The sequence below is a fragment of the Larus michahellis genome, chromosome 2 (assembly GCF_964199755.1).
Source record: "Larus michahellis chromosome 2, bLarMic1.1, whole genome shotgun sequence".
NCBI lineage: Eukaryota > Metazoa > Chordata > Aves > Charadriiformes > Laridae > Larus > Larus michahellis.
The window spans coordinates 134,864,990-134,936,281 of NC_133897.1; the positions used below are offsets into that span (position 1 = coordinate 134,864,990).

Below are 71,292 nucleotides of genomic sequence, written 5' to 3' on the forward strand. Positions count from 1 at the left end.
AACACTTATTTTTCCCCTTAAAAGCCACTGTCAGTAGGATCAGTGTCTTACTGTACAGACAAGTGACTTGAATATTTGTCATTACTAATGGGAAAAATTTAGGTTTAAAAGAAAAATGTACCAAGAATACCTTTACGCATATCTATACTATGGTTTAAATTAAAAGCCTTAAGCATTCTCCTACGTACTCCACTTTCAACCTAAATGGAATATCACTGTCAGGATATAAACCTTAGGGAGGGCACTTCTAATCTAGTTAGTATAACTATGCTAAAGGACAGCTATCTTACAAAGGAGATTAAGTTCAGATGTTTAGAAACTTTAACAATAAGAGAAAGTTAGAAACCCTAAACAGCTACTCATCTTTAATGATAATTACCTTTTAGAGAGCATTAGACTAAACTCCAGTATTTTCTATGGTCATTGTATGAAAAGAAAGTTCTACCACACCTAAAGGATAAGGCATAGCCATCTACTAATTGGCATATTTGTTTATTTGTCTCAGTTTGTGAAAAGGTCCTTATTTGTGTAAGCAGCAAAACAAACTTCAACTGAATGATTGCTATATGCAAAAGGACTGAAGGCAATTGCCTCTGCAGTGAACTTTACAGTTCTCAACAGCACACACGCAACATGCTATCTGAAAAAAGTTACTAACTGAACTACATGTATTAAATACTGAAAAAAGTTTTACATTTTTTATTATAATTTATTTTATTTAACAATCTAAGAAGTTTGCAGCCATCAGAAGTTCCAGTGCAATTTCAGGTGCAATTGGGAATTCAGGAATCTCCGTAGAGCTGTTAGTATAGCGGACCTTGTAGGTGAAATACATGCATACTTTGGATAGGACATGGGATGGGATCTCTCTAAAATTCACCTCATTTGTTTCATTTTCTGCAAACTGTCCTGTAGAAAAAAAAACAAACAAACAAACAAAAACAAAACACCAAACCCAAAGTCAGAATCTCAATTCACTGCAAAATGAAACACTTTACCATATTAATACAACACATTCTAAATAGAATATTTTTGGGTATTAGATTCTTCAGTGTAAAGCAGGATGTGCCACACTCACAACCCTCAAGGATATTAAGATCCCCTGCATTACAAAATGTTTATTTTGGCTGCAGCCTATTAACAACATTCTGAGCAACTACACCAGAAACGTAGGTTTAATTCTGATGCTTGCTAGATAGGTGCTCTAAAACTGTAGTGTGCTCAGCTCTAAAGGTCACAGTAACAATGTTTAAAAACAACAACAAAAAAAGCACTATCAATCCATATTTCTAGCTGGTTTATTAAAAAAAAAAAAAAGGTTTGTAGATGTTCTGTATCTGCATATGCACACATATCAGCAGTCCCTTCTGTGATCCCACTAGCTTTGCATTTCTTGGTTAGTTTCAGGCAGATTTGACAAAGGGTTGAAACCTCAAAGACCCATTAACTTGATAAACTGTGAAAACACACAGGCAGGAGGGACAGGGAAACCCTACTTGTACTGGAGGAAAGGCTACATACAAGTACAAGTTTATCCCTATTAGATATTGACAAATTTATCCAATGCTTAAGTCTCAAAACACGAGTACATCTGAAATTAGCTTTCTATCATGCCTGTAAACATGAAACTTGGATGATATGAAGTCATCCTGTGGTTAGTCCCACAGCCTTTCTGCTGTTATTTTTTGTCCCCCTTTTCCTCATCTCTCTGGATTTTCAACTCATTAATCTGAAAGATAATACAAAAAACACTAACACGTACTCCACATTTATGGAAAACCAAGCAATGTTGCTTTCTTATTATTTCTATAGGAAAAGCGAAGCTATTTACTAAAGTCTACACACATTTGCATAGAAATATCTGCATGCACTGAAGCCAATCTGGCTTGAATTCTAGTACGGGAAGAGTAGGAAGCAAGAGGAGAAATGTTAGCATATTGGCAATGTCACAGTACTGAAACAGAGAACACTTACGCATCAGTGAAATTATGACCTACTGAACTAGACAGCAAGAGTGGTTTTCCCTATCAACCCATTTAGCTTGCTAGTTTTTATACAAAATATTCTTGAATGGTGACTGTTTTACAAGAGTCAGTTTTCTAGCCCTCTAAGGCTGCTTTGCCTTTTATTCCGTTGCATTGAGTGTGGAACATATTCAGAGCAGGTCTTGTAACTACTCTTCTGAGAGGCTGACATGCCTCGGATCAAAACAGATCTGCTAAGTATCTTCAAACACAACCATTACAATGACATTTAGCAGAACATTAAGCTGGGAATTTTAATTGCTCAGTTTGCCCAACTATTACTAAGTAATTTAAAAATATATTAAACAAACAGATCTCTCCAGTAATCCCCCTCATTAGAATCTAAAAGAGAATATAAGAATGACCATATTCAGACCAGAGCTCCGCAGAGCCTACTGCCCACCACTCAAGTGGCCAAAGGTAAACATACAGGATGAGGGTACAGAAGAGGGAAAGCACATGTTGACTTCTTGCTGTTCTCTCCTCTGCCCTTTCACTCTTCAAGAATTAGCTCAGACACTTCTTAAACTACAGGTAGTCTCGTATATTCAATAACACTAAAAGTTCCATCATGGAGGTAGCAATGAGGAATTAGCCAACTCTTGTTTTGTTTTGAACTTGACAGCTACGCATTTCATGTAATACCCTCAAGTTCTCATACCCTGGGAAACTAGTAGTAATGACATCGTAAGATTGCCAAAAGCAGAGTCCAATTATATGTCTGGTAGCACAATACCACACAGAGGCGAACTGTTCCACTGGAAACAGGAACTAGGCAGGATCTGGAAAAGTTATCATTTATTCCAACTTTCACTCACTGCATGATATAAATTCAAACTGTCCAAGAGCGAAAACAAAAGATGTGATGGTACTAAATCTTTTGTACCTACCTGGTCCACTCAACATAGCTTTTATCGTTCCTGATGTTAATGCATGCTCTCTTTTTACAATGAACTCATGGCCATCCGAGGATATTAACTTCACATACATAGCATCTGGGCCCTCACACCCACCGTATGTTTTCTCTTCTCCATCTAAAATGGAACACAGATTAACAGTTTCAGAACACAATGACTGACTCAGATCACTAAGAATGCAAGCTGCAGTCTTTTCTGCGACTATGTTTACAGACCAAAGAACCCAATACAACCAAAAATCAGATGCATTCTGGATATGCGAAGACAACTTCTCTGAAGCACTCAGCAATGTTTTAAAGAATTTTTGCAAAAGTAGGAATCTTCTTATAAATATCTCTCCTCTCTCCTTTCTCCATCACCAAATTCTGACGCTATTTCTAAAATCTACATGGGGATGAAGTTTTCCTTTGGATATTCTCAAGTGAATTGAACATGCTACTGCTTCCCTCTATACAGCTGTTGCTATGTTTATCATACTTACTAAAAGTTACCTAAATACTTGTCTAATATTTAAAAATGCAGACTGCAAGGAAAAAAAGCGCTTTTTGAAGCACAGGTAAGAATAAAAGCAGTCAGCATTCCTGTACTGAAGAAATGACATGAAACTAAGATTCATCCTCCCCCACTGCCCAGCCAGACCCAGACCCATACAGCGTTAGTGCACACCCATGTTGTGACCTTTGGTGGAAAACAGGGAAAGTGCAAAAGCACTAAACCCAAGGAAATTTGGAATTTTGCCCCACAGCAGTTTTGACTCTGCTTTCTCTGTTCCCTTCTCCCTTCTCCTTCACTATACACCTGCTCTCTACTTTGTTTCTCTAGAAGCCCTCATCCCCCTTCCCTGTTTGTGCGTTCATTTATTCTCTCCTAACAGTGCTACCTTCAAAAGTTGAAAAAACAACGCTACTGTTGCCACCACTGCACTGCTCACGTTGTGCAGTCTTAACAGTTTCCCAGCTTGCACCTCTCTTGTTTATTTAGGCAGCACACTCTCTGGGGTAGGAATCACTGACTACTTTGTGCCTGTATAGTGCTCAGCACTATTGGACACCGTCACACGAAGGAGACAGTCTCTGTAGTTGGTCTTTATATATTCCTGTAAACTCTTCAGTGATAAAGGCTGCAGTAATATTAAAATATTTTTGAAAAAATGAGTGTAAAAAAAACCCCACGCCACTAAATATACAATCCCTATCATATTCAAACTGGAAAGTTAACACCTTATTTCAAATGCACATAAAGTTAAAAATGAAAGTCCTGGAAGTTCTTCCAGCTTGGAAAAGTATAACAGAAGAGACCTGTATGCTTCTGGAAAAGTAACAGACTGCCAGTATTTCATGATGGTATGCAGAAGTACAGAATATAAAACAGCTACAGACTACAAATTTGTCATTTGATTGCTAGTGTTGCTTCCCCTTCTGACAAAACAAAGAATATAAATTATATTGATTATATTAGAATAAGTACCTTGCATGGTATCTAGGGTTATAGCAAATATAATATTCCCCCAATCGATTAAGTCGCTTTGTGAATCTTCAAGTTAAAATTGAATCACCATGTAGTTATTGCCAATTTTAATGAAGTACTGCCAGTGCCAAACGTGCTAAATACATTTGGAAAAAGTATTGATAAAACCAGAATCTGTCCAATCATGTTTCATTAACCAGTCCTTTGTAGAGGCAGATACGACAGTTTCAGATATTTAGTCAGATCACACATACACACAATGTATTTATCAGAAATCAGTCCTTATTATGATCTCTTAGCCAGAATTCAACAGGCTGACCTTAGTTAACAAACAAACCAAAAAATATTTAAAACAGTACATAGTGAAATTTTCTTGTCCACTATCTAAAAGTTTAGTGCTATAAAAGCCTAAAGGCATCCTATTTTAGCATGTGCATTTTCAGCACTACGCATATTAAGCAAGTGAAATTCGTCGTTAGCTAGATGTGCTCTGAATAAGTCTCTCGACAAATAAACAATCACTTGAGAAAATCCTATTAAAAAACATTTGTAGGAAGTTCCATTAACTTTTGAGGCTACAAGAAAAACAGTGACAAGATCAACACTTCAAGTCTAACAATCCACTTTGTCTACTGATGTAAAGGAGAAAATGCTTCACTTCACAGGAAACAAAAAAAAGCACCTCTAAGATGATGAACTTACCCATTCTCTTCTTATAAAAAAAATTTGTTTCTTTTCAACAGCAGCTTTTGCAGTAGGAGCGTCTGAAAAAAACACAAGTAGCAATATTTTTAGTCAGTAGCACAATTTCTTATACTAGCCTTTATGTTATCATAAACACCCTTCAGAAAAGAATATGGTAATACACAGCGTGCGATGTTGATGAACATTATGTTTTGAAAACATTATGTTTTGAAACTTATCTTTGCTATTCAGAGATCCCTACCATATTCAACAATCTCTAAATTTTAGCTTACTTTGTAAAGATGTTGCTCCCCATAGCTTTTAAAAGACCCTTGACGATAAAGCCAGAGTTATTTCAAAAGCCTTATGACTTTTACCACTACGGACACCATCCATGCAATAGTATTGGGGAGGTAAAGAAAGCAAGTTTTGCCACACTGCAAAAGGCACTAAAGAGACTGAATGGCTTGTCTACAGAAAAAAATTAAAAAGTCAGAGAACAGTTCACTATGCTGTGAATAGAGGAGTGGTTGCCTGCCATTCAGAGGGACCGTGACAAGCCAGAGAAAGGGGCCACCAGGAAACATATGAATTTCACCAAAGGGAAATGCAAACTCCTGCACCTTGGGAAGAACTACCCCAGGCACCAATCCCAGCTGGAGGTCAACCAGCTGGAAAGCAGTTTTGCAGAAAGAGACCTGGGGCTGCTGTTGGACACCAAGTGGAACATGAGGCAGCAATGTGCCCTTGCAGCAATGGCAGCCAACAGCAACCTGGCCTGTGTTAGGAGGAGTGATGCCAGCAGATCGAGGCAGGTGATCCTGCCCCTCCGCTCAGCACTAGTGGGACACATCTGGAGTGCTGGGTCCAGCTCTGGGCTCCCCAATACATGCCAGACTGAATTGAGTCTTGCAAAGGTGGCTGAGGGACTGGAGCACCTGTCATATGAGAAGCAGCTGAGAGAACTGGGGCTGTTTAGGCTGGAGAAGAGAAGGCTCAGGGATCAGTCTAATCAGTACAAACTAAATACCTGGTCTCCAACCTGTCCTTCCCAGAAGACTGACAGTTCCTGATAGCCACCAATGTCACCTAGATAATCTACTTCAGACATTTAATGTAGGTATTCACACGGTAAGTTAACCAAGAGCTTCCATAGCTTATAAACTGACATCCAGATCGCTGCATACATATTTTGCCATGTAAACAAAACCAAAGAGTTAGAGAAATGGAAGCACGTATTTGCAAAACGAATCCAGTATGTTCAGATACAACATATATTTCTTCATGCTGAACTGCATCTCTGATGGGGTAAAGAAAACTTTGGAAGAGAAATTCCACCCACCCACCCACCTGCTGTCCTAAAACTCCTTTCACGTCAATAGCTACTCTCCAAACACTAACCCGTACAAATCAATGAACTACTGTTGTGTACCCACAGGTTCAGGAAAACAGCAGCAGTGATTCTGGGTGGTTTCCCAGCCGATATCCAGGGTTGGTGGCAGCAAAGAGACTGTTAAGAATTCTGACAATCCATGTTGCTGGTCCGAAAAGCAAAAGCAACAGCAGAGCCAGGACTGCAATTCCTCATTACAGAAGGACCCCAGAGTGGGATATGTGAAAAAAGAGAATAGAGACCACTCCCCCATCCCCTCCCTCCTATGTTTCTGGTAAAAGCTTAGGAAAAAAACATAAGGAAGTTGAGGAGGGAGCTGCAATAATATTTGGAGGAAGTTTTACAGAGATCTCTCCATCTCTTCAGAAGATGAAGCTCTTTGCTATTGCCAATAGCCTCACTTCTCAACAGCACTTCTGTGCTGATTTGTTCCATCTCCCGTTTTTCATAACTACAAATACGAAACAGTCTGAAAGTTTCCTCAAGCTTTTACAAGAAAGCACTTCATTATGTACACCTAATCAAACTACACATGCATAACCAATAGTTTTTAGTTGTTGGTTGAGAACTGAGCAAAAACCATCCTCCACTTCCACTGTTGTCTTTGAAAATTATCCTGACTTTACAGAAGTATCTTATAGAATATTTTCCTTCCCCGCTGGTATAAGGAACATCTTCACCTGTACTCTTGCATGTGAAAAGTTCCTGAATATAAGGCATATTCAAAAATGCCCTTTGAGAGTTAATTTGTGTATGCTGTCATAGAGATACCTTTATATGGAGTGCTAAATGCCTTCGTCATTTTCAATAATTCCAGGAACTCATCTAAGGAAATTCATTTGGGTGCTGGGAACAGTTGCAGCACAAAACTGGCAGGATCCTTCACCCTATTTCAACAGTTTTTGTAAATGGAAATAAAGCATCTTATTGGTGAGTATGTGGTGTTCAGAAACTGAAAGGATACCTTCCATTGTTACTTCTACTTTGCAGAAGACGATCACTTGTGCTACCTCTGTCTCTAGCCACAAAGCCCTTCCCTACATTCCAGAAGGGTAGTGAAACCTCTTATGATTTATAAATAACAATTATTTTAAAAAAAACCACAGAATAAGTTATACCATTTTGTGGAGGTACTGGTGACAATAAAACGTGCCTTGATTTCCAATATAAATAATGCCACTAAATACAGGAATAAAGACGGGCTAGTTAGTGGGAACTGAAATATATTAACACCTTGAAAGGTAAAAGCGTAACTTGAGGAGGCTAATATATCAAAGCTGGGGAACTGAAAAAATGTCTACCCCAAAACATTAGAGCTGTCCCAAAAACTTGCAATAAGCATTTTAATAAGATCAAATTGAATGTTCTATCATATGATCAGAGAGAAAAAAAATAGAGTAGCTAACACTTAATGAAGAAAAAAAAAAAATCAGGTTCAGTGGTCTGAGTTCAATTGTTTTAAAAAGGAAAACAGGATAAAAGTGCAGTAAGCATTAGCAGATTTAGGACATGCTGGACTAATCCAATACCTAAAAAATGAATCAGTCATTTCCTTGAAAAAAGGAAACTCAAACAAGATGCAATCTAGACTCAGCATATCATCTGAAGTTAAGTAAGTATGACATGACGGTAATCTTAAAATGAGAATACAGTATGATGTTGCAAACATGAATCAACTGGACTAGAAAAGAACTACTAGTTCCTTCAAAAATTATATCAAACGTTTTGGGTTTTTTTAACAATGCTGTCAGAAAATAACAGGTAGATTTACGAGAGACAGAAGCAGAAAGCACTGCAACAAAAGGGGAACAGAGTATCACACACACAAGTGACGTGTCTTGAAAAATGGCGTACCAAAAGCCATGTGAAATGAAATAACATGAAATGCAAGATTCCTGCACGTAGGGACCAATACAAGCTTTTTTCATGTATTGTTTCATGCCTTGTTATTTGGGGGTATAGTCATTATGTGTCCAACTATAAACTGATGCAGCTCTGTAGGGGCAAAAAAAAAAAAAAAGGACGTGGGGGAAAAAGGCGAATACACATCAAGGATTTCTTTGCAATAGAGATAGGGAAATACGAACATAGTTGCACACGAGCAACAACTTCTCTGGAATACCACACATAATTTTGAATTTCTGTCAAGAATTTCTAATTACAAGAACTACAGAAAGAGCTACTGGTATGACCAAAGAGCCTGCTGTATAAAAGAAAAATTAGTCTTGCTTACTCAGCTTAGCAAAATAAAACTGGAGTGACAATAAAAATAACAATTCATTCAAAGGATAAACATCAAAGAGGGAGATGTATGCCAATGTCAGTCCTCAGTTTAAATCCAACACCTGAACATAAACTGAAAAAAAGAATACAATTTGTACTGCTATTCCAGAATCCAAGTTTGGTTCCGAATATAGAACAAAACTAACATTCTACTGCCAAAATTAAAAGATGCAGAAAGCCTACCTGCTTTTAAGGAAAAGACATCATACACTGTATTCTATGATACTTTTGACATGTAAGCAAGGGATACAGTTTGGTTTCACTCAGTTTCTATAACAGTGTATCATTTCAAAAAAAAAAAAGATAATCGTGAATACTATTAGGAGTATAGATTTAGTCCTGACAAAATATGAACAGCAGAGTGCACAGAAAAATCATAGAGGCAATGCAACCAAAGAGGAGAGAAGGAAAGAAAAACAAGGAACCCGGGAAACCGGTTATTAAATAAGTATTAAATAATAGGTTAGAAACAGGAAAGTCAAGTGACCTGGTATGTTTTCTCATCAGAAATTCTTTTCTTACAATGTATTTTCCAATATACTGTTTATTACAAAATGTGTTACTATATTTACCTTCTGTATAATGAAAACAATATAAATGACAACATGAAGAAAGAGACTCAGTGAGATTTCTGAAGATACCTGGTAACTACCTATATTTTAATTACTTTTCCCCATTTCATAGCTGCCCCTGTCTGACTTCACCAAGACTACACCAATGCAGCAGCAGGGAAGGGAACAATCCAAGTTTTCTGAACATTCAAACATTTGTCTTTTTTATTATGTGTTTCTGACCTGACTATTTCAGACTCCTGCAAAGAACCACTAATTTTTGTTGAATTACATTCATGATTCCATTTCTCCTTCAAGAAGCTTATGTGGCATTACCAATTAGGTAGCTCAGCTCCCTGTCTTACAACTCTAAGACGAAATACTATGGTGTAGCGAGTTTAGTTTGATCCGTTTCCTGCTTCTTTTGAGCATCAAATGCAAGGAAAAAAAAAAAAAAAAAAAGTGAAGCATGTCCATGACCTTCTCACCTCACTCCCAAAGCTGCGTGCTCATCTCCCAAGCTTCCCAGAATTTCCAGAATATCATTTCCTTGCATATCTTGTATGTTGATGAGACCGGAATAGACTTGAAGGACATAAGCCAATTTGACAGAATACCTGCAACCACTGCACAGATTCTAGAACCCTATTGCTTTATTCTGGTTAGCACAATAAAATGAAATCTATGCAAACATTTCAAGCACTCAGATTCTTTGATCTTACACAAAACTTTTTAAAATCTCAGATTCTGGTCTAAGGAAACTCAAACAGCTTCCAACTCCTTAGTTGCACAACACACACACAGCTTTTGTACGCTTCAGCTGGTGACATTTCTGTGTTCTACACTATCAATTCTTTGAAAATGTGGGGCAAATAACACGAATGCTTTCACAATTCCTAGGTTAGTTTAGAAGTTAAATGTGACATTTTCTGGGTGTCATTTGTATACTAACTCATCAATAAACAAAGGCTGTTTGTGTTAAAACAGCAGCCTCCTACTGTTCAATCCTAAATTCTAGTCCTATCCTTGATCCTATGCAATAACTTGTTTAAAAATACTGCTCTTCAGTTTATTATTCATTGTTCAGTATGCATCAAAAGATAAATTACTATAATTGAAGCATATTTAGAAAAAACATAAGGGAAAACTGGTAGGGCGTGATTTCCAAATCAGCTGATTCACCATTCCATACTTGCAGGCACTAAAATTCCAACAGTCAGGGGCACACTGAAGTGTGACAGAAAGGTATAATACAGGTGAATGCTAGTTAAGATACACAAGAAACACAGTGGGATACTGTGTATAGAGCATCAAAGACCTTACATAAGATGTTCTTTTTCTGCCTAAGGAAACTTTCCTTTTTAGTAATTCCCAAGAAAGTTTTAAGAGGGGAAAAAAGAAGAAAAAAGGGCAGAGGGTGTTACTGTTTTCTTCCTAACATACCATAAAAGCCCTGTACTGTACACCTATTGCCATTAGGGGAAAAAAAACTGCTAGCATGTTGCAAAATTTTACAGGGCATGGATTTCTGCCCTCTTGTTATAAGCATTCATCAAAAACTACTGTTATGCAAACTACCCCATAATGAAGACAATTTAAATTCTGAACATTTCTAGGTGCAAGAGAACTTGTCAAAATACATCAAAATTCCTTTATTTTAATCTGACAAAACCCTTACTTCTATGACAAAACTTAAGCGTTTCTCATAATATACACTGAGAATTGCAAAAATGCAATAAAACATCTGAAGCTAAGTATACCTTTTAAAGATATTCATTTATCCCCACACAAAACATAAGGGACAGAAGCATGAACACAAATGTATCAGAAAAAGAAATATGAGGTTGGGAGATACAAGGTACCTCAGAAAATCAACTGGAACTCCTTACCATACCAGCATTGAGTCTTCACATTAAGACTACATGAAACTACCTGATGATGGGTTCATCACCCATTCTAGTGTAAAAAAAAAAAAAAAAAATCAAATTATTTTTCTCTGATACAACAAGAAAAAAATTAAGTGCTGAAAGTTTCTAAAGACTATCTTAAAACTCCCAATGTTGTAGGAAATGTTAGCAAAAATTCTATTGACAAAACTTAAGCACATTAAAAGGCTGATCTCAAGGTATAAGGTGTGCACTACACGTACAAAGATGTTAGATGATATATTATAGAAAAACTAAATAGCAGTTACTCCCCTTCTAGGTAACTCTTCAGTTAATAAATATTATTTCTCTCTTAACAATATTTTTTTGTCCTTAGTATAGCTAAAGGAGGAAACTGGAGCACATAAAGGATTACTCAAAAAATAAGTGCACAACGTGATTCTTACCCTAAAGGCTTGTGTATTTATCCACGCTTTTCTCGCTTGCTTCTAAATTGAACTTTTGCAAGTGATCTTCAGCAAACCCAAGTAAACAAATGGCTTATGACTATCTAAGTCTCCCTACAGTACAAGGCTTAACTCACGATCTACGGTATTAAGGATCTTCAATAAAGTTCCTGCACATAGTATTACATGGTGTAAGATTAAACTGGCCGTCAAAGTTAACTGCTAGCATCCCCATTTTCATACATATATCTGAAGTCATCAATAACTTACCAATGCTCAGGTTCCCTTATATTAAAGCAGAATCTTCCTCTGAAGAACAGATAGAACTCTAAAGCTTATTTTTTTTATTACATGTAAGTGTATCACCCTTTTCCGTCAACCTTGCTTTGCTTATATTCGTCGACCATTACAGCTAAAGCACTTTAACCAGCACTTCTCACCTTGGTATAACAACCCCTGGGGATGCATCCTAAATTCTTTCGGCCTTAGTTTTTCCCCTCTCTCTATGGCCTGGCGTGGGAAGAGGGCGGACGTCATTTTTGTCGGAAAAAGTTTAAGAGCGATATTTAATTAAAAAAAAACCGTTCCGGAAAGCCCCTTTCCCGGAGGCGCCTGGATTTCAAGGAGACCGCTTCACTCCCGCACGCAGATGAGAGAAACGTGCCCTTCGCCACCGTCCCGGAGGGGGAACCCCGATCTGCCTCCGCACCCCTCCACACAACACCCCCGACGCCTCCCCACGGCCGCTCCAAACCCTCCCCGCTCCGCGGCCCACCTCCCCTCCAGCTCCCCCCGACCTCTGGCAGCGGGAGGGGGAGCGCGGCGCGGAGGCCGAGGCCCGCTCCCCTCCGAGGGACAGGCCCCGGGGGCTCCCCCTTCCCCATTTCCCGCCCGCCTCGCCCCCTCTGGACGGCGGCGGAGCCGGACCCCGCCGCCCCGCGGCCACTCACTCGGCAGCGCCGCTCCCTCCGCCCCGCTCGCAGGGCCCCCACCGTGTCGGGCCAGCTGCCTCACAAGAACATCCGGCAGGGTCAAAGGGCACTTCCGCCCCGGGGGCGAGAGCCTTAGCCGGAGTGCGGCTCTCGGCTCCCGGCATGCTGTGCGGCGGGGAGCGGTGCATGCTGGGGCGCGTAGTTCCCGGGGGTGAAGGTGCCGGTGCGCCATGTTAGGAGCGGGGCGGGGGAGATGGTGGGATGGGGCTGCCCGGGCGGCGGCTCCTGGCGGAGGGGTGGTGGCAGCCGAGAGGTCCCAGGGCGGCGCCCGGTGCGGGCAAAGTCCGAAAATCGCTGGCCGCGGGTCCTAATTGTGCGGGCACGTGCTCTCGGTCTGGCTGTCTCCATGGGCAAGTGCCATCCCTGGGGACCTGTCTGAGAAACCCGCATCGCCCGCACCTCTTGGAGCGGGTCCAGAGGAGGCCACGAAGATGATCAGAGGCGTGGAGCACCTCTGCTGTGAGGACAGGCTCAGAGAGTTGGAATTGTTCAGCCTGGAGAAGAGAAGGCTCTGGAACACCTTATAGCAGCCTTCTAGAACCTAAAGGGGGCCTACAGGAGAGATGGGGAGGGACTTTTTACAAGGGCATGTAGTGATAGGACGAGGGGTAGTGACTTCAAACGGGAAGAGGGTCGATTTAGACTAGACAGAAGGAAGAAATTCTTTACCCTGAGGGTGGTGAGACGCTGGCACATGTTGCTCAGAGAAGCTGTGGACGCTCCATCCCTGGAAGTGTTCAAGGCCGGGCTGGATGGGGCTTTGAGCAGCCTGGTCTCATGGGAGGTGTGCGTTAAAAGGAGCATAATGGAGTGCATTAAAAAGAGTGTGGCCAGCAGGTCGAGGGAGGTCATCCTTTTCCTCTGCTCTGCTCCGTTGAGGCTGCATCTAAAGTACTGTGTCCAGTTCTGGGCTCCCCAATTCAAGACGGACAGGGAACTGCTGGAGAGGGTACAGCAAAGGGCTACAAATATGATCAAGGGACTGGAGCACCTCTCTTATGAGGACAGGCTGAGAGACCTGGGTCTGTTTAGCCTGCAGGAGGCTGAGAGGGGATCCCATCAATGCTTATCAATATCTAGAGGGCGGGTGTCAAGAGGATGGGCCAGACTCTTTTTAGTGATGCCCGGTGACAGGACAAGGGGCAATGGGCACAAGCTGGAACACAGGAAATTCTGTCTGAACATGAGGAAAAACTTTACTTTGAGGGTGACAGAGCACTGGTACAGGCTGCCCAGAGAGGTGGTGGAGTCTCCAACTCTGCAGACATTCCAAACCCGCCTGGACGTGTTCCTGTGCAACCTGCTCTAGGTGACCCTGCTGTGGCGGGGGGTTGGACTAGATGATCTCCAGAGGTCCCTTCCAGCCCCTGCCATTCTGTGATTCTCTGTCTGTGCCCATGGTAGGGGGGTTGGAACTAGATGGTCCTTAAGGTCCCTCCCAACCCAAACGGTTCCGCGAGTCCGTGACCCGCGGCGGGGCCGTGCTGCCGCATGGCCGGGCGGGGGCGCGCCGGAGGCGGCCGGACCCTTCCTGCCTCCGGAACCAAACCGCGGGGCCGCGGGGCGGCGGCGGCTGCCGTCCCCGGTTGCACCGCTCCGGCTTCCCCCCTACGCCGGCCGCTGCGGGACGCGGCCCGACATGCTGCTGCTGCTGCGGGCTGCCGGCTGCCGGCCACCCACCGCCGCCGCCGCCGCCTGGCTGTGGGGCGCCGCTCACCGCGGGCCCCCGACCGCCGCCTGGCGCCGCCGGCCCGCCCTGCCCGCCATCGGGGGGGCCCAGCAGGTGGTGGGGGGGGTGGCGGTGAGGGGAAGCGGCCCCGCTCCCCCGGAGGGGCCGGCCGGGGGCGGGTGGCAGTGCTCGGGTTGGCGCGTTTTTGCCTTGCGAGAGAACTTGGGGTCCTCTCAAAGGACGGCTGGGAGCCCCGCGGGGGCTGCGGATGGCTCCCTGCAAGGCTGCACGTGAAGTGATCGCAAGCTTAAAAATCGTCAGTGGGGCTGCAAATACGTAACGCTAATCTGGGGTATCGAAATAGAAGATGATTAAAACAGTCAGGCAGTGTATTAGTTGGAGTTTGTGGCGTGCTTTGTGGTATTATTACCTAACTTAATCCCTAATTTAAGATTCTGGGAATAGGTTCAGGGCAAGGAGAAGCTTCGTGTGTGTAAGCACATGCATACATATATATATACACACATACCTACGTGTGTGTGCATATATCTATATGTCTATGTCTAAAGTGTAGATTGGTACTGATGTTGATTGGCCATGTACTGCGTTCATCTTTCAGGTCACATCTTTTCAAGGAGTGGCTGTTCGCAGCCTCTGCACATCCAACCCTCATGAACACCCAGAACATGGAAGATTAGTTTATAAAGGAAATTTGGCAAAGGCAGTGTTAGGTATGTGACTTGAGGTGATTTGGATTGCATATTTTTATTTAGTGGTGTTTAATGACTTTAAAAAGCAACATTATAAAAGAAAATGTTCTTCTTTCCAACTCTGCTAAAACCTGGATCTGCTGTACAGGAAAAAATATGTGGTGTTGGTGCTTGGTTTCTGCTTCTACGCTTAGGTGTGCGGGGAGTTCTGTAGTTACTGTGCACCTCTGTAAGCCCTCAGCCTCCTTCTGTTTATCTTGCAGCCTTTGGAGTGTATTACCCAACCCAGCAGTAAACGAAGAACAGCTGTAATTGCTATTTGCATTCTGTATGCTTTCAAATGCTACTGAAATGTTCCTGAAGGAGACAGATACTATAATGAAATGCACTATCTGTAATGAGACTCTTGATCTTTCTGTGACTAGTTAATGTTACAAAGACCTAGTAAAAAGTAATCCATTGGATGTTTTCTGAGATGCATTTTTGAAATGTGTCTTAAAGAGCGAGGAAGTATGTATTAACATACTTAATTATTGCAGCATCTTAGACTGCTCATTCTCATGGTGGCTTAAGGACTGTGGGTGATCCACAACACTGCCTACTATGCATCTTTCAAGCTGTGCTCAAGATGGCTGTGGGGTACTTGTCAGTATTGAATAACCTAGGTTTTTCAAGTTACATATGGTGGGGGACCAAGCAAGTGTCTTTGTAATGGGCACTGAGCGTCAACATGAGTTGAAGAGAGCAATTCCCAGTCATAGCTGTGATGATTACCATTATGTGTGTGCATTGCTGGAGTCAAGTTTCTTTTGAAATCAGTTTCCTATCTGTGAAGTGAAAACTTCATAGGTGCGCATGTAGGTAGTAGCTGACTTCATCACAGAAATGCTGCCAGCTTTGGTAAACCCAACATGAACATATAAACAAACCAGAACAGTGGCAAGAAGACAGGGTTGACCTTTCAATGGTTTCTTTGTGAGCTTAAAAAACAAAAAAAGTGGATTTTCAATAAGTTCAGCTGTTCAAGTAATGCCATCAATATATAGCAGAGCATAACTAATTATAGAGATAATGTTACTCATAAGTATTAACCTTTGTTTTCTTTCTGTTTTGTTTTGTGTAGGTGTGAGGTTTTTCTCTTACTCCACCAGCATATTCAACCTGTTCATGATGCCCTACATCGTGCTCAAAACTGGTATTGGATTTGAAAGCCTGTTTATACAAGCTGCCTTTTATGGGTTGATTGGGTTTTTTACGTTTGTAACACCGGTTACTTTGCATGTCCTTACAAAAGGCTATGTGATTCGACTCTATTATAAAGATGAAATGGACACGTATACAGCCATTACATACAATGCAATCTTGGCAGAAAAAGCAACTGTTTTCCATCAGAAGGATGTAAAGATTCCAGACATCACCAAGATGTTTACAACATTTTATGCTAAAACGAAATCGATGCTTGTTAATCCAACGCTTTTCCCGAATCCTCAGGACTATAACCATCTCATGGGCTATGACAAATCCTTTTATTTTAACTTAGAGGAGGAGAAGGAAACTGAGGAAAGGAAATAATTTGAAGAAAATGAATGTCACTATCATTGTTCACGGTGCAGTGCTATATATGTGAAAGAATGTAAAATTCTATTAGACTTTCTTAAGTATCAGATAGCTAGAGTTCTCCAAATGCATTTTGGAATGTATAAAAAAAAGCTTATTTTTTTTTTAAACTCATAAATCATGTAGGGGTTTCTTCAGAGTTGATGACATAAAACATAGTAAAAAAATATGCTTAGATCTGTCTTGGCTTGTTTGTTCTTGGCTTGTTTTTTATTGTTAGCTCTCCAGGAGAACTGTAAAATGCACGGGCTGTGCCAGTCTCACCATCTTCATTTCAAAAGGAGCTGTTCATAGAAAAAAAAAAAGTCATCAGTCCTCATTACCTGTCACGTACATAGTTAAGCTTTTAAGCCTTAAAGATTAATTGTACTTAACAGGAGTGGAGATGGCTTTGACTTCCCTTTGTGAGAGCATTGGTATCCAGGAGGAGTCTACGGAAAGCAGATGGTGTTGCTAGTTTCTGCAACAGCTGCCTGCAGGCCCCTGGAGAAGATGGGGAGGAGAATGGCTGTGTCACAATAATCTCTAGCTACTCATGGCTAATATATGGTTTCTTAACTCTATAGAGTCCCACTCCGAGCAACCCTGTCCCCAGAGGTGGAGAACAAGAAGCCTGTCTTTTGTTGGGTGGGTGGAAGCACCTTAGCATAAGACTTGCTTTGTGAATATCCTGCTGAAAATGTGCTGTATTTGAACCAACTTAAAATACTAGCAGCTAGAGGTTAAAATGGACTCTGTCAACATTTATGTGAGGTGGAGACACAAAAGGGAATCCCCTGTCAAGAACTGTTTAGATCTTGTGCCTTTAAAAAACATCTCTCTTGATTTTTAGCACTGCAAAGCAAGCCACCCCTAGCTCAAGTGAAAAGAGGATTAGATCTCTTCTGTGTGACTAGACTGGGTACTTCTGCACTTTGAGTATGTGGAAATTGGATGGTTTTAGCCCGAAGAAAGGTTCGTCACATATTGACAGAGTATTGACACATACTTGTTTTCAAATCATTAAGGGCCTAAATATTTTGAAGGTTAAAAATTTCTGAATTTAAAAAAAAAAACAAAATTCAAATTAATCCTTTTGTATTAGCAGCGCCCTTTGTAATAAGTAAATCTGATGCTTGCTACTAATACTGCAAATGAAGAAAAAATAATTATAGCTACCTTTACAGATATTTCCAAAGTTCTAGCTGAAAAAATGTACTTAAAAGTCGAGATGTCTTCCAAGACTATTGTTTCAGTTTCCTGTCATAGGATGACACTATAGGTTGTACTAAAGCATCAGTGCTTTTAAATGTTGTTTTTCTGACTGTTGAAATTGCTCTCAATGTACTTTCTGAGTAATTAAAAAACAAATTGTCCCATCCAGATACTTTCAGGGCAATTCTTTTGTGTTGATACAGCTATAATTTTAAAAGCCTGATCTAGCCCATTAAGCCAGTATCACTTCACAGGTAACAATATATTAAAAAAAAAATAATTCCATAGATTATATTGAAGAAGTGAGGCCAGTAGCAAGCAATTCTCATCACCTGGTTGTACTACTTGTCTGTTGAAATGTTCTACATCTAATGAAAAATAGTCTTTCCATTCTTTCCATGTCTGATGCGTTCACTCTCTTCTTGTGCTTGTGGATAAAGTTAACTTTCTCTTTAAATGCCAAAACGAGGGAGAACGGGAAATAGAGCTCGCAAGAGAAAGTAAAGGAAAGGCCCCAGATTTATATTTGTATAGCCCTTGAGCAATGTCAAAATCCTCAGCCTTTTATTCTGACTGCAGAAAATTTTCACTGTTAAATTTGAGAGGTGGCCGATTCAGATTTAAGCATCAATAGAAAGACATTTCCATCCCAGTGCTGTTTCTCAAAAAAAGTATGAAAGCTAAACATTCCTTCTATTTCTTCTATCTCTTTGTCTTCTGGCAGTGAAATATAAGCTAAGCTAGTAGGTCTAGTTCTGACACATAGATAATTTAAAAAAAAATATTTAAAAATCCAGATATCTACCAGAAGATAGATAAGGATTCTGGTCACGATGTAGTCTCAGAAAAGTATTTTATACTTCCAATGTGCAACTTGAAAATAATGGTAATTCCATAGCTTTCTTTTAATAGTACTTTGTGTTCAAGAAAGGGAAGACCAAACTTAATAGAGACGCACAATATTCTACCTGCTTCTACCTTGTTTGCTGCTAGCTTGGCAAACTCAGTTTGGGAAACAATCAGGTTGTAAATCTTAAAATCATAATACTTGTTATGGTTGCCAAATAAATATGGCTTCGGCCCCATCCCTGTTTGCGTTTCCACCTCTGCCTGTCCTTGTGTATAATCCCAGGATTTTCAGGTTTGGCTTTTTTGCAATTTTTACTTATAGCATGTACTTAGAATCGTTTAGGTTGGAAAAGACTCTTAAGATCATCGAGTCCAACCGTTAACCTAGCACTGCCAAGTCCACCACTAAACCATGTCCCCCAGCACCACATCTACACGTCTTTTAAATACCTCCAGGGGCAGTGACTCAACCCCTTCCTTGGGCAGACTGTTCCAGTGACTGACAACCCTTTTGGTGCACAAATTTTTCCTAATATCCAGTCTATACCTCCCCTGGTGCAACTTGAGGCCTTTTCCTCTTGTCCTATCGCCTGTTACTTGGGAGAAGAGACCGACCCCCCCCTTCTCTACACCCTCCTTTCAGGTAGCTGTAGGGAGTGATAAGGTCTCCCCTCAGCCTCCTTTTCTCCAGGCTGAACAACCCCAGCTCCCTCAGCTGCTCCTCATAAGACTTGTGCTCCAGACCCCTCACCAGCTTTTTTGCCCTCCTCTGGACCCTCTTCAGCACCTCAATGTCTTTTTTGTGGTGAGGGGCCCAAAACTGGACACAGTATTTGAGTATATTTGCACACATATGTGACTGGTTTAGATCCCTGCAACCGGGGAATGGTGGAGTCTAGTATTCAAACAACTGTAGTTTGTTCTTCATGTTAGAAAAAAAACGAAGGAATGGAAAGGTAATCCAAAAACACTTCTAGATGCATTCCTCTTTGGGTTCTGAACAGTCTGTCTTAATACAGATATTTATAAAATATCTGCAGTGGGTGCATTTCCAAGTGGGGAACTCTGAAATTCTTGGTGTCCTTCTAAGGTAGGAAACGTGCATAAACCAAACCAGGCCCTCTTGCTACTGACAAATCCTGCAAGAGAATTGACTGTAGCATTGTCGTGGTTTCAACTGACAGATTGCTGTCAAGTCATTGCCAAAGCCTGGTTTTTGGCTCCACGTCCTTCACAATCCTGTTAATTTTGTGAATTACTGTTTTCTTCTGGTTTATTTTTCTTCAGTTTTATACACTTGGTGAAAAACAGTTCTAATTGCAGAAGTATTACTACCTGCTAGCATTTTCACCCCTGGATGTTGCTGATGTTTCCTTGGATGTAGGTAACTTGTGTACACCATGGAAGAAACAACTCATTTATAAGACCTAGAGAATGGGCTCATACATGTGGAGATTCTGAAGGAAATAGTGATGTAGAAGCCCAGTCTTCTAAAATATGTGACTTACGATCTGTCTTATTTGCAAGGCTCCGCCTGCTATGAAGGTTGCCAGTTCCTGCAGCCTTTCCAGCACCAACCAATCACTTGTCCATAGCAGCTGGGTATCACATCTTACCTTGGTACCAGTTTCATTCAATCTGGTGTGAAGACCAGGAAAGTTTGAAATGACTCAAGGCTCTTTCCTAGACACTTGCTTCCTGTCCCTTTCCAGCCTTAAGAGTTTCCAGAGAAGGTCATAGATGACTCCTTTTTTTTCCTAGGAAAACAGACAGGATACATGCAAATTTTTAGTTTCAGCCTTTGACTATGTGGTATTTCCTTATCGGTGTCCCGCTCCTTTTTCTCAAGTTTTTGGCTTTGTCCACAACATTATTCATTAGTCCCTGTCTGTTTTTAATTATAAAGTACAATGCTTCTTGTCATTTTTTAATGTTATTTTTTTTTTAAATTAAATTATCCCACAACCCTCAGCCTTTTCTTGCAAATGTAAAAAAATTCTGATGAGAAAATTAATCCCCTTTTAATACTTTAAAGAGAAATCTTTAAAGCTCTGAAGTACTTCACACTGTTAACCACACTCTCTAAAATCAAAAGGTAACTAATTTCATTGGAGCTTGCTTTACTAAAAACTAAAGTCATCACATTGGCAAAGAAGAAGAAAATCTGAGTAGATTTTTGAACGGTACTCTGAGAGCCTAACTTAGGTGATGGAAACTTCATTAAATTCTGTTTGTGCTGTAAAAATTAAGAGCACACATGTGAATTATTACAATTGCTGAGTATAACTTAATAGGTGGAAACTTGGTAAGCTGCTGCAATTTGGTTGCCCCGGAGTTCTGTGGTCATGCCGCGGATTTCTTCATGCCCCCACGTACAACACAGGCCCCCTGAGAAATGGGACAAATGTGCTAGCGAGGAGTTGGATCCACTATAATAAGATTATCCCACAGCTACACAGACCTCAGCGAGCAGCTATTTTAAGCAGGGAAGAAGAGAGAACAAGAGCAAATGACCGCAAAACATGTCCAGCTGTCTCCATTTCTGGAATACTGGGGTGGACAGTGTTGCTGTGGTGTGCTTTCTGTCAGCCTCAGGTAGGACAGAGCCCCTTTCTTCTCCCTTCAGCCTCTGCTTTCTCTTCTTCTTGACAAGTTTAATGGTCTAATGTATACTTTAGAGTATAACTATAAGCTTTAATCTTAAACTTGGCTTGGGAAGAATAAACCATAAGCCTACTGGCAACAGACGGAGAGTTATTTCCAACATAATTGTTTCCACAGGATACCACCTGGTGTGTATTTGCTTCCCTTTAATAGCCTCCAATGGTTTAATGTGTTATATTCAAATCAAACCACTAAGCCAAAGCGCATACAGCATTTAAAATATATTAAGAATAATGCACATCACTTCTTCTTTCTTTCCACAACTATTTGCTTTCTTACTGAAATGCTGCCAGCTCAGCACTGGATATGCGCTGGTGCACCGCTCTTGGGTCTTGAATCCTCTACTTCTTTCTAGTATCCCTGGGCTTGGCTCCCTACTTCCACAATGAACACTGTCAAAGATAGGATGAGAGGATTTGTGAAGAGAGATTTACTCATGAATTGCCACAATTTTCTACTTTTTATGTTGATTGCCAAGCATGTTTTTGTTTTGTGAAGGCATAGCTTATGCCTTAGATACAGCCCCTTTATATTGGAGTGTCTTCAGCAGCAACCCTAGTCCCGGGATCAGAGGTAATAAACATGTCTGCTTCCAGCTGCAAAGAGATCTACTTCAAAAACCGTCACAAATGGTCCTGCAAGGAAAATTAAATTATTATTGCTTCTTTCTTTATTGAATAAATGTGTTTAACATCTTAAAAGAGTTTTCCATTACTGTAAGGTTTTGGTGCATGCCAAGAACTAGGACATAATTTTTAATTCTGTCTGACTAACACTTTGAAATGGAGTACTTTCCTCTGCTGTACTGGTATACTGTTATTTATTTTTCTGTGATGGAATATTATGATAATATATATTATAAATCTTTCCTGAGGGAGATTTCAGTGACTTATAAGTGCTTATCTGGTCAAAGTACTCATCTGCAGCCAACAATCCAAATACAAAGTGATTATTTTGAAAAGCAATCACAAGTTAAGCACTTTTTAGATGTATTGAGAAAGAAGATAAAAATATCATAAATTTGTTTGAGGATTTTAACCACACATCAAGGAGGAGGCTTGGAATTAAACTTCTACTCTCACCATCTTGGATATAAACAAAATGAAAAGTCATAGGTATGAAGTCCTAAATTTTCTAGACTTGGATTTGTTTTTTGTACTGTTTATTGGAGTTGGTCCCTACTGAGTGTAGTTGCAAAGGATTTTAAAATAAATGAAATGAATTGTCACAAAACTCTAGTGAAGTAACACTATTGCATAGCTCTTCCCACTTCTCTTTCTCTCCTTTTCATCTTCTTTCTGGATCAGAGTATGTAAGAAAAAGATTATAGTAAAGAAAAAATATTTAGTAAAAATAAAATATATAGAAGTTTGTATCCTCCCTCTCCAGTGCCCTTCATACTGACTAGAAAGAGACAGCAGACTCCTCTTATCCATAGTTTGGGCCTTCAGTGAGTATGACGAGGTCAGGTCTATGAGTGGCATTGATATGGGCATCAAAACCCACAAGCATCTAAAACTGAATTTGCTGAAAAGATTTTAAAATGATTGAGGTTATTTTGATTTAAGGACAATTTGACCAGACACAGTGGTCAAGGTTGTAGACTTCATGATCGTGGTCATAAATGGTATTTTAGCCCCGATAAGTAGAACTTATTGTTCCCATTTTCCCATTAGCCAGCCAGATCCCTTTTAAAATGGAGCCTAGTTATGCTGGTTTTTTAAAGTATTGGGATAGTCTTGACTTGTGCAGTAAACGTGCAATAAGGAACAGGAGAGGATTCAGATGTTTCCCCGTGTGCCTGTCTGTCTAAGCCACCAGGGGGGACTCATTCCTCATCTATATCATTTACAGCAGCAAGTGTCTGAAAAACCCCACCTATTCTTGAACCAGGTCTAGAAAGTCACCGAGTTCAGCAGAGAGCTTGTCTTCATTCATGTTAAAAGAGTTTTTATATAAAATCCTGTAAACCTGCAGCAACCTTTCCAGTCTGCCCATGAGCACATCAGCCACCCAACGCACGGTGCAGCCAAGGAAGGACAAGTCTGGCCGCAGAGGGACAGTCGTGCTTTCAGCCGGGTAATGGTATATGTCAACAGGGTACAGTCAGCGCCGTCTCACGCCCACGTCAGACTGACCTGTGACTTTTGCTAAATCTATTGGACTGACAGAAGACTCAGCAGAGAGCCTGGCTCCACATCAGTGGCCATGGCTTTGTGGTTGAAAGGAGCCTTTTTTTTTTTGACTCTACATGCACAAGGTAGCTCTTCTTTAGGGGCTGCTTCATCACTCCTTAGTGTCTGTCTCATTACTCCATTTCTTTTCCCAACTATTACAGCCTTCCAAATTTATTTCAGTTTCATTACATATTTTACTAAGCAAAATGTGGCCATTTTGAAACAGAACTGTATTATTGCTATGACTACAAAGGGCTTGTATGTTTTATAGTGTCCTATTAAACAACAGCAAAAATCTGTGTGCGATGCATGTACCCTGGAGATCTGTCAGGAAAGTTGTATTATTTTGAATTCCCACTTAAAAGCCAAATGTTAGAAGTTTCTTTCAGTCTTGAACTCTGTCAGGCCAGTGGGACTCTTCTTGTGGTCTGTAGAAAGATTTGGAAATGCTCAAGAGAATTCTCTAGCCATATTAAGTTTTCAATTTTTTATCTTATTTTGTGAATTATTACCTGCATGAACTCATTACTTGGTACTTTTAGGTAGTTTTAGTAACATTCTTACTCGCTCCCCTTCTTCTGGGTGCAATCAGTCAAGTTTCTGTGCATGTCACTGTTCCTAAATGAACTTCTGTGTTTTGTGTTTGAACTTCTGAAAACAAATTTCTTAACCTTTTGCTACTTTATCTTTAAAATATGTAAAATATTACCCTGTTGTGCACAGAATTTATGAGAAGAAAAGCTTTTAGGCACTGTGATGGGGAGTGGGGAGAGTCAGAACAATTGATTAAGTTGTTGTAGGTAATTTGTATTGAGTTTCCTGCTTAGCACAAAACCAAATACCTGTCTATTTTGTACACTGCTTCTTTTTCATAACAAATTCAATTTATGATCGAAGAGGAGCCTCCATGCATACATACAAATCAAGAAGGTAACTCACAAGAAAATAATTTGATTAAGTTCTCTAAGTCATTCTTCCATAAATTCAGTAAGTTTCCATATTTTATTATATTCAGAAAAAAAATGTAATTGTGTTTCCTGTCAGTTAGATGGTGAGTGTGCTCTCTTGAATGAGCTATTAGACTTTTTTGATCTGTTTCTGTTGTTGCAAGTTGCAGTTTTGCTGGGTTTGTGCAGTAAAAGCTGACCCAGTTTAGTCCACAGAGCTGCTATGGCAGATACAGGAAAAATGTGCTATTCTCTGTGTATTGCACTAACAGACAGAAATAAAGGGGTGTATCCAATACCAGAAGTGCTTTAAGTTTCAGCTTTGAAGACGGTAGCTGAGATGGTGTGGGACATCAGCGGTTCTACTCAATACCATGTCAGATGGTCGCGTGCAGCTCCCATCCTCACCTCCGTTTGGAAATACAACATCTCGTGACACTCCTCCAGAATGCCGGCGTGTTCTTAAAGCATGGTGAGCTTTGTAAGAGATTAATTTGGAAACCTTGTGAGAGTTATTGACTACCATATCAATAAATAAGTGGACTTATTGACTACCATATCAATAAGGGTGGACTTGTTTTTCATCGTTTATGGATTTTTCTCTTCTTTGTTACATACAGGAAACTCTGTGAGTGATTGAAATTATGTCTTAACGAATGTTACGTCTGATGAGTCAACTAAACTTGCCCTTTACGTGCTTCATAATTTTACTTCTCCTCACTTCCCCATTTCACACAGTTTTCTCTTTCATTTTTCACGCGTGGCTTGAGCTGCGTCGTCTGGGGAAAATGTAACAACAAAGGAAGAAATTCTTTTTCTTCACAAAATTTATTGTTATGTTGACTGATAGTGATGCAGCAGGGTTAATTAAGATTGCAGAGAATTTGACAAAATAACCAAATAGTCCCTGAAAACATGTGACTGAGGATGACTGTGCTAAATTTTTGTTCCTCTTTCCCAGAGCAAAGTTTTATTACATCGGATACTGAGCCAAAAAAGTAACCATGTTTGGACTTTTTTTTTTCATTTTATTCACCCCTGGAGTCAGTGAATTTCTTTGTACGTCGCCAGATCTAGAAATGTCATATACTTTTTGTGGTAAGTAAAAAATAGCTTATTCTTTTCTTACTGGTGTTTGCACAATAATTACTGTAGTCTGAGAAAATGTGAACTTCCTTTCAAATTTGTTTCTTTGATGAATACAGAAAAATAAAAAGAAGTTCAGCTGGAGTATATTTCTGTTATTAATTACCCTATTATAAGAATTATACTGCATAGGCATAAATATTACCACAACGCTGGTTGCAGCAGCTAAGAGAGAAGTTTACTCCCAAATAAAGCAGGCATGGTTTGATTCAGGAAATATTAGAAGATGAGGGATTTAAACTTGTTTTGCAAGTACTGTATTGCATAAGTTATCCACATTGATTTAACCAATATATTACAATGAAAAGCTTTTAGTATACGGAAAAAAAAAGGAGTGTGATATTCTGCCAGGCTGGAGGATCAGCCAGGCTGTGGGACAACATGGCGTGCCCCTTCTTGCTGTGTCTGTGTTGTAGGCCACTGGATCTATCTAATCTAGTTCACTGAGGTTTTTTGGTCCATTCTGAAAGAACTTTGGCACCTCGCTGGTGTCCATGTTGAACAGGCTCGGTGTGCCCATGTGGACCCCGTGGCCACAAGGTGGGTTTGGAGGAGATATTTCGCAAGGAAAGGCCCATGTCTTTTGAAAATCTATGTGCATTACTAGTGTATATCACCTGTTAAATAGCTATATAAACTGAGGGTCAGGAGGGGATGTTTATTTTGGGTACTTTGCTTTACATTAGTACTCATGTTAAAAAAATAACGAGGCTAAAAGTGGTGGTACTTCATCGTGCAAACCAAACCGTGGAGACCACAGTGAGTTTTGTTTGCCCTTTTTTCTGTCGCAATTTCCCATGCGTAGTGGGCTCCGAGGTGAGCCGCTGACTGCTGGTTACCAACAATCAGCCATTTTCCCTTTGCACACCCCTTGCTTTAATCCCCAAAACACAAGGCGGAATCCCTCACTGTCAATGACCCTGCCATCCCGTTGGCTCCCACAGGATTAGCACGGGGAGCATCCCCCTGTCCCAGCCTGCCCCCAGGCCCCCGGCAAGCAGGGCATTTCTTCAGCATCAGCACACCAGAGAGGGCAGAAGCAAGCTGAATTGAACAGACTTCTTTCTAAAAATGAAAGTAAAAATAAATAAAAATACTGACTGGAAACGCTTCCAAAGGATTAATTTTTTTAAAAAATTAAAATATCAGCTAATGGGCTCTAAACTGGATGAGATACAGGTTGTATGATGCTTTATCACACTGCATCTGACACGGTGCATTGTACAATGCTAGGTGGGTCGGGTCACTCACAAAGAAAACCTACTCAAAGTCTCATTTACATTATCCTGGAAAATATGCTGGTACATTAAAAACATTTTTAGCTGTCGTCATCAAGTTTACATAGATTCCATGGTTAACATAATAAGGGATATTTTCAGCAGAGGACCATGCTGGCTTGATGCTAATAAAAACTTTGTATAACTTCAAAAGAGAAATAAAGGTACTTTGGCCTCTCAGTTTTGTGTGCAAAATATCATCAACCAAATAATTAACTTTTCTTGCTACTTGAAGAAATATTATATTGGTTTTGCCCTCTAAGCATATAAACAATTTTAAATGTAATTAAAAACATGTTTAATATTTACTATGGATATTTATATGAGAAAATTTTATAGTGTATACCTAATATTAAATACATTTTAAAATGTGTATGTTTATAGTGAGCATGTACATATGTACGTTTTTATTGTTTTCCTGGAGAAGCCTATTCACACTACCAATATGAAATACTTTTTCCTGTAGATTCTACAGCTCATGCTTTCATGTTTAACCTGACACCTTGCAGCACCATGAACAGACCCGTCTGGAAGGCTACTCTTTCCTGGATTCCAAGTGAGTCCCTCTTGACTAGACAATTATATTCTGCAAATGCAAAAAGCTGAGACACTTCATCCTAAATGCCAAATGCTTTGGGAGGTCAGTTTCTGTGATTAAAAACGGAATAGATGAATTACAGTGTTGGACAGAAATGATGATTTGTGGAAATAAGCGTGTTTGAGTTTTACTTGTTGGAGCCATTACCAGAGCTCTGCACAGTAACAGGCACTGTACATGCAAATCTGAGACGGTTTAGGTGCACATGCATTTGCCTGGAAGAAGCAGACAAGATTTGCAGCACACAATCTCTTCTGGCCTGAGAAGATCCAAGACATTTTAAGGAGAGAGAATATCATTAGGCTATCCAAGCATGGCAGGGCTTCTACTAAGAATATGCACGTTCCAGAAGCTGGAGATGGGACTGGATTTTGTATTCAAACGCAACTTTAATCTTTCGACCCAGCTTTAAGCTGTCAACTTGAGTTACTTATGAAGTGGCTGTATCATAAACTTCACCTTCTGAGTGAAAACTCTGGAGCTGGACTAAGTTTGCTTCCCTAGAAAGATATCTTTATGGTGGCTACCAGTATTCAGGACAGTTTGTTTGCAACACCTGCTTAAAACTAGAGTCCTCATCAGAGTATTTATTTGGGTTAGTTTTGGAGCCGAGTGAACTCTTTTGTCTTTGCTGAAGAAGTTAAAATAAATTTTGAAATTGTTCACTCAAATATTTTTTAAGACCAGTGCTTTTTGTTGAAAACCAGCTTTTTGTTTTTCTGGAAGTAACAGTTTTCAAGATATGCATTTTTGTTGGTTTTGGGGGGAGTCTTTAAAAAATATTCTATTTCAGAGAAATCTAATTTTTATCAAAATAATATGTCTGCATATATGTTTTTCCTTCCCACCTTCTTAACTAGGAAGTGACATCACCTTTTTGAAAGTTGTCTTCAACGTTTGGTATGAAGGTGCCAGAGCGCTCCACTGGAAAGAAGTCGTCTGCAGCGGAGCTGATGACGAATACGTAGAGTGCTCAACGCTGAAAGGAGGTCAGTGTGGAAAATACACGGTGCCTTTCCCTTGCCTGCCAGGTTCCCTCCACAACAGGGCCATATCCTGGCAGCCCTTTTTCACCACTAAGCAGATTTCTGAAAATACTGATAGATCAACCCATGCAGACAGAGTTTTCTTTACAGAGCCTAGACCCCTTCACCTTGCTTGGCAGGCAGCAGACTTCAGAAGAGGCAGTTCTCCAGTGCCAGGACCCCACTAGAATAGAGAATTTCCAAATTCTACACTTTAACATGCATGTACTGCAGTTCCCATCTCTATAAATTAGGATTACTAATATCCTTCATCTCATTATGACACTTTTATTGTCAACATCTCTAAAATGACATGGAAAGACTGCATTTGACTGGACTGCACGCAAAACGTGAGAGGAGTGAGGGGCACTACTAATATCCAGAACACAATTTATTTACATATGTGTCTGGGTGGGTTTTTAAAGAGATTCTCTACATCCATGAATAATGCTTTTTTAGTTAGAGAAGAGTCAATCCTGTTGTAGGGGCTAACCAAAATTATCCCGATGCAGACCCAGATCCAGAGAATTCAGACTGGATGTCAGACTAAAAGGCAAAAAGACCAGGAGGGACATCAAAATACGCCATTCGTGTTTTCCTTTCTTTAAAAAATGAATAACAGCTCTCTTCGGTTGTCATTCAGCTGAACTACTATTACAAGTTAAATTATTGGAGTTATCACAGGAGGATGGGTCTGCAGGAGATGTTGCAGGGGCACTGTGGTTAATTTCTATTTTCTAACATGTGGTTTAGACAAATAGAGCTCTGGGAGAAGAAACAGGTGAGGGCTTTATCACTGGAAGGGTGAATGGCATTGGTGGTGCTGCTGAGAGATATACCATATTGCTTTGAAGTTATTTAGGAAATCTGATTGATGGCTTTATGATTAAGTAACCACTTATATTATAATTATGCCTGTTTTACAGAAACAATTGCAACAGAGTTTGACATTAAAGGTGCAAGAATAACATTTCCAAAGGTACTTTTCAGTATTTTATGTAAAGAAATAACAGTAGTAAAATAACATACTTACTTGTATATATTTTCGGGGAAGATATGTTCGCTGAAACTCTAAAAATCAGCAAAAGGAAATGTCAGAAAACTTTTTCATGCTTGAAGTGATGACTTTGGAATGGTAGCAGCTCTGAAATGCTAAATGTCTTCAGGTTATTATTCCTCTATTATTCCTCCTTTATCTTATAAAAGACAAGACCGAAAGTATTAGTTAATGTCACCTTAATAATTGCATTTTGTTTGGTAAATTATTGTGTTTCCTTTTACTTGTTTGAGTAAATCCATCCATATTCTTTCCGCCCATTTCATTCTTTATTGTACGTTCTTTTCACACGCTGGTCTGTTGCTCCCTGAAACCCTTTCCAAAGGTTTGAAGAGGGATAACAATATCCAAAAGTAAAAGCACTGCAGCACCAGTCCTCAGGTTAGCACCCTCTCATCCAACACCCGCCTCGTCAGCCACATGAGCCTTCCCAAGACCCTAATGTCAGTCTTATTAGTCCCCACAAATGTCACTAAGGAGCTCCTACTGGCACAAAATCTCCAGCCTCCCCTTAACTCAAAGCTCATGGGCCTCTAACACTGTTGAACTCAAGCCCAGCAGCTCTTCTAGCCCCAGAGCTGGTAGTAGACAGGAATCTCCTCTGCCGTAAGCAGTCCTCCTATAGATGAGGTGCTTGTGGCAGACTTGGTGCTTCCTGATGGGACTCTGCCAGACCAGGAACCAACCCTAATCATAGCCTTTAAAGTAAACGGGAAACTCTTGCACGCCTCCCAGTCTTTAGCTTAGTCCTAAGAGCCCTTCAGCTCCCAGTTTGCCATATCAGAAGAGGAAGGTGGCAGATGTCCAAGAAGGTAGGGTAAGACCTGGGTTCAGTAAGGGCCACCAAGCTATTGTTTATCCCAGTGCCTACAAAAATCTGTCTGTGAGAGGGTGTGAAGATGGGTAGCGAGACAACAGCTAAACCCGTGACTGTCCAGTACAACAAACTGTTACAAGACTGGTCAGAAGCTGTGCGGTGTGTAGCCTGGAGGATTTCCCTGGGACTGGCTGTAAAATACGGAGGCTGTTGTTGCAGCTACCTATGGTCTGCCTGTGGGTATTGGGGCAAAAAGGGGGCAGGAAGCAGAAAATGGAAGTGTTGGTAGGGCTGAATCCTTGCTAGCTGTCAGCTATGAGGGCTAATAGGGTTACTGCCTCACAGTGGGGACAGAAAAAGGCCCATTGCTGGAGAACGCAGCCCGGCGTATCAGCTCAGGTAATTCCCACTTGTGGAGAATTGTGGAAAGCATTACCCAAGAGAAGGGCTCTGGAAGGGGGAGCAGGCACCCTCGGGAGCACAGGACTCACTGGTTTGAGAGAGGCCCCTGGCAAGGGCAAGCTGGACCACAGCCTACTGCTGTTCCTTAGTACCCCGCTCATGACAAGAAAGTTGAGCAATATTTTTTTGTGTATACATATATCTGAATATACCCATGATTACAGTCCCTGATGGGAATCTTTCTTTTTACGTCTTAACAGAAATAACCAGAACCATCTTGGACATGAACAAGCAGAATTATGCACTAATTTTCTTTTTTTTTCTTGCTTGCTTTTAGGGCGATTATAACATTATTTTACAAGGATTCTCTGATGATTCTGAGAATAATATGGTCATATGCTTGAATTTCACCATGATAGTAAAACAAGACTCTTTCTGACTGGGGCAAACATTTCAAATAATTCCAGAGCATGGAGGTTGCTTCTGCAAGCAACTGGAATACGAGCTGACAAATAATAACCTCATTAATTTTCCTGAGGTAGAATTCGTCAGGTACTGTCTGGAAAGCTATATGATGGATAGTCTTATCCATTTATAACACTGCTGTAATCAGGTGCTCAGCCAATGCATGCAAAATCACTGGGAATTGGGCGTCCTGATTAATCCACGGAATAACCCTGACTGGATGTCAGGCTGAGGACTGCATTTCGGTGCTGTGCCTTGAGTTATGAAAAAGCCGATTCCTTCAGACTGCGATAAATTAATACAAGAAGTTTTGAAGTGTAAGAATTGGAAGTTGACCAGTACTCAGTTTAAAATATAATAGCAACTGGATCTGGGAACCCTGTTGGTTTGGGGTTTTTTTGTTGTGTTTTTTTTTTTTTAACAATAAAACTTTTTTGTACAGTCAAGTTGAGAAATGGTTTTTATTCTCCTGTTATTTTCTGATTATCTTTAGAGGGTTCCCAAGGTTCTGCTCCATTTGCACTGAGCTGAATCAGAGGAGTAACGATTTGTTACATGGTGCTAGCTGATGTGAATAAAATCCAAAGGCGTTTCCAGTTACGCTGATCTGGTATGGCTGAATTTCACCTTCCAGAGCTGTAACCACAACCTCGTAGTGTGGTTTTAGCTCTTGCTCGAAGTCCAGGGGGCAGAGACTACACAAGCTGTCTCCTTCATAAGCAGGAGAATGGTCGTTGCCCAACAGGTTGATCTTTTTCTCAGTTACCAAAAGTGTGCCTAAAGCTCCAGCTGTGGCTTCTGCCTCTTGGGCAGCCCAATGTTCAGTACCCGCCTTCCCTCTTGGCTGTGCCTCCACACCCAAGACTTTTGGTCAGGTTTGATCGAGTATAAGGTTTGGTCCTTAGGAAGAGAGCTGGGGTCCTTTCAGACCTCATGGTGCTTTGGTGCCGCTGTACGGTGAAAGGCAGCCGGCCGCTGCAGTGTCCAAATGCTGCCTGCCTTCAGACAGGTGCCCTCCTTACAACATCAGGATGGCACGTCCACTTTTCATCTGCAGCCCCCAGCCAGCAGTTGCTCAGTGAGTGCTCAGACACTTTTCTCTAATGAACGGGCCGGTGTTGAAGGTGCGTGTTGCCCTGGCCGCCAGGTCGTGCTGTGTCCAGCAGATTGCTTCCAAACGCCTGGAAAAATGAAAAACCAGAACAAAACTTTTTTAGGGTGCTAAGTGCCAAGTATGGAAATCAGCAGAAGTGTCACTTTACACACAAAGAGATTTTTCAAACTGAGTATCAGAAAAAAAACTACACCAAAACCCCACATCCAAATATGTAGATACTCCATTTAAAAATTGGTTTCAGTACAGCTGGTTTGTCAATCTAAAGCAAAATCATCAAAACCCAATAAAAATATAAGAAGCAGAGCTGCGTTATGGTGGAGACAAGAAGCCACGATGACATCCAAGTGGCAATGGCAAAGCATCTGTGCTTGTGCTCCGTCCACAGACCATTCCAGGAGCAGCCTGTGATCGAGTACCGCCGCAGCTCCTGTTCACCTTCGAAACAAGTTACTAGAGTTGCAATCAGTTTCCTCTTAATCTAAAATATCAATCAAAGAGCAGGCAGAGAGCCTGATAACCAATTCCCACTTTTCTTCTCCTATTTTTCTTATTTCAAATAGTATTACTGGTTTAGGGAAGAGTCTTACTGTATGATGTCCCTGTGTACCCATTTCACAGTGTCCAGCAACTACCTGGTGGAGCCTCAAAACAGTTTTTTAGTGACAAAGTATTCTGAGATTTTTGCTGCCCTGAGTTATTTGGGGTGTTAGAAGAAATGTTTTGTTTAGTAGGAGAGACTAACACCTCCAGGAAATCAGGGACATTCACATGCTTGATTTTTCATAAGCACACATTTTAATGCCTTATAGATGTTACAGAAAATTTACAGTATAGGTAAAGGTAGAAATAGAGTTTCTCTATCTAAATAGGGACATTTACAGATAAACATATGTATTCACTGGCTTGCATTGCAGACTTTCATAGTGTAGATCATCTGAAGGGTTATGATTACGCGCACCAGCAGATAGGATTGGAGGCAGAACGCAGGAGCCACAACTTTATAAAGCAAAGACCTTTCAAAGGCCTGAAGTTCTGTCCTGCACGTGCCTGAAGCTTTCCACTTATTGCAGTTCCGGTGGCTGCCGTGCCATGTTCCCCCATGGACAAGAGGAGACAGGTTTTTATAAGGTCTAAGACCAATAGGAAACAATTTACCCAGAAAATTGCAGTGATACCACAGGGTGAAGGGCACAGCTGAAGGCAGAGATTTGCTCCGTGTGTCTTGTTCTCAGGACAGAGCTGTTAGAGAAGGCTTTCCTCTCTTCTGCTGTTGTCTGAAGTTGACAACAGTTATCATTTAACTTTTTTCCTTTCCAAACTTTCCTGAGTCCATACTTAGGGCTCTACAGCAAAGAGGAGTCTACTTAGGATGAGGTGAATTACTTGGGCTTGGTGAAGGCTGGTCTGAATGTTTCCCTTTTCTTCAATTTATTGGGTCAGTAACTTTGATACCTTTTTTACTTCATTTCCTGGCTCTGTCCGGAGCGTGAATGGTGTGAATGCCGTGCAGTAAACCAGTCACTAAGTATTTCTTGCTTAAAATATTCAGTGAGACCTACAAGTCCTGAGATACCTGTATTTTGCCAGGAGTTCCCGTGGGCTGCGCACAGCCCCCTCCCCTGCAAACCGAAATGAATGAAGGAAGGCCTCGCCTGTGGCATGCTTATCTGAAACTAATATCTAAAGCCTTCACAAATATCTCTTTTTTCTCTCCCTCATTACTGTTGTTTTTAAGCGGCTGTCAGGATTTGCTGCAGATGGGAAAATAGCTTTTCTTCACCCCCTCACCCTCTGTCGCCAAATATGTAATTATCAGAAGAAGCAGTTCCTGTAAAATGTGTTTTCCAATAAGAGCGCACACTTTTTGAGCTGTGTTATTACAGTTTCATTTGATAAAAACAGTAAAGCATGCACAATTTCAAATGAGAGAAGTCCTGCTGACCGCAATGACATACACATTTGCTGGCTGAAATTGTAACATCATTTGAGACAGACACACAAAGAAAATCCCACGTAATTCAGGTATTACGACAGCGTATCTTGTTTCCAGGGATGTACTGGAAGGCATAAGCAATCCCTCAGTCACCAGTTAGCTTGGCTGGTAAAAAGCACGCATACTCATACTGAACAAATAAACTACATGGTGCCTGCAGCAAGGAGCTGGACTTGACGATGCAGGAGTCGCGTCCTGATCTGTGTTAGAGGCATCACAAGAGAGACATAGCAGCGTTAATCCTGTCATCAAAAAAATCACATTTTCTTTTTTCTTGGTGGAAGAATGCTAGTAATTGTCTTTGAAGTGTCGACGTAGCACATTATGCTGAATAACTTCAGCTGCTTGGTTCTGCCCATGCCTTCCTGCCAGCACAGGGAGTCCAGGGGCAGCAGATGGGGACAGTGACATTTCTAACGGGAAGAGACGGGGAGGGAGGGAAGGAAGGGAGGGCAGCTCGTGCCTGCAGAGCTCAGGGCAGAGAGCACAGGGGAAAGGAAATTTGGAAACTCTCCTTGCTGGCATTAGAAATGACCGGACTTTGGAAATCCTGGAAAACAGTCACTGTGCATGCGCACTGAGTCCTGTGGATCCCAGGCGCAGGGGCCGTGCTGCGTGGCTGCTGTAGGTGGGTATGTCCATAACCTCTTTTTCTCCAGATGCATTTTACTACTGGCAAAGAGAGACTTTATATATATATTTAATATATACATATATATATTTAATATATATCTACACATTATAAGTATACGTACATATATGTATATACAATTAATACATATTAATGTATTTGGCCAGATAATTGATAACAGTTTCCCAAAGCTTCTGTCTAGAAAAAAACCACCTTTTTTCTTTCTTTTTCTCGGCCTTTAACCTAAACAGCTGCCTTAGCTACAGGTGTTGTGTCTTTAAATTTAAATTTCTTACTAACACGATTTCTTGCTGACGTAACTGAGAAAGCAAAACTTTTAATAGCAAACCTGGCTCTTTGCTCACAGGAGGGAATGGTCACTCATTCTGAGCATTACGGTCCCCGTCTGCCCGTTTTCCTGCCCTGCACAAAACCTTCAAATACTACCAAGTATTTACTGAGTAAATGATAATTTTTTCTTAAATTGTAATTTCTGCTAACTGGGCACATCCATTGTGTTTTTTGTTTTCCAAGAGGTTTGGCATCTTTCCTGAAGAAGACCTCCATACTGACTATGAAGTTGGATTAATTCTTACATACATTCTGTTCAGCCGGATTTGATTTAGTCATTTCACTGTATTACCCATATTTTTTGTGTTTTTTAGTATAGTAGTGTAGTTTAACAATTTCAGTAATGCAAATGAAAAAGCCCAAACAAAACCACAACAAAACACAACCCTACAATAAGTAAAGATAAATACACAAGAGCAACATTTTAGCATTAGTCCTCTGACAGCAATAGGATTGAAAAATCTGCCCTTCACCTATGAGATGCATAAAGGAGGAAATAATGGAACAAAACATAATGCATACAAGAGTGAGCTGTTGTTCACTTTGACCCAAAATTAATTTGCCCCCATTTTAGAATGACTTGACTTCATTTCACATCAGAATCTCAGCTGAACAGACTGGTAGTTATCTTTTATAATCATATAATTCACTGAAGAAATCTGCCCTATGTCTGTGGACATTGCATGTAGTGGAATTTTTCTTACGTCTTTCAAGCCTTAAAGATGCATTAATAGCATAGACATAACATAGATAGAACAATGAACAACCTTAATGAAAGTTTCACGTGCGACTCTCGGAAAAACAGACTGTCAGCAGCAGTACGCCTTCCTGGTTCCCCAAGCTACCTTCCAGAGTCTGACTGCTAGATATACAGTTTCTCTAACCTGTAGAATTTTGGCAATTTTAATATTTTAATTATGGAGGAAAGGGGTTCCAGAAAAAAATTCTAAAGTAGTTGCTTATCTAGGACAATCCAAAATATTAAAATAAAGAAAAATTATTCTCAGATGAGTAATAAGGAAAAAAAAAAAGCAGTTGGGTGAAATAAATAATTTTGATACCTTCAGAATGTTGTTATTTATTTTGACCAAATAACTTAAAAACAGTGGGTTTCAACTCACTTAAATTTGAGGTGCTTTAGCAAATAAGAAATATTTTGCTACTTTTTGTTTTTGACAGGTTGGCGTTATTCAAGAAAAGACTGTTGGGCCACAAAATTGCTGTGATTCTGCTGATAAGCCAGGAGTCAAGCTGTGATAGTTGTACTCATATTAGTATCTACTTGGCAATCCGAGTTGCCCTGTAGGGTACAGCTGCACAGCCCCGTTCTAAATGACTTTATATGCCTTCTTCTGGAATAGATATGCAAAGGGCAATATAAAGATTTTACAAATAGTACAACAGGAAACAAGATGTCAGGGTGAACAGATCAAACCATGGATTTTAACTTTGTAAATTGTAATTTTCTTTTAGTAATTTTTGTTTTATAGAAAGAAAATGTTATAACAAATAGAACAAAAAAATAGACCAATATGCTCCCTCCTTATGCACCTTTGGAGTATATGGCTAGGGTAACCAAAAAATAGAATAGAATAGAATAAAATAGAATAGAATAGAATAGAATAGAATAGAATAGAATAGAATAGAATAGAATAGAATAGAATAGAATAGAACAGTTCAGTTGGAAGGGACCTGTGATGATCATCTAGTCCAACTGCCTGACCACTTCATTACTGAAAAAAGTTAAAGCATATTTTAGTGACATAGAACCACAGAATCACAGAATCACAGAATTGCCTAGTTGGAAGGAACCTTTCAGGTCATCGAGTCCAACCATCAACCTAACACTGACAAAACCCAGCACTAAACTGTATCTCTAAGCACTATGTCTGCCCATCTTTTAAATACCTCCAGGGATGGTGCCTCCTGGATGTGACTGGACAACTTCTGATAAGCTGTACTAGAGGTATTGAGTGTCTCCAAATTTTACTGAAGCTGAGAGATGGATATACTCAACAATATATATTTTCATATATCCCAATCTTGTCACAGTCATAATGCAAATGATTTTATTTAAGTGTGGACGAGAAGTCTGTGATAAAATAAAGAAATTATATTTCCTTCCAGGCTGGTATTGATTCTACTGCAAACGCTTTATACAAAAGTTACTTGGTTCAGGATGCTGAGCCTGGATGTCTGTGAGTGGGACAGAAGGGAATGCCGCCTTCTGGCCTCGCCGGAGGAGCAGCACTCTGCAAAGCCCACAGTCACTGTCACTGCTGTGATGGGAGTGGAAACGTGTCTGCTCCCTGTTTTACTGCTGCTCCGTCAACAGGTACAGTTAATCCTGGTGACAGTCCACTTCTTCACCCCGAAATCACAGCGTTCTGGGGATAAAATGTGGAACAAAATGATGAATATCATTTCAGTTTTGAAAATGTGGAAGAAAATAAGGAAGAAAGTATAGGTGGGGTAAACAGTTACATAAAACACAATCAAACGCAAGATGTTTGAAGTATTTATAGACAAAACATTGCAATATCAGTGAGTCAGGCACTAATATTAGGTTTATTTGAAAGAGGAGACTTTCTCCAAACATTCTGTCAATAAAACAAGGATGACTAAGGCACCGTAATTCTGTGAGAAGAGCTAAAATTCACCATAAGCTCAAGGTATTCAGTAATTACAATTATAATGATCCATTTTTTTTAATACTTGGATTGCAGTGGTGCCTTCTGTAAGTAGCTTGTAATCAGGACTGTTGCTTCGCTGCTGTATAAATATTTATGAAATTAGTAAAATAATATTTTAAGGGTTCTTTGAAATGTGAATCATGGCCAGATCCAAAGCACCTAATAAGCATCTAGCCCCAGGAGAGTGACCCAGAATCCTTTAATTCTGCACTGAGATTGTTTGACATCTCCAACGAGCAACGCAGAAACCCTACACAACAAGGAGACTGGTTCAGTGCAGTGCAAGATAGCTTACTGCTGAGGATGGCAGAGAAACTGAATTAATTCTTATTTTCCAATGCAATTCCCACTGTAATTCATATTTCAAAGCACTAACAGCCTGCAAAACTTATAGCACGGCATGGTAAAGTATATAGCAGAATCTAAGGACAAGGATTTTGCTGGAATACCAAGCTGAAAATAGAGTCAGATCCCTAACTGTGATGGGTCTTGACTGTATGTTTGGGGGTTTTTTTATGTTTAAATTGATGTTACATGGATTTGACATCAAATTCAATCTGTTTTGCAATGGTCTCACACGTTTCCAAGGGACATCACTTTGACCACAGTTCTGTGAACTATAAGATGGTAGGCAAACTTAACTACCTTATTTTCCACTACAATAAAGTATATGACTGTGTTATTAGAAAGATCCTGACACAAGAAGAACATTGATGCAATCTCTAGACCAAATCACTGATCCTTTCAGTGACTGTTTTCTCTATTTTGGTCTCGATCTGGAGGTTAGGAGACTAATCTAAGAGTAAAGCAATGTATTTTTAGGCTCATTGCCCTAATGGCCACCGTAATCAGGTGGCAACTTTCAGGTCTGCTGTCTCTTGGTGGGACTGGATGGTTTTACAGTTTCCTAGAGGTCATTCACAGGAACCACTGTAGACTTGTGGGACTGAGGAACAGCAGTGTCATTTCGCAGTGGACTTGGGTAGCTACTGCCAGCCAACAACCAGCAGCTTCTCTGCAGGGTTGTGAGCCTTCACCACGATATGGGTCTGGAGTAGGCTGAGCTTATAAATTAATCTGATTTCCCTAAACTCACTGTAATGTAACTGAAATGTCATTAGTTAGTCTTTGCCTATGTTCTAAGAGGGAGCTTGGAGGAAGTAAACGACTAGGAGTGATACGATGAAATTGTCTTGTGTCCTCATTTGATCTTTTACTCAAAAATAATTAAGAGGTCAGACTTACTAATTACATAGCAAGATATTATTTGCATTTTGGCCAGATACAAACTACCAAAAGAAAGTGAAGGCATCTTATCCTGAGGTTCAAGATACTGAAAACAATAGAAACAAAAGTAATCACCTGCATCATGGTAAGTGTCTTGTCATGTGCACAGTAACATAGAGAGAATCCAGCAGTTGCATGGTCACCTCAGATTCCTATACATGCTATTGCTATACATTTCTATACATTTTTCTCCCAAGAAGAAATAAATATCAAAGGGTTAAAAAGATCCAAGCTGACTCTCATCTTGCTAGATTACAAAATTTTCCAGCTTCTTAAATCTTTAATCTCCTACATGAAGTTGTGATTATTCCCATTTCCCACCTTCCCTTAAAACTGTGAAGCAATTTGCACACTTGGAGTTGAAGTGAAGGTCTCCCCATTGGGCGAGGGGTTTGTCCTGTTACTGGGGGTGCGTTTTAGTTACTGCAGAACAGCAGAGAATTTCACGGAACCCAGAAACCACTACTTTATAAATGCATATATACTAAATAATGAAACTTATCATATTCTACAGGGTACAATTTTTTGAGTTGTCGAGAGAGCATTATTCCCTTCAGGAGATCTTTATGTGCATGAAAGCAAAATACACAATGTTGCCTGCATGCTTTATATTGTTTTTGCCCTATTAATTTGTTAGGAAAAAAAAAAGCAATATTTGACTATTTAAACAGGTAAGATAAACACTAAAGTGTTCAAGAAAGAAATTGAATAAGCTCTGTTCAGACTTCAAATTCTTCATAACTCTTCCAGAGTTGGTATCAAGCCCAGAATAAAACCAGGAGGTTGGCTGTAAGTTAGTGCCTCACTTTGTAAAATCAACAACCGCTCTCTGAATTACAGTGCTAGGAGACCTTATCCTTGCTGACGATTGACAGGCTATTATCTTGCTGAATAAAAAATGAGCAATCAGACGTGAAAGGAAGCTCTGTACTTGGAACCAAATTCTACACTTCTTTAAGCGTGACACAAACTTGCTCAAGTCAATGAAGCCATATTTTAGAAGGATTTTTACGGCTTGGCCCTTGATAAGATAAGTGCCTACACATAATATGCACTTGTCACTATGCTCCTGAATGACTCAAAAGACTAGTAACGTGGCAGAAAGACTTTCACCTGTAGACTGTCAGTTTGAATCTGTCAAGCAACCAAAAGTCCCTGCTGCAAGAAATCTTATGCAAAAATTCCAAGCAATGCTAGGAGAATATTAAGGCTGCATGTGCAGTTATATACTCAAAGCTGGAAGGGTTGTCACTCATTTTTAACATGCCCCTTTCTGCTACAGCCTTATGATTCAGTCTTTAATAACCCAAGCACATATCACCTTTTGAGCAGTGCGGTACAGGCATTTTCCCTAAATCTGCAGAAATCTTTGCTTTGGTGAACAGAAATCTTTATTCAGTTCCTGAGCACCCTGTAAGCTTAGCGCTGTCTGAGCGAAGCAATACAAAAGTAAGCACACGTTTGAGTGGCACCGCACATCACGGTCACTGTCATGATCAAAGTTTGGTTGTACTGAAAAAGTCTTTCCTGAAAATTGATTGCTCTAAAATAGCGAAGCTGAAAGGAGAAATACCCGTTTAAACTATTTGGAAATCAGTGCCCTTATATAATCAGGAATATTAGGGATTGCTAGTTACAGATTAAATATTTTTTGCCTCCTGGGATATCATTTGCTGTCATCAAATGAAATGCAAAAGACCTAAATGCTCCCTTAGCTTTTTCACAGGAAAATACGAACAAGAATATGAAAACCTGACCAAGAATCTCTCCTAAAACCAACTTCTGTTGCCTTAAATTTACGATGAAACTCCTCCTTTGGAGTTCTGTTTCCTGCAGATCTCTGCACATACTAGGAAATTTCCCCACCTCCCCTTACTACAAGACCTACTGCGTAAAAATCTCCCACTACACTGGGGGGGGGGGTTTGCTCATCAAGTGGATGATGGTCACTGAGCTCCATGCACAAGCTAAAGTTTTGAAGAAGGTTTTGCTGCAGCAGCTGCCCACTGGCTGAATTGGCACTTTTTCACACTTTCTATGGAAAGAAAGCTAGATGAAGATGATAATTCCTGCCGTGGTCACGTGTGTTTCTTCTGCCGCAGCAGGCAGTTTTTCTCTGCATGGTTGTATAGTAAAAGTGTCCGCAATACCACACGGCACACTTTGAGGAAAACATGGGTTGAGACTCCTGAAAAATCTGGTGATGCTGGTAACAGAGAGAGCTGGAAAGTCTTTGTAACATTGTAATTTGTTGGGATGCTGATTCTTGGTCAGCACTTATAACAGATTCACCATTGGGTCAAGTTTTTTGGGAGTTGCTGTTGGGCTGGAGACAAAGCTCAGATTTAGTCATACAGCACTGAAATTAAGAGAACTATTTTCTTGCGGAAAACGAGGTGTTAACTATCCTACTAATTGAAACCAGACTAATTAACTCGGAGAGTGATTGACATCACGCAACCAGAGTTATAAGAAAAAGCAGTAGGAGTGATGCTGAGCTACTGAGGAAACATGCAGCAGAGCGCGGTCAAGGATCCCTTGTCCACGGAGGGGTACTTGGTTTGGGTGCTAAATGTGGCAAAACCTGCCCGGGGCTGCTCAAGCAGCTCTACAGCTTGATGCTGAGCCCTCTGGGGAGATGACTAGCTTGGCTGTAATGGTGAGTGTCCCACCACCGAGGTCAGAGACCTCCTGTGGTGCTTGCTGAAGGTGCACCTGAGCTGCTTCTGCAGGCACCAGCTCAGGTCTGGGCTCATTAACACCACCTCCTTCTCCCTGATTCCCTATTTGCACTGAAGGAAGAAGAGGAGGCCGTCCCATCTGTCGGTATGGAAATGGAGTCATCTGGATCTAGCAACCTCTGCCCATAATTCAGCGTCAGCCTGAAAGTAAAGCTGGGAAATATTATTATTCAACGGAAGGGAAGTGAGCAGCTTCTGTTGCCTTGGAGCTATTGTTTCTTTCTCTAGCAGGGCTGCTTTGAATATTAAAGAAACTAATAGCGATTCAAATTAAAAACTGTGATTAACATTTTGCACCAGCCTAGTGTGCTTAAGCTGTGAGAAAGCAAGAGAAAATAGGAAACTATCCAAAGCCCATGTTGCAAAAGTGAACAAGTTCATTAAGTTGTACAGTGGCTGCTACAATAAAGGTATTTTATAGTGCAAAGTGACTCCTGTGTTGGCGTTTGGCATAAAGCTACTGTTCTGGTGAAAGCAGAAAACATGTTTCCTTTAATTTTTAATTAATAATTTAATTTTACAGGAAGCAACTTTTCTTTAATTTTTGTGTTGTGTTTTTTCTTTGTTGTTGTTGTTGCCTGGGACACTACTGTGAATATATCCGGCAATGGCATGTCCATGAATATTATTTTTAGATGCGGCTTTGCCATTCCTTTTTACAGGTCTAGTATTAATTTTAAACATTTTTTTCTTGCTTCTGCTGCTATCTCCAGTTACCGCCCCCATACCAGCCACATGCCCTTATGCGTTCTTTCAAATTTTCTTTTCAAGACAAGCTCCAGCTATTCTATTTAAATGTCTTCATTAATTTTCACTCAAAACTGCTAAGCTAAATTTGTTCTGCATGCAGCTTTTGTATCTGATATGTATGGCCAAAAAGGATTATTTGCATCATCAGATGCTAGAAATGTTTATTGGTAACGAAAAACAGAAATAAAGATAATAGAATCATAGAACCATAGGGTAGGAAGGGACCTCTGGAACTCATCGAGTCCAACCCCCCTGCCAGAGCAGGGTCACCTACACCAGGTTGCACAGGAACGTGTCCAGGCGGGTTTTGAATGTCTCCAGAGTTGGAGACTCCACCACCTCTCTGGGCAGCCTGTTCCAGTGCTCTGCCACCCTCAAAGTAAAGAAGTTCCTCCTCATGTTTAGTTGGAACTTCCTATGTTCAACTTTGTGCCCGTTACCTCTTGTCCTGTCGCTGGGCACCACTGAAAAGAGCCTGGCCCCATCCTCCTGACACCCACCCTTTAAGTATTTAGAAGTGTTGATAAGGTCCCCCCTCAGCTGTCTTTTTTCCAGACTGAAGAGACCCAAATCCCTCAGTCTTTCTTCATAAGAGAGGTGTTCCAGTCCCCTAATCATCTTGGTAGCCCTTTGCTGCACCCTCTCCAGCAGTTCCCCGTCCTTCTTGAACCGGGGAGCCCAGACCTGGACACAGTACTCCAGGTGCGGCCTCGCCAAGGCAGAGTAGAGGGGGAGGATGACCTCCCTCGATCTGCTGGCCACACTCTCCTTGATGCAGCCCAGGATGCCATCGGCCTTTTTGGCCACAAGGGCACATTGCTGGCTCATGGTCATCCTGTTGTCCACCAGGACTCCCAGGTCTCTTTCATGGAGCTGCTCTCCAGCAGGTCAGCCCCCAACCTGTACTGGTGCATGGGGTTATTCCTCCCCAGGTGCAGCACCCTACACTTGCCCTTGTTGAATTTCATAAGGTTCCTCTTTCCCCAACTCTCTATCTGATTAAAGAAATAATGTGTGTATGAGTATATAAATGTGTATATAAAAGCTTTAGCAGCAGACATAGCAAAGGGGATGGAGCTTCTTTTTATCACTAGCTGATGTAGTTCAGGCTCCTACACAGCCTGATGTAGTCACCTTGCTGCATGTGTTCCCTTCACTCTCCCTGTTTGGGTAAGGGCTGCAACTGCCCTTACAGCATGGATATGTTGAGGTTGTTAGGGTAGAAGCCACTTCTGCAGAGAAGACCCTCATTAGATCTTTACATTTCCCTTATATACATGAGATGTTGATCTCATCCATAAAGATAAAAGGTCACCTGAACCTTTCCTGAATTTTATAAAATGCAGACACACCAAAAAACCCAAACACCTCTGACCTGGGGAAAATCAGCACAAGTCCTTTCTCCTTGCGAGATGCACCTTGTGTTAAGAGGTGTTAAGCAGCCAAAGCTTAGAGTATTACAACATTCAGAGAGATGAAAAATTCAGTGATAATGTGAGGCCAGTGCGTTTGAACGTGCACATTAGAGGTTCTCAGAGTTGGCTCCTGTGTCTGGTTTTACTGGTCACGGTCTGTTCAAAACTGATGCAAGCACACCTTTTTCTATTGTTTTACAACTATTGGACAATTTCCACATGGTGAAAGTTGATACAAACCCATTAACTTCATTTAGAGACTGTCTTTGCAACAGTTCCAGTGAGGCCATTTGACACAATGCAGTTTGGACAGGTTTTTTTAAGTATTAAAAATTGTTCTAAAGTTATGCCTCTGCAGAAAGTATTCCAACAGCAGTCCCACAGCAATTGGACTTTTCATTTCCTAGCTCTGAAATATGACACTTAATTGCTTGCTAATAGGCTATGTAATTGCTAATGAGCTGGTATAGAACCTTGAAGGATGTTCCTATTAGAGCTGTAGAGTGTCTGTGTGTCCAATGCAATGAGAAGGAAACATCCCTGTATTTTTTCACTGAAGTGCTGAGAAGAGCTAAATGTTTATTCAAAGAATCTTGAAAAAGAAGACCTATAAAACTGCGATTTTCCGAAGGTGATGTCTTTAGTCTTGGGATGATAACTTTCCGCGGCCACTGCTGTCAGTTGTGACTGAGAGGGTCCTTCAGATTTGCTGATAAAGGCACCCTGTGCTACTGGGGGAATTTGGCTGTCAAGTGTCAGTCTGCTTTTGGATGTGGCAGGAGAATGAAGGGGTGATGCTCCTGCTGGAGCTGAAGTGTCCACAAATGTGAAATTCTTCTGCTAGGTCTCCAGTCATGTTGTCCTGAAAGGGGTTTCACTGGAAACCTGGCTACATATGATGGCCATGCAAAGAGAGCTGCAGAATGTGAAGATCCTGATTTTGTTTTCCCAGGTGGATGAACTGGGGGGTCACTGATTTCCAGCACCTTTGGCGGGATGGAAAGCGGTGCCTGGGAGAGCACTCTGACCACACCAGACCAGGCACAGAAAATAAACTCTGCCCCAGACTGGCTGGACAAGAGCCCGTGTGGTCGAGTCTCCTCATAACAACAGACTAACAGGTAACCCAACAGGACTAGATATTTATTTAAATGTAGAGGCTTCAGTGCCTTCTAGTATGTATGTATGTATTCCTTCTCTAAAGGAATCCCTGAATATCTCGCTTTCAACTGAGGATTTACATCTCCCTGGGTCAGTGTTAAAACTGAATGTAATATTTATTCTGACTCGTGTGCCAAGAAATGAAGAATTGCAGGTTTGTGGGTTGCATGCGGCTTTAAATTTGGAGACTGTTCAGCAAATAGGAAATCCTTACTCTACAAAATATAAAGCAGCCTTTTCACTGGGTTCAGAAAATAATGTACAGCAGCGTTAAGTGACAAAAAGTTAAGTGTTTAATGATGAAGGTGTTGATGCTAGCAAAATATAACAAAGAGAGAAGGTGATTTATTAGTTTTACCAGGTTAGCACTTCATTTACAGAACATTGCCCTGTCTATTTGATAGCCATCAGTGATGAGATTTTTGATTTCCTCTCTTACTAAAGTGCTCTGCCTTTTTCTGGTTACTCCATGGAATGTGAATTTAAATCTAACCTGAAGAAAGTGTTTCTGCACAATAATATTCTGCCATCACTTACGGATAAAAAGATTTGCTTAGGTTTATACGTACGTGAGAGAAGGAAAGTGTTTTGACTTGAGTGGGATATTTGATGACTGATGAAAGCTTAAGTAAAAAAGGAGAAGGTAGTGAAATCTACAGCCCTAAGGCGGACTCAGGTCTGGGTTTCCCTGCCCAGCCGTTACCTGCTAGAGGAGCTTTGCAGTTCGCTCAGGAGACGCTAAGCTACTTTGGTAGGAAGGATCATTGGTACTCCTAAGCAGTTCATGCTAGTGATTGCCTGTGGATTTTGTAATGAAATAAAGGATTATATTGTCCAAAGTCAAGAGCAAGCAAACCTAAGGGAAGGAAAAGTCCTTTGGGGTACTTGTAGACTATATCAGACCCACAGCACATATCTCTGAAGGTTGGAAATTTGTTATGATTGGGGTTGAAATAGTGAGCAGTTTGGGTAATGCTTACCCTACATGCACCACGTTCAGATTGGGTTTAATCCTGTGGCAGGATTAAACCAATGACTTACTATGCAGCCAGTGCCACAAGAGACATGGTCAGGTAATGGGGGACATTTTAAAGATCAAATAGTACAGGAATGTATCTCAAGCATGGAGTGAAGTGGACTTTCCACTTACTCTATCAACATCAGAGTAATGGTATGGTAGAAAGATGGAATGGATTGCTGAAATAGCAACTCAAATGGAGAAGTGGTGATGCTGACTGGGGAAGAAACGTGGCAGTATGTGTGAGTGCTAAACTCCCAGTAGGAGCAAGAAAAAGCTGTCATTCAACCTGCATATTAAAGAAAGTGTCCATCTAGAGAGTACACAAAGTCTGCCCTGAACTTTGTTAGGGAATGACGGTAATAAAACCACTGCTTAATGAGAGTGCTGGTGCAATTTAATGTCGCTCGAGACCTGTGGGTGACTTTAGAGAGACCATAAAGCTAACCTCATATTGATACTGGTGGAATACTGGCCTACAACTTGGACCCAATTGGTCCCTTAGGGCCAATATGGGACACACTGTATTCTCACATTGAGGAACCGCAAGTTTTAATCACCAAATATGAAAAGGTTATTATTTGCGAAAAGCAGGTGACCATTGCTGTCAAACATGATACTGGCCGGATTGTCAGAATTGTGACGGAAATAGAACAAACTGCTGGACATCATTGGTATGATGTTTTTATGAGATATGCACCATCTGCAAACAGCATATCACATCTTATGTTACATCCTATGATCATTGTATTATTGTGTTGTATTTTATTAGTTTTGCTATAAATATGTTTTTATATCCAAGTTTATCACTTATCTCACCGTGTTGAAAGCATGCATCACCAGTTGTTACCTGATCTGGGCTTAAGTGGGTCCCCCTGCCCTTCCACCCATGGCGTGGCAAGAGGAATAGCAGTGCCTCCACTTCCTGTGGCACTGGGTTTGCTGGGTGCTTGGTCTATACCAAGGGGTGAGTGTGACTGTCGACTCAGCTCCAGTTTTGGCCCAACACACAGCTCATGCGGCAGCCGGACACGTGCCGGAGCAGCCATGGGGGCACAGCAAGACCAATGTGCGGGCAGGACACAGTGGGAAGAAGAGATAGGGGCCTCTCTGCAGCCGTTGTCACCTACAGTCTGTTGTCCCCTGTAGAGGAACCGTCTGTCAGTTTCTTCAGAATCCACTAGCCTATGGAATTGTATATAGACCGGCCTCCCAAACTGGAAGGTAGAAACACACCAGCTTACCTGAAAAGCCTCTGGGGTGGCTCCATCAGCAGCTGGACCACTGAGGCTCCCATGCTCTCTGGTGTGGCACAGGGATGCCCGCGCCAGGAGAGAGGAGGAAGAACGAGCACGCTCACCATCGTCTGGTAGCTGCTTCGCCTGTAGGTGTGCAAGCTAGAGAGTTTGTGAGCTAGAGAATGTAGGAATTAATGAAGTGATGAATTAGAGAATTCATGTGTTACACTAGTCTGCACAAAGGGCATCGAGCCCACATTTGGTTATTTCTTTTTAACTTGACGAACTCCTGAAATAAAGTTTAATTTTCTGAGTATGTTGTCCTGTAAATTTGAGAGATCCAAACAGACAGTGACATTTTGATGTGCAACAGAGGTAAAAAACTGGCAGAGAAAGTGAAAACTGGAAAATTCCTTCCTTCAATTGATGTGTCTTTCTGATTACTAAAGTTTATTCAGTTTAGACATGAGATGGTTACACCATGTATAGCATGGGATACCTGGTAAATCATTGGGGATTTAGACATCCCTTCAGTAAAAATATTATTTATTTTTTAGAAAAAGAATGAGGAATGAGTTCTATTGTGGTCTTTCAGGATGAGAAAAACCTTTGCCAAATCATCTAAGCCTTTCAGATAAGAATTAAAGTTTCTCCCTTTTGTCTGTCTGTAGGTGTTAGAAGATCTGCCTTGAGACATGCCTTGAACCAGAAAGACCTGGGTGAAGTAAGGTTGTTTGCATTTGTGCTTGTGAGGGTTTACTTTAGGCACAATTACTCAAGTTCATGTGTTTAAACGTTTGCTCTTTTTCTTGTTTTAGCTTAAGAGAATTAGTCTTACCCATAAAAGAGAAGATCCTAATCCAAACCTCTTAGCTTTCTCTGAGGACCCCTGCTGTAAGTTTTTTCAGTCGGTTCCTCCTTCCCTTCCCTACCGTTGTCCTTATCTAGGGAATTTTCCTCTGCCGAAGGAGACTACAAAGCTTACAACATGCCACACATATCTTACATACTGTCCTGGGAGTCAGCTGCAGAGTCACCATTTCTGTCTGTTGTCCAGTCAATGAAAATAGATTCTCAGTCCTACAATTACGAACCACAACACAGGGCCTGGCTGCCTCGCCTGACTGTGCTCGCTTTGTAAGAACAAAAAGGAAGATGGAAGAGGCAAGATTTTCAAAGAAAAGGGCTATGCTACTACCTAGTTACTGAGTCAAATAAGCTAATTCCAAAGCCGCTCACTGTATTTCAGTGGAAAACTCTCTTTCCCTTCTAAAAAGAAGCTCTTGCAGTCCTTTGGTGTTTGGCAAGAAAGCAGACCGGCTGAAAGCGTTCTGGAAAAGCTGCTTCCCAGCTCTCTTACGGCAAGTGTTTGCTCATTAGTAGGTGTCTTTGCTAGAACTGACTCCACTGCAGCCTCTCAAGTACTGTCAGTCAGCGGCTTTGATTGCTGGGGATTTCTCACAGCAAGCGGCAAATGTTTCCTTTCACCTGATGCAGCCGAGAAAACTGGCAATTACTAAAACATTACATCTTGCTGTTTAAGCCTCTTGACTTCTGTGTGCGAGGCCAACTGCCACTCTGAGATGCAGAGTGGTTCACCTTGGGATCACGTATCGGGATGTACAGGCTTTCGTGTTCCACTGCTGCTCCTGTATTTGTATCAGCACCGGCAATGGGTTACACCAGCAATGGGTTAAAGAGTGGGTGATGGGGGGCGGGACTTGGGGAACTTAAATTGCAAAAGGGATTAGTAGCCTTGTTACACAAGACTAGAGGTTTAATTCAAAGGCACGCAGAGCCCAGCACTTCTTTTATGTCTGATGGTATATTGCTCATAATAACATCACTGTTGAGGGTAAGTGAATGGAATTCATCTGCGTTCCCCTCTTACACTTTATTGCCTGTTCCTTTAGAAGTTCAGTAATTATTTGGCAGAGAGCCTGGTAGCAAGAACAGAAAGTGTATACCGAAAGGTTGGTCACTATATTCAGTTTCTTTGTGCATGAGTAAACAGCATATGTAAGAAGCAGCAATCTGTAGTCCAGTAAGAAAATGGCAATTTTAATAGCAAACAAGTAGACAAAGAAGTAAATCCAATTCTGCAGAGATATGGTGAAGGAATAGCAACAAAACTTGCTGTGGAGAGGTCTTTCAGGTCTGTCCGTTCCAGGCCTGACAGCCCTTTGTGCCCTGCAATGCTGCATTGGCACTGACTGCAGAAGCTGAGGCTGGGCACACCGCTTTTGCTGACTCTGCCGTGGGATGGTTATCTCTGACAGAGGAAGCAGATGAAGTCGGAAACCCTGGAACAGCTCAGGGAGACTTGCCAGGTTTCATCTGTCAACACCCTTGCTTTCCTATTGCATGGATCCACCATGTGGATCCACGAGAAGCAACTAATGAAGGTCCTGAAGTTGCAATTAGCAGCCTGGCATGGGAAAAGTGATGTGTGGATACAACAGTTCTCAGCTGCTTGCATTAAAAAGGGTGTTGGGAGGTATTCTTTGTTGTCCCAGTGAGGAGCAATAAAAAGTGTGGGGAGGATCTGCTCTGACATCTGATTCGTGTTGCTGCAAGCCATCCCTGCACATCCTTTCCCTGCTGCCTCAGGTGGCCTGAGGGTATTCGGAGCCATGGCTGTGGTTTGTCACAGTTTTAAGCGACAGTTCTTTTAGGTTTTGTTTTTCTGTCCTGTTGCTAGTGTCACGAATAGTTTACATAATGGTTGTCAGTGAGCAAGTGGGAAGTACAAAAGTGCAATTCATTATCCTCAGGAAAGACAGGCTAATATGTGAGGCACCTTCCCAGGGCTCAGGAGGAGCAGATTCAATTCCTTTGCTCCACCCAGAGCTCCTGCAAGAGTAACTCCACCTGGGCTGCTTTACACACAGAAATCCTAGATACCCACCTCATGCCTACAACATCACAGACATCTCTGACTGATGGAGAAGCCTTGGGGCAGCGGGTCCTGTTCATCCCACACATGGTGGACTCACTGTGCGTGTCCTATGTAGCTGCTGTGTGTCTGGTGCTTCTGGGGGTCACACACCCTGGGCAGAAGCAGACTTCTGGACACATGGGCAGATGTGATGATCTCAGTAAGGAGAGAAAACATTTGGCACTGAACGTTAAGTGACCTTGGAGACTCTCTCATTTGATTTCTGCTGTGTTCATGAAAATGGGCTTTGTAGTGTCTTGGCGAAGAAGCAGATTGCACCAACAAAACAGCAGACACCATCTTCAGTCTGAACAAAACAAGCTGCAAAATCCTGATTTTTTGACTGATCATTTAAGTAAAAATGTAGCAAAAAGCAAGAATTAATCAAGTTCAGGTGGTGATGATGTAAATACTAGGGCTTTAATAGCTCCTCGGCACAGCACTCACCGAGGCCAGTTGGCCAGCCAATGTCTGTGCAGGATTGAGTTGGACAGGAGTCCCTGAACACGTATCAGCTACATCTTAACTGAGCACACACTGTCGATTTTTCAGCAAGTAGCTGTTTGAGGAGAACATCTAACTGCCGGTAAAACACTTGTGATGACTGTCACACAGAGAAACTAAGCTGAATGAATAATTCACAGCACTTGAGATTTGTTGTGAATTTAGCTGCTTCTTCAGCTCATGAGCTTTTTATAAGTGGCGTGCAACTTTCTGTACGTTGTTATTTGATCCGAATCAAGTAGGACTTTAACTTAGGAACAAACTAGGGGCACGACGATGAATATCTGTGGCAGAATCTGACCCTGCATTCATCTCTATGTTGTTTTCTCTCCCCAAGAGATGGAATTATACGTAGTCCAAGAGAAGCATTGACTACTGAGTGTATGACTGCAAGTAGTCCATGTGTGTTGTGTTTTGCTGCCTGGTGCCGTGCCTTGGACTCTGGTGGTCAGAGAGGGGCCCAGATCTTCACGCATGGTTTTGCATTTTCTCAAGAGGCAGGAAGCGTGTCAGGGAGAGAAGGCAGATGGTAGAATTTATGGTGATTCAGGAAATGTTAAACATGGTTCTTTTGGGCTAAGGATATTGCCCAAGTGTTATTCTTGAGTAAAGTTCTAATAAGAGGTGTTAACTGGCTTCAGTTTCTGTCAAGTCAACATAGTTTCAGCTGTGAAATATTTCACAATGGTGTTGTCTGACAAATGACATTTCTTCTGTGCTGGGATGCTGTTGGTACCTTTTGGGAGTTCTGTCTCTCCACTTTGTGGTAAGAAAAAATACTTAAGTTGCTTAGGAGCCCAAGTTTCATTGATTTTCCAAGAACATTAATCAGAGCATAGGTCTCAGGCCAATCAGGCTCAGGCCAGTTCACTGGTTATCATGCCATATAAGATATTTCTCTGGGGATTTTATATTGATTCCTACCTAAGCACCTGAAAGGGTTAGTTTGGTTGGTTTGGGGTTTTTTTGTGTGGTTGTTTTCTGTTTTTTTTTGTTTTATTTTGTTTTGTTTGGGGTTTTTTCTTTTCCAAATAGCCCAATTTATATGGTGCTGCAGGGATATGAAAGGCTGGGGCTGGAAAAATACGAAAGTGCTGATGCAGAACTGTGCAGAGCTGCTATGTCAATAGGATATCTGCTTCTGGACTCTCGCAGGACAGCTAGTATTTTCTTTGCTTCTCTATTGCTTCTACCAGGCCTAGGGAGGCCCCAGAGAAAGTAGAGAAGGTTTGCATGTCTTCAGCCTCTTAATATAGACGTACCCTAAGTGATTCGCCTAGTGTCCATGGCACTGCAGCGCAGTGAACCCAAATCACCCCGCTTTGCTCCCTCAACATTTTCTGCCTAGGCAGGAAGAGAGAAAGCCATCAGTGGTGTCGGTGCACTCTGTTTTCAAGTCCTGTCTTGGTGCCCCTGGGTCAGAAATGAGATACGTGCTCTGCTTGTGAAAAGGCAGCACCTAGTAGAAAGCTGAGATGACTGGTTTTTTTTCTTCAGCCTTCCCAGGTAGGAATGTGGGCTTGGATCTTGTGCTCAATCCCTTCTTCTCCATCCAGGCAGCTTCGCAGTGGTATTTGTCACGCCTCAGGGTAACAGAACGACTTGTTTATCTGCTGCAACGAGCCCTGCTGAGTCTTCAGAGGAGTGGAATTACATTCTGGATGGCGACTTGGGCTCCAGCCACGTTACTGAACATTGGCTAAAATTTCCCCTGGTTGTTGCCTGCACTTTAGCCCCCATCAGTGGTAACAATGTTGGGAGCTTTAACACAGAAAAATCTGTGGAAGCTGTTGGCATTTTATCCACTGTGTCATCTTGCTGTCTTCAGCTGGATGACATGGTGCTGCAAATATTGTAAATATTAGCCTGCGCTCATGTTGTTTTCCCTGTCTGGTTCTGCTGGTAAAGCTTGGGTTCATTTTTATTGAAAGTGTGGATAAGACAACAAAACCTTCTACTCCCATCCAGCATAAGACAACTGCCATTTATTCAAAATTTATCTTAAAAAAGAGATCAACCACAGTGTCTGGATTCCTCAGGGTTTTCAGTGTTCGGCTGCAGGAGCTGGCGAGGAGGGCAGCCGTAATACCATTTTAATAGTGGCTGCAACTTTTGCTGGCGCCGCTCTGAGCAGGGCAGCTCAGACTGGGCGGCACACGGCGCGAGAGGCGGCTACGGAGAACAGAGTGGGGCTGCCGACCCGCAGCCAAGGATGCGGTTGAATTTAAGTCTTGTTTTCATACCGCAGGTTCGGAATCTTTTGTTCAGCCAGGTTTAGGGACAGGGCGCTGGGTGCACTCTCTGTAAGTGTGATAATCACCTTGCACATCCGCTCTGTGCTGTTCCCTTGTTCTTCAGGAGGTTACACGGTCTGATGTCCTGCCATTCATGCCATGTGTAATTTGTGTCATCAGGGGAATCGTTTGGACAGAGGAAGAGATTTTAATTAGGAGGGTAGAATTCCTTCAGGATAAAAATGGCTATATATTAGTGTCACACTGTCCCTTCTCAGCACTGCAAAGGAAAGGATGTGGATTAAATATTTAACGTGAAGTAAGAGAGGTTATTTAGCTGCACAAAACCAGATGTATTTCTGGAGGTACGTTGAAGACAATTCCTTACTGGGAATTTGCAAACCCACACCTCACCCAGTCACGCATGCACAGCCCCCCCCCCCCTCCAGTGTGTCCTCACAAGTCCTGGGACTTGCAAGAATGGGCCCTGGAAGTGGACATGCCGGGTGAGGACAGTTCCTTTCAGTCACTACCCTACTGTATAACAACTGCTGTGGACACTCACTAAACCCTGTCCATCGCACCGTGGCCCTGGGTTTTTTAAAGCAGGTGCTAAAAAAAGACATGAGGGTGGAATATGGAACACGATCCTGTATGCCATCCATTCCCTTGGGGATGGTAAGAGGGACTCGGGGGAACTAAAGCGTAAATAGAGCTTCTTTGCAGTGGTCACAGTTAATGCGTCTGCACGATAAAAGAGGGGTGAAAAAGGGGAAGGAGTTATGCAAAGCTGATACTGATGGAAACCCTATTACTTAGGCAATGTTATTCAAGAACAATTTATCTGTGAGAAAATATGACACTTGTAATGTAGCCAACTCCTTTGCAAGCTGTAGAGCCAGCTGCATAGGCTTGCCTGAGGCACTGAGTATGCCATCTGAGCAAGTTACAAGGAAATCTCTATTTAAATAAAAAGGAAAAAAAGTAGTTCATGAATATTAGGCACTCTGTGTCCTGCCAGAATGTTCTTTTTTCATATCAAGGCTCTGATTCTTCAGAAGAAATACTTTTTTGTCCTCTTTCAGACTGCTGACCGATTCAGTGGAGAGAGAGTGTAGGAAGCAAAAATCATACTTAGCCATGAAGTATCTCTGAAATAGAGCTTTCTGGATTGTCTTGTATTTCAAAGACTCATTCATGGGTACATGGTGTGTGATTCAGCCACAAGCAGAATGAGATTCCTCTTGTCAAATTGCAGACATCTGCAATGTCTCCATCTGAGAGATCTGTCAACCCACCCTATAATAATCAATAGAGAGAAATAAGTAACTACGTGGGACTGCTACTTCTAAAGTGTTTTGGATGTCAATGTAATATGAGGTGATTTGTGCCTGAGGAGTGCCTACTTCTTTCCCCTGATGGTAGAGACTTCTTTAGATTTAGACTTCTTGCCTTTCCATCCCTCCTTTTCATCAAAGCACCGTCACTGGCGCCTACAGGAAAGCTGGGGAGGGGCTGTTTTCAAGGGCATGTAGCGATAGGACGAGGGGCAATGGTTTTAAACTAGAGCAGGGTGGGTTTAGATTCGACATTAGGAAGAAGTTCTTTACAATGAGGGTGGTGAGACACTGGCACAGGTTGCCCAGAGAGGTGGTGGAGGCCCCAGCCCTGGAGACGTTCAAGGCCAGGCTTGATGAGGCTCTGGGCAACCTGATCTAGTTGAAGATGTCCCTGCTTACTGCAGGGGGGTTGGACTAGATGACCTTTAGAGGTCCCTTCCAACCCAACACATTCTATGATTCTATGATTCTATAACCTTTTCTCAAACTTTTCTCCCATATTACTTGCTGGCTGCTGATTGCTCAATACCCCTTGATAGTACCCATCAGTACAGCAGCCTCCTAAACTACAGGTGTCCTACGTACCACGAGGCGAGCTCTGCTGTGAAGTCTCACCGTGTTGGGTGTTGATAAGTTGGGATGACAGTGCAGCTGGTTGGTATTTTTTGACGAATATTTGTTGCTAGAAAACGACAGTTCACAGAAGCAAAAAGGCCTGGTAGGGGCATCCTGCCTCCAAACAAATTTTCCCAGTGGAGCTTTTTGCTTTGTGATACTGTGAGAGACAGAGCAGGCTTGATCGACTACTATGAATAACTTGGGTTCACGTCCTGTGAGTACTCTAGTTAGATTTGGAGGTTGAACTTCTCTCTGCCACACATGAATTATCCACTATCAGCTGCTCTAGTGAGTGTGGAAAAGGGAAGAGAAATGTCTTGCATTTTCCAGAAAACTTTGGGAGGTGTCAGCGTCATTGGGATCTGAAATGAGAACAAATGGTTCCTCTAAAAATGTGAAAGAGAAAACTGCCCAGGAGACCTCAGGAAAGAGACTAACAAATTTAAAAGCACCTCACGCTTGTTGATACAAGGGAGATGAGCAATGGAGTTTTAGCTTGATTTATATCAACCAATCACCTTTAAAAAGTCAAGTAATAAAATTATTTATGTCAATAAAAAATTATGATTGGCTACAGACAGATTCAGTTCTAGGTGAAATACAGTTTACTCTGTTACATTCCTTGCTGCAGCAAACCCAGGTTGCTCAATTGTTTCTCTGAAAGCCTTCATGAATATAACAGAAATGACACTGGAAAAGTAAAGGAGAGACTGAAATAATTTCTAAGCTTTTTTTATTTTCAAGGTGGGGACACACACTGTGTCTAACACACACTAAGCCTTGTGGCGAGTTCCTGCTGAGCTGGAGGTGCACACAAACGCTGGCGATGCTTGCTGTTGCTAGAAATGTGTCCAACTTTAGGTGACAGGGACAACTGAGTTTGTATTTAAAATACTGCCCGGCCCCAAACAATCCAAGTGCCGTGCATTGCCTTTGGAATAAATGAGGTGAAATACTATCACAGTGCAAGATTTAGAGTTGTTTGGCTTTTTTTTTGTAAACATGCTAGTGACCTTATTGTGAGTGGTAGGTGGCCAATAGCTGCTCAGTTAGCATTCAGTGCTATAATTAGCTATAAAGAGTTTTTACAGGATCAATAATTCACCCATTGATCTTTTACATTCATTATTTTGCATCTGAAGGGTGCCCAGGAATTAACCGGCAAATTATTTAGTTAGATGGTGGCCCGCGAGACCCCTGTCTGCTTCCTAAAAGATGAGGGGAGGAGACGTTGCAGGGATTTTAGGTGAATTACTTGTCGCCCCTTGCCTGCGGTTGGCAGGACCCAGCGGCAGGGAAATGCACGTTACCCGCTTCACCATTGATTGCAGCCAGCGCTGTGCTCTCTTTAGGCACCCGCTGGTCTGTATGAGTCTCCGGGGCTGACCTACACCGTTCTCTGCTTAAAGGCCTTTGGCAAGATCCCACATGTCTTTCTGAGAGCTTTGTTTGCGGGATGGTGTGGGAGAGGTGGGGGTGCAGGGTAACCGCGTCCACTGCCCCGAGTGCGTAAACAGTCCAGATAAAGGACAAGAGGCAGGTGGCAAATTAGGACATGAACTTTTGTCTGTAGGACCAGCAGCCAGTCTCCTGTGTGGCCAAGCGACACAGCTAATCATCGGGAATTTGTATCCTCCCCATCCTCTCTCCTTGCCTGGCACCCACCCGCGGTCTTGCCTGCAGTTTTGCAAGGCGTTCACGCTGTTTCTCGTGGTCGGATCTCTAACAGAGTCAGTGCCGTTAAGTATAGAAGTGTCTGAAGGTGTGGACAAAAAGCCTGCGCAGAAGAGAGATAAACAAACAGCAGTGCAGCAGCTGCCACCAGAGCCGGCCTGTCTGGGGGTACCTCACCCCAATCTAAATTATATCTACCTTGCTGTATGCTTAATTGAGGAAAGCAGCTTCCATGCTAGTATCTCCGTGTCAGTTCACGCCATACAGTAATTTTCACCAGCTAAGCAGCATGGTTGTGCTCTTCTGCAGCAAATTTTAGTCACTAGGAAAACCCTTGTTTCCCCAGACCCCTTCCTTCTGCAACCTCTAATAAGTAGGAAGCTAGTTTTTAAGAAAAACTAAGTGTGAAGCTAGGAATTATGTTATATAAAAGGAAAAATAGCCAAACAGCAGCTAAACTCCAACTGTAGCATGTCTCTGTTTCTTGTTCTGCCTTCCTTCCAAACACCTTTGGAAACATGCCTGTTTCATGCAAGCTGGATTTGTATTTCAGGGAATGCATGTGTACTACTACTGTGCTATAAATAAATAAATATCTGCTGTACCGGGTCCTCTGACTAAGTCCATCCAACTTCCCTGAACCCTCCCACCTATGCTTTTTTTGCCTTTGGATTTGCACTGCCCGACCAGAGCAAAGAGCTCAACCCGCCCTGTGTCTCGGAGATAGCAAGGTGGAGGTCTTCCAACACTTTTGTCGTTTAAATAATGCTGTAATCCGGTGCCAGTTAAAATGGGAAGAGTGTTTTGTGGGTTTTAAGACTGACGAATCACTCCAGGTTGTGTGAGTAATTAATTTGAAACACGCTTGCACACACACAAGTTGTTGGCTTAAGCATATCAGTTTCAGTAAAGCTGATGTGACTTCTGCATGTAGACATGGCCTAAAGCTCTGAGGGAACACAGGAGGGAAGGGATTGCAGAGACGAGAGCTGAAAATACCGTGTCACAGCTCCTCTCTCTTCCTCCTTCTCTTTCTAGTTTCACGCTGAAGACTAACGGCATGAACATCTGACGTGTGGCATCCTGCACCTATGCCCAGCAAAGCTACTCTGATTATACTTCCCTAGCTTCTCATAGGAATCAAATGTCCGTTCTCAGGTCGATGGTGAAAATCTCTTTTTAGGGAAGATCACAGCCAACCTTGGAAAAAAATCTCCTGGTTTTGTTGCAAAGATGAAGTCAGTTTTATTACTGCAGCAATTTTATTGTCAGGTTTTTTTTAACTGAAATTTAAACTTAAATTTAAAGGGAGTAGCACAAATAAACTTCATGAAGATTTGTTGGAATCCTTTAAAGCATTTCTGTTGTCCAGGGTGCATTCCCTTTTGTGGTCCCTCATCTTGAATATTTTTGTAACATTCAGGTACATTCTTTATATTTGAAAGTAGAAATATTCAGTGAGGCGGGCATTCTTGAACCGTCAGAAAAAAAGTTCAAACTCATTTTGTTGACTACCCTATGGTATGGAGACTGGATTTGATAATCGCAAGAACTTACATCCGAAACTTAATTCTGGAGCCATACAAAGCATGCTGCTCCACTTATCTTCTCTACAAAGCTACAGCTTTGGGAAGAGCAGCTGTAAACTTTTCCTGAGCAAAGACTACAGGAGTTCTGACTACTTCCTTCTCTTTACTTCTTTTAACTTTATGCAAGGAAAATAATATGAGATATTTAGCTGAGGCAAAAACTCTCATATGGTTCTTCTATTGTACTAGAAGAAATAGTTTGAGTGGGTTTTTTGGAGACCAGGATATTTGCCCCTTTTCCCAATCTCCCCAAAACAATCTACCAGCTCGGCTCTTGCAGTGGACAAGGAGCGGAGTTGTGTCAGCCTTCTCCTTTCCTCTCCGTCCTGATGCCCATTCACATCCTGGGGTAAATATTTGCTGCACAAACATTATTTTATTTCCAAATTCCAGGGTAGATGCTACTGCAGCTGCAGAGGCAGTAAGGCTTCTTAGGTCTTTTCTGAGCTACTCTATCATTGTTAAATATCTAGTTCTTTTTTCTCTTTAAGAGCAGAAATTCTGGATTATTAAAGCTAAATTGCTGAATCCTGAGCTATTTCAAGAAGTCGTTAGTTCAAGACTCCAGAGATACTTCATCTCCATGTTATATTTTGGATCCTTAATAAGATGACTTGCAATTTGATGGGAACGCTTACTCTCTTCAAAGATGGTTTGGGGGATGTTAATGCTGGGAGTGGCAGAAAAATTACATTTATCACTGAAGTCAACTTGCGATTACACTGAAGTTTGGAAAACAACGGGGCTTATTTTCTGGCTGATGTGTTTGGTGTGGAGCAGCAGCGCAGCAAAAAATGGGGGGGGGTTAACAGCTTGTGCTACTCTCTGTGCATTAACTCTTCCAGTTTCAAGAAGAAAATCAAATCTAGCTGTTCTCCAGACAAATAACCTTCCACAGTTTCTATTTTTATAATCGGCAGTTGTGTGTAGGGTGGAATATGAATAAAAACTAAGAGTTAATTTAGTCACATGCCTGTATTTTGTGCAAAGGCTGAATGGTGTCCATGCATTATAGAAGGGTTAAATATCCAAGGAAAGTTGCATCATGTCAGTTTTGAGCCAAGGTTTAGGTATTTAGCCTGTAAAATCCTCAGGATAAGGGATTTTCAAGATTTTCTTTCAAATTCTGTTTAAATAGTTTATTTCAAATTGTTCCCTCTAAGTATTTACCACACAAGAACTGCAACGTAGGTTTGCTGCCTGACAACAGAAGTGACTGAAGTACAAATGCAACTGTCACCATTCAAGTTGAGCGAAACATCAAAAGGAAGCAAATGACACGACTGATAAAAACTAGCTTAGCTTTTAAAGAGGTTCCATTATTGTTAATCTAAGACGCTGTTAATGCAGGCAGTTTACAGCATCTTGCACTCTCCATCTTTCTCTATGTATTTGAAGTTTCTTATCTTTAAAATCCTTGCTTCAAGGATCGTCTCTTTGCATTTATGTAGCACCCTGCGCGGCTGGGTCCTGGTCCAGGTCTGATGCTATTGCAAATTGTAGTGATGCATCTAACAATAATAACGACTGGTGCAAGACATGGTGGGAAACCTGTTCTCATGTGCCTTTTCTGAAAAAAAAACACTTTTTGTCTTCAATCAGTTTATGATAATACTTGTGAAAACCATTCACAGAGAAAATAGCAATGAGGTAATTTCACCGATGAATCCCTTCAAAGACAAGTGGGTTTTAAGGTAGGAAAAAAAAAGAGAAACATGACACATATGAGCTGATATACATCTACAAAAAGGGGTATAAAACTAGAATGAAAAAGGAAAAAGTCATTGCTAACTAGCAAGAAAAGGCACATTGATGAAAGCAAGATGAAAAAACTGGGCACGCAGGCAAGTGGGAGCAGCACTGTGTAGGTTATTTGCTCTTAAACTTACTTTGGTTTATTACTGTTGGAAGTAGTAATGGTGACAACAGCGACAGCTCTAAAGTTTTACTTTGTGGTGTACCAGAGGAGGCACTGAGCTCTTCAGGCAGTGCTTGCAGCTTGCTGTTCCCTGGCAACCATCACACACACGAACCACAGTTTTTTGGTAAAGCTCGGTGCTTTAATTTTGGGGATAACATACCAGTCTAAGTGAGGGGGGACGAAGGACAGCACAAGGGATATGAGAAGTAGTTGTTACGGTCCTGGGAGCAGCTGAGGCACACAGAAAAAGTGATCTACTTAACTACAGAGCTGCTACTCTGACCTTACAGTATACAAGGAGCTGTGTAATATGATAGCAGATACAGTCTTCTCGGAGTTATGATTAAAAGCTTCAGCTTCGGAGCTATGAACTGGAGAACACATTACTAGCAATGACACAGCTTAGTTATTACTGAATAACAGAGTTATTCACCAATATGACTCTGACCCAACAAAAGGGAATGCCGTTCCTGTGTTTGCTGTGGGTGAGCAGTGTGGACAAGACAGAGGAGCTCTTTTTGCTGAACCAACAAGCCTTGATATCAACTGGGGAAAGGAACTCAAAGACTTCAGCATGAAGGAGACTTGGAATTTCATTACATCACCAGCTGCCTTGAGAAAAATCTTTGAGAGGATCCGTGTCATGCTAGACCTTCCGAAGGGTAGGGGGAAAGGGCACAAGGGGTCCTGATGAGCTCCCTGCCCTCGGTGCAGGCAGAAGTGACTTTTCCAGTCGGTTTGGTAGAGATGGTGTTGCAGAAGGAGTGATGCACTTCACTCATAAGAGAGAAGCAGCAGTATATTTATTGATATAAAAAAATGATTTAACAAAGTTTCATAGTAAATGCAACAGTGGTTTAACAAGATTCGATGGTAAGGTACACTTGGTTATTTACTGCATAGAGGACAGGGTCAGACAGAGCTGTGAGGGAGACCCCCCCATTGAGCCAAGGTTCAGAAACGACCCCCTTGCTTTTTAAACTCCTCTCAGAGAGGAGTCTAGGTGTGGCTGGATCCAATCCTAGTCCCAGAGTCAGTCAGTGGTTTATGTCTAAAGGATTACATGTGCCCAATCAATCCTTTATGTCACTTAGCTAAGAATTTCAAAGTTTAGCATGCTGTAAACCACTTACTGAGGATCTCTTGAGGCAAGGAATCTCTCAACCTTGAGGGGTAATCTTGAGAGGCGTCCCTACGCAAGGGGAGATCCTGGCATGCAGCCCGCTGCTGTTCAGGAATGCTCCGAAGGCTCTTGGGATGTTCACTGTTTACGGGGGTAAGATGATTGACTTACAGTCATGTGTGCACATTGACCACCAGTACTGTGGTTAGGTGGGCGCATTGCTCAAGTTAGGCTTTGGCTATTGTGTTGTTATCTGTCTCCCCAAAACCACCTCTGAGCCCCAGATGCAGCCATCACGACTAGATGCACCCATTGCGACCACCATGGGCAGTTATTGCTTGGGCAGGGTTACGGGAGATACAAGTCAGGTTTGGGGCCCGGGGGGGACCCCACTGTCACAGATGGTAGCTGCAGCCATGAGGCTGGTTTGGTGAACCAATTCAGGCAGTTCTTCTACCAAGTCACTGGAAAACAGCTGAAGCCCTTACTCTTAGGAGAGACTGGAGGTCTCTTTGAAGTGGGGCTGCAAAGGGGCTTGCAGCCCCACTGCAGCAGGAGCTCTACTCTTTTTCTATCTTAAACCTTACCCTTCCCCTCACGTAGATTACTAGGAGTATGCTACTCTGACTTCAGGGGATGCAAGGATTTAAAAGATATTTTGAAGGAAGAATTTAAATAAAGGGATGGAAGCAAATTCTAAAGGGATGAAATTCAGTGTGCGAGACATGGACAAACTTAGTTAGATATCTGCCTTTGATAACATTGGCTAGGCAGGGCAGTACCTAGCCCCTATTGCCTGCACTGATGGCTTTGACAGAGGACCACAGGTGAAGTCATTTCAGCTGGAGAAAAGGGCTGAAGGAGCAGCTACAGGGAGACAACTGTGAGCTGTGTTGGAAGGGTCCCTCAGACTGGGAAGAGGTCATGATTGTATCTCTGGCTCTGGTCCTGTTTTATGTATTCGTTAATGACCCTATCACACAGAGTCCTTGTTTCCTAATGGAATTTGCTGACAACATGGTTTCAGGACAGAGAGGATTCCTACAAGAAGAGAGGGGATGACTGTGATAAATAAAGGGGTAATAGAAATACGATTAGATTTAACACTACAAAGTGCAAACTCGTGTTTAGGGAAGAATAACAGCAGTTTCTTGCAATATAACAGGAGTTCATCTGTTGAAAATTACAGAGAAAAAAAGTCAGAAGCATCTATAGTAATAATGCAGAAAAAATTACTTAGGATACTGAAATGCATCAGATGTTTCACTTCCAGTAGAGATTTCCACAGGGAGTAGCTCTGCAGGGACAAATTCCCCTATATACACCCCTCTGCAAGGCACTGGTGAGACCTCTCCTGCAGACTGGGAGTTGTCCTGGTCACGCATAAGCAAGTGTTACGAACTCACCTTATAATACTTGCAGAAAACAGTATTACCATGACATAAAAACATGTTACTTTGCCCAGTAAAACGAATTGTTTTCTAGGAATGCCTCAAGGACACAAAGGCCAGTGAGGGAAGGAACTGCTTAAACTAGAGACCAATGCTTACCTAAACACATATATAGCACAGAAAGAAGTTCCTAACAGAGAAAAGGGGATTTGGATCTTCTAGTCGGAGTAGTCAGGCCAAAAAGCCTACCTCTTCCTCCTCAATAGCGGTGTTTGACAGAGATGGGCAAAGAGCTGCAATGATTAAAAAGCATAGAAAGTTGCACAGAGTAAAGATTTAGTCAGGAAATATCAAACATGATTTCCTTATGGTTCTATTGTAATAGCTGCCCTGCCAGTTCATGGCTGGTTTTGCCACTGAAATACCACCCGTATGAGATGTCTCAGAGAGGTCTTAGAAGGATGCTGTTCCCAACACTATGATCCACTGGAGTTTCATGGTGAGAATGGGGACAGGAGTGACATTCAACAAGTGATGTAACTGGACACATCTCCATTGAGCTGATGGATCTACACCCACTTAAACGAGCTGGGAACTTCTGTTAGCTGTTAGCAGAGTAAGGTCCAGCACACAGAGCATACTGGATGTGATTTTGCCCAGTAAAGGGCAATGGTGGAGATACGCAGCACAGCCAGCCCCACAGAAGTGGTACCGTTACCAGTAGTATCTTGGTGGAAACTGAATCATGAATTGTTAGCCATCTTCAAGGTTTCAACAGGATATAATTTTATAATCTAGCCAACTTGGCTCCTCTTCACTAAGAAACCAAGCAGAAAGGATCTCTCTGTCATGCCCAAGGCCAGACCCCTCCAGACATCCTGCCTTTCTTAAAATAACTCTTGTTGTACCTTGATTAAGGAAGTTTATCTTCTCCAGATCTTGTTACACATGGTGCTGGTGTAACCCAAAGCACAAACATGTATTATCCTTTATTTTAGTGTATGCACCTGCGTGTGGGTGTGTGTATACCAGCCTTTTTAACAATTTTGTTTACTTTGCAAAGTATTCACTAGCAATTGATTATATAAATGTTATAGCAGTAGCTGAAAGTGGCCATTTGAGAGCACAATGGAAAAGTAGAAAGGCCATACATTCAGATGTCTTTTGGCTCAATGGATTCACTGAATCTCCCATTTCTGGCCATCAAATATGCTGATTACCAACTAATAGACATTGCCTTCACTTCCACCCAGGGTCTATTAGTGAACAGCAGAAACAAATACCTGTTTCAATATTGACCAGTTTTCCTGGGGTCAGACACAGGGATATCGATGTGACTGATGGAGTCAGTGCACTCTACGTGTGTTTGTGTGTCGGAAGGAAAAGGGAAGACTTTGTGGTGCAGAAATGGCCCTGTTTTGGAGTGTTTTGAGGCTTGGCTGGCACGAGTTATGAATTGAGGTACTTCTTACAAGCGGTCTGCTCAATATATTTTTCTCACATTTTCATTTTCATAGAAAAGGTTTAAGCAATGTTACCTTCATGAAGAATGCCACCTGGGAGAAGTAATGGAAATATTTTTAATTTTGGATATTATTATGGACTTGCAGGTACATAGATAATTTAACAGTTTCAAATGAATAATTATCATTCTGAATAATTTAGATATTAAAATGAACTTTTGCAGGATAGATGACATTATTAATTACTAGATCAAAGGCTTTGGGCAAGATTAATATATGTCGTCCATTGGCCCAGATTTACTGGATGGTTCTTGAAGTATTTTAAGAACTCTGTGTTAGTGTTTCTGGTTATAAAACTGTTGTGTCTAGGGAGATGTGTCTTATGGAAATACTGCAAAAAATGTTTACAAGGTATTGTGTGGTTGTTTTCTGTTGTTGGTTTATTTGGTTTTTTTGTTTTTTCCCCCAAGAAGTTGATCTGGAAGTGAAAAGCAAAATAATAAATCCAATTATAAGCTCTTTGGAATTATAGGATTTCTTTTAAGGCTTGTTCATTGCTTTTTGTTTTCTTTTCTTTTCCTTGTCTCCTCTTTTACATTTTATAGTAAAAAAAGAAGTTTAAAAATTTGAATGGAGTGACAGATAAGATACACAGCAATTTCATTTTGATTATTACACTTTTTTCCAGGACCACAGGGTAGAAATTTGCACTGGGAAATGTCATATTTACTAAAATTATTAGCTCTAAAACATTTATATGCCTCAGTTGTTAACTCATGATTACTGGAGAGGTGACTTTGTAAATGCAGTTTACTCTCTCTACCACCGTGTAATAACACACAATCTGTTTCACAGCTCCTAGCTAAGAAGTCACCAATAAAAACATGCAGCTGCCTCATATTTTACTATTTTCAAATAGGAAGTTTAGCCCTCAGAGTTTTTCCAAGCAAACAAGGTGTGTCTCTTCTAAAGGAATCAACAGCCTAATAGGTATTTGAAAATGCTTTACATTGGAATGGCTGTGTTTGCCATTTGCAGTGACTCAGGGGGAATAAAACCTTTCGCAGAACTGCGATGCTGCGTGCTGGTCACTCGCTCTATGCTACCCCTCGCAGCTGTGCTGCCAGAGAATGAGAGAAGAATTCTCCTCGTTCTATACGCTATACATCACTTGCTCATTTGGCCTAAAGTACCCTTCCTTCCCATCTGGGAGGCTGCATACACCTAAGGTCAGTTAAAGGAACTCTGTTCCTTATTAATGAAAGCTGTTTTAAAGTAAACCCACCAAGCGTAAAAAAAGAGTGTTAAGCAAGGCTATAAAATCTTAAAATGGATATTCATCCTTTTTTTCCACCCTGGAGGGGAAAAACTGTTTTGTAAAGAGGGTTTTTCCTTCCTGGGACTTTGGTGCTCACATCACTAAACCCAAATTAAGATTGCACTTTGCTGTATAGGTGAAAAGCTGTATCTTCAAATGACGTCGATCATGGAGCAACTCAGCACTCTCCAGATTTAATTCTGACAGGCAGGAGCAGGTGGGTGCCATGCAGCGTAACCTTGGAAAGATGACCCCACATGACTATTAATTTACATCTGATAGCTCTAAGATAAAGTAAGGGTTAATTAAGGAACTTCTAGAAGGGGCACAGGATGTTCAGGTGAAAGGTGGAGCAAGGAATGTGTTGACCCAGAAACAGGCCAGCTGGTTTTATGTTATTATTTTGTTCTTTCCTAAGACCTTCAAGTGATTGTAAAGCTCAACAGTAAAATGTGCTCTGTGATAACCTGAGTATAATGTGTCTTTCAAATGCCAGGGCATTACATGGTGAGTGGCTGAGGCACTGGTTCACCGTAGCACGCTGTGAGAGTGTGAGTCTGTCAGAGGCTAGGTCCGTGCCATGCAGGCAGAGTGCAATGCAGGCACGTTTTGCAGTATTTTGTGTTATGAAACTTTGAAAAAAACGCATTTCACTGCAGGCGAGCTTGAAAAAATAGGCAGGAGCAAAGAGCCTTTAATAACACTTTTTTTTCCATTAATTGCCTTTTTTGTTTGTTTGTTTGGGGTTTTTTCCTTCTTTTCCTCCCAGAGATCATCCATGTTTCTCAGTACCAGGGTAAAGAAGAAGATTCTTGCTCTTAGTAAGAATCCCGCTGTTGCAGCTTGTCTCTTGTACATTACATCCGCACATTTATTTTGCTGTTAGCAGTAATAACGCGTGCAGATGAGCTATTACATCATCATTGAAAGATCCTACATTGGGAAAGGAAGAAAGAGTTTTCTTTGCTTTTATTTTTTCTGGCTGAAGAATTATTAAGTTAGTAAGAATGTAAAAAAGCAGTAAGCCCCACTGCAGAAGAGACATTTCTGTTTGCAATATTTCGTGGCTGTGTGGTTTCATTTTGTTCTATTAAGAATCCAAAATAACTGCACCTTCCCAGGAAGTGGGAAAGACTGTTCTCATTAGCCAATGAATTGGACGTCTCTTTTATTGAGAACAAGCATCGGATCTGCTGGGCTGTGGTTTCCTCCTTTCTGATAAATATCTCCTTCCCTTTCTCATTTGTTCTCAGGCTTTGCAGCCCTCCACATTGCACCATCTGGGCTGCACACGCTGATTCATGTTGTTGGAAGTAAGAGAGACTCTCGCTGTTACAGGGAGAACAAAATTTTATAGCCCTTTTGGTCATGTCTGAGTGCACCTCTCAGGTGATGTCGCTGCTCCTCTGTTCCATCTCTCTGGTGGAAGTTCATAATCCGTCCAGTAAGACCGACCCACTGGTTGGCTCCGTCGTGGTTTTCTGTCTGTGGTATTGTAACAGGCACAGTGTGGCTTTGCACTTGAAAATCTTCTTTCCCTGGGGATTTTTCAAGATGCTGGGAGTGGCTCAAACCCACATGAAACACAGTTAAAGGGAAGCTTATAATTATACTTCCTCTCATTTAAACCTTCATCTTTCCATACAGGCTGTATTAGGGAAGCCAGACCTGTTCCCTCCGCCCCCGGTGCAGAAGCAGCAACGCTGCTCTGCCCTGTTTCTTCCTTCCACTTTCTCCTCCCAGGGGACCACTGATTGCTGCTGTATTTACTCCCAGCCTGGCCACAGTTCAGCTCCCTCAGTCACCCTCTTCAAAGTTTTTTGCAATAATTAATGAAACACGGTAATGCTTATGAGGTAGAGAATGCATTTTATCCTTTCATAGAATCATAGAATCATTTAGGTTGGAAAAGACCCTTGGGATCATCAAGTCCAACCATCAACCCCACTCTACAATGTTCTCCCCTACACCATATCCCTTAACACCACATCTAAATGAGTCTTAAACACATCCAGGGATGGTGACTCCACCACCTCCCTGGGCAGCCTATTCCAGTGTCTAACCACTCTTTCCTTGAGGAATTTTTTCCTAATGTCCAGCCTAAATCTACCCTGTTGCATCTTGAAGCCATTCCCTCTTGTTCTATCGCTAATTATGTGTGAGAAGAGACCAGCACCAACCTCTCTACAACGTCCTTTCAAGTAGTTGTAGACTTTCCTGTCCCCTCGCTCTGTCTTTGTCAGACTTGATTTTCACAGATTCATAGAATGGTTTGGGCTGGAAGGGACCTTAAAGACCATCTAGTCCAACCCCCCTGCCATGGGCAGGGACACCTCCCACTAGACCAGGCTGCTCAAAGCCCCATCCAGCCTGGCCTTGAACACTTCCAGGGATGGGGCCTCCACAGCTTCTCCAGGCAACCTGTTCTGGTGCCTCACCACCCTCACAGCAAAGATTTTCTTCCTAATATCTAATCTAAATCTACCCTTTTCCAGTTTGAAGCCATTACCCCTCATCTTATCACTACATGCCCTCGTAAAAAGTCCCTCTCCAGCTTTCTTGTAGGCACCAAAACTAAATTCAGGTTTTTACATGTATGCGTTCAGTATCTTCATGTCTCTCCTATTCAGGCAGTTGGGCAGATGCTCTGAGTTGGTGGCTCCCAGGCACCCAGACCAGAGACTGTCTTGCCTGGTGCCTCCAAGGCTTTTGAGGGAGCAGAAACATCAGCACTTCCTCAGTTCCCACGTTATCCGGCTATTCTTCTTCTCTGGGACACAGTGGGGATTGACATTCATCTCACTTATGCATTGGCATCAGACTGACCGATGTTTCTCTACATCATTGTCCCCCACAGCAAACAGTGCTTGGTACTGAAGCATTATGGATCTCCAACAACTCATGTACAAAATGTTTGTTGTATATCGGATTTTTTCAGTTCTTTGGTATCTCCACATTTGCTGTTATAAAGTAACTAACTAGGAAACTTCACAGCCATGAAAATTTGTCATGTAAGTGACTGAACTTCCCTACCTGCCAATAATGCAGCATTGTATAGGACAAAATTTTTCTAGCGTTCTTTTGTCATCCTTAACTCCTGAGTGACAAAACACCTTTGTCACAAAGTGACACAGTTCAGCAATGTTCCTTAATGACAGGTCTGTCTTCCTACTCTCAAACAGTTCCTGTAGTACCAGACTTAAATATTCAGGGCTGTTTATTAATTCAGAGCCTGGATGTAGTGGATGCCTTTGCATCAGCTACTGGTACAAGGTTACATTCTTATTTTGTGTTTGGTTGTTCTGGAATTATTCAAACATTTAAAGATTTAAAGATAGCTTCCTTATTTTTTATATAAATAATAATAAATAAATAAATAAATAAAACCTGTGTGCCAAAACTGTAGCCTCCCCCCGCAAGAAGGAGGAAGAGAGAAAAATACACCTTGCGGGTTGAGATCGAGATGGTTTAATAGAAACAGTAAGAGAAAAGGAAAAATAACAATAACAGTAACGATAACAATAATGACACGGGTCACTCTCACCACCCAGTGAATTGGCACTGTCTCGAGCAGTGATCACGGATTCCTGCCCCTCAGCTAACCCCCATTTATATAAGGAGTGTGACATCCATGGTATGGAATATTTCATTGTCCATTCCATCGTTCTGTCTATGCTTCTATGGGAAGCTGAAAAAAGTCCTTGAATATTGTAAACATGACAACAGCTAAAACCAATAGATATTATTGACATTTTACACCAATCACTAGAAAGAAAATTAACTCTTTCCCAGCTGAAACCAAGACATGTGGTTGCCTGTGATATCCTGGGACTGAAGACATCCTTTCTGGTCTTGTGCTTAGTGAACAGGAAAAGGAAAAATGCCTTTAGCTGCATATAACCTTTGTATCTACACACCTTTGTCAGGAGTTTATTTTATAGATTTCAAAATTTCAATCCATAAAATCCAAGTTTTGTATAACACAACCCAAGGCGTGAGAGCTTGGGCGCAAAGCCCCATCCAGCCTGGCCTTGAACACCTCCAGGAATGGGGCATCCACCATTTTTCTGGGCAACCTGTTCCAGTGAAATGAAATCCAAGGAAGCCTCAGGCGTGAAACGTAAACCTTTTCCTAGGCCCCATGGAGGGAGGGGTAGAACAGGGACTGCAATTTCCGTCTGTCCTAGCATCAGTATTGTACAAATGAGCATTTGCATGGTGTATTTTTAGCTGGTATTAAAAAGTCTCAGAACTTTCGATACCATATGGAGTCAGCAATTGCCTCCAGTTCTAGAGAAATAAACCAGCTTTTTTGGTCTTTGAAAATTTTATTTTTCTTACTTCTTGGTTGTTTGGTTTTTGGTTTTTTTGTTTGTTCTGTTGGTTTTGTGTTGTTTTTTTTTTTAAAGACACCTAGTGTCTTTAATCTTTAGATCTTTAATCCTTTATTAATAGGATTGTTAAACCTGAGAAACTGTTAAGGCTGTTGATAAATTTCTAGGTTTTCTTATGCACATGCAGAGAAATAAATCCAATGGTAAAGCAGAATGTGACTTCAGACTCTGAAAATGTAAGTGCACGAAGTAATTGGCCTGCAGATAACTTTAAACAATACTGTCTGGGTATGTGATATTCGTCTTGCAGTGGATAAACTGCAGTAAATCCAACAGAAAAGACAGAAGCAATATTAGTATTTTGCCAGCAATAAGTTTATAGATGAACTCCAGCTGTATGATAAAAGCAATGTATTTGCAGGAACAAGAAAAGATATTACCACTATATCTTTGAACTTTAAAAAAAGGAATTTTAATTAACAGATATTAAATTTGAAGATATATACCGGAAGTAATTTAACTTAGCACTTAAATTATCAATGCTTTTCACTATTTCAGATTTAGTCTTATAATTTCTAACATTCTAATAATTGTTAAGAATGCTTTAAAAATAATTAAAAAAAAAATACAATCATATAACAAAACCTTTGAAATACCTCACAATTCCTGGGAAGATGTGGAATAATACAATAATTTAGGAAGAGATTGTTCTTAGTTTTCATAATCCAGACAAGGCATAGAAAGCTTCTCCTTTTTGATCTTAAGTTAATACAGAATTTAAGCATATATTAAAAGGAGTAAGCCAAATATAAAATGAACACATGAATATGAACATAAATATATTATTATAAATACAAAATTACAAATATGCGAATATAGACTTTATACGCTGGGAAAAATCTGAAAGTGAAAAAGTTATTTCAATAGGGTTAAAATCCATAATAATCTGAAGATGCAGGGAAACATCCAGAGAAATAAAGATTTAACTTAATAAAGGCTAAAAATAGCCTCATAAATTATTTTTGTGATCTTGGGGAAAACAAATGTTTAAAAATTGTATTTATGAAATATATTTGCATCATAGAATCAAGGTAATTAGTGCTAGATTTTTGCTTGAAAAATATCTCCAAAGTGTATAGAAGAGCAAGGGCTTAAATTCAGTGACAAGGGAATTTGGAAAGCCTTGGCAGGGT

At 41.4% G+C, this 71,292-nt stretch overlaps 3 protein-coding genes across 6 annotated transcripts; 2 read left to right on the plus strand and 1 right to left on the minus strand.

The window, feature by feature from the left end:
• Positions 1 to 676: 676 nt before the first annotated feature.
• Positions 677 to 12,695, minus strand: ELOC (elongin C). 2 transcript variants are annotated; one of them, XM_074577288.1, is made up of 5 exons: positions 12,602 to 12,672; positions 12,092 to 12,161; positions 5,111 to 5,172; positions 2,915 to 3,058; positions 677 to 909 (listed from the first exon to the last, which is right to left on the minus strand). In XM_074577288.1, the coding sequence occupies exons 3-5, from the start codon at positions 5,112 to 5,114 to the stop codon at positions 719 to 721; spliced, it is 339 nt and encodes a 112-aa protein (XP_074433389.1). In that variant the 5' UTR covers positions 5,115 to 5,172; positions 12,092 to 12,161; positions 12,602 to 12,672; the 3' UTR covers positions 677 to 718. The 2 variants fall into 2 exon arrangements, with proteins under 2 accessions (XP_074433389.1, XP_074433388.1); XM_074577287.1 differs by lacking the exon at positions 12,092 to 12,161 and having other exon boundaries at positions 12,602 to 12,695.
• Positions 12,696 to 14,187: 1,492 nt separating this feature from the next.
• On the plus strand, positions 14,188 to 16,821 carry TMEM70 (transmembrane protein 70). The gene is made up of 3 exons (XM_074577289.1): positions 14,188 to 14,426; positions 14,932 to 15,043; positions 16,146 to 16,821. Exons 1-3 carry the CDS (start codon positions 14,283 to 14,285, stop codon positions 16,592 to 16,594), a joined length of 705 nt encoding a protein of 234 aa, XP_074433390.1. The 5' UTR covers positions 14,188 to 14,282; the 3' UTR covers positions 16,595 to 16,821.
• Positions 16,822 to 21,216: 4,395 nt separating this feature from the next.
• LY96 (lymphocyte antigen 96) lies at positions 21,217 to 31,701 on the plus strand. Of its 3 annotated transcripts, XM_074573637.1 has the most exons (7): positions 21,217 to 21,277; positions 24,785 to 24,942; positions 25,432 to 25,568; positions 27,360 to 27,449; positions 28,352 to 28,480; positions 29,443 to 29,495; positions 31,130 to 31,701. In XM_074573637.1, exons 3-7 carry the CDS (start codon positions 25,475 to 25,477, stop codon positions 31,229 to 31,231), a joined length of 468 nt encoding a protein of 155 aa, XP_074429738.1. In that variant the 5' UTR covers positions 21,217 to 21,277; positions 24,785 to 24,942; positions 25,432 to 25,474; the 3' UTR covers positions 31,232 to 31,701. The 3 variants fall into 3 exon arrangements, with proteins under 3 accessions (XP_074429738.1, XP_074429737.1, XP_074429740.1); XM_074573636.1 differs by lacking the exons at positions 21,217 to 21,277; positions 24,785 to 24,942 and having other exon boundaries at positions 25,202 to 25,568; XM_074573639.1 differs by lacking the exons at positions 21,217 to 21,277; positions 24,785 to 24,942; positions 29,443 to 29,495; positions 31,130 to 31,701 and adding an exon at positions 29,571 to 29,762 and having other exon boundaries at positions 25,202 to 25,568.
• The last annotated feature ends 39,591 nt before the right edge of the window (positions 31,702 to 71,292 follow it).

Coding starts and splice junctions, on each gene's coding strand:
- LY96 (XM_074573637.1), top strand. CDS start 25,475: ATGTTTGGACTTTTTTTTTTCATTTTATTCACCCCTGGAGTCAGTGAA. Junction 25,569..27,359: donor AATGTCATATACTTTTTGTG/GTAAGTAAAAAA, acceptor TTTTTCCTGTAG/ATTCTACAGCTCATGCTTTC. Junction 29,496..31,129: donor CAAGAATAACATTTCCAAAG/GTACTTTTCAGT, acceptor GCTTGCTTTTAG/GGCGATTATAACATTATTTT.
- TMEM70 (XM_074577289.1), top strand. CDS start 14,283: ATGCTGCTGCTGCTGCGGGCTGCCGGCTGCCGGCCACCCACCGCCGCC. Junction 14,427..14,931: donor CCATCGGGGGGGCCCAGCAG/GTGGTGGGGGGG, acceptor TTCATCTTTCAG/GTCACATCTTTTCAAGGAGT. Junction 15,044..16,145: donor TTTGGCAAAGGCAGTGTTAG/GTATGTGACTTG, acceptor TGTTTTGTGTAG/GTGTGAGGTTTTTCTCTTAC.
- ELOC (XM_074577287.1), bottom strand. Junction 910..2,914: donor AGCTATGTTGAGTGGACCAG/GTAGGTACAAAA, acceptor TTTTTTCTACAG/GACAGTTTGCAGAAAATGAA.